At 34.2% G+C, this 60,948-nt stretch overlaps 4 protein-coding genes and 2 pseudogenes across 4 annotated transcripts; 1 reads left to right on the top strand and 5 right to left on the bottom strand.

Moving 5' to 3' along the window:
• Nucleotides 1–1,089: 1,089 nt before the first annotated feature.
• LOC120119230 lies at nt 1,090–4,392 on the bottom strand (annotated as a pseudogene).
• Nucleotides 4,393–19,995: 15,603 nt separating this feature from the next.
• On the bottom strand, nt 19,996–22,344 carry LOC120119925 (chitinase-like protein 2). Its single transcript, XM_039139719.1, has 3 exons — nt 21,920–22,344; nt 20,754–20,913; nt 19,996–20,635 (listed from the first exon to the last, which is right to left on the bottom strand). Exons 1-3 carry the CDS (start codon nt 22,293–22,295, stop codon nt 20,221–20,223), a joined length of 951 nt encoding a protein of 316 aa, XP_038995650.1. The 5' UTR covers nt 22,296–22,344; the 3' UTR covers nt 19,996–20,220.
• A 2,227-nt stretch (nt 22,345–24,571) lies between these two features.
• LOC120119171 (60S ribosomal protein L29-1) lies at nt 24,572–25,156 on the top strand. The gene is made up of 3 exons (XM_039139046.1): nt 24,572–24,632; nt 24,741–24,844; nt 24,938–25,156. Exons 2-3 carry the CDS (start codon nt 24,743–24,745, stop codon nt 25,019–25,021), a joined length of 186 nt encoding a protein of 61 aa, XP_038994977.1. The 5' UTR covers nt 24,572–24,632; nt 24,741–24,742; the 3' UTR covers nt 25,022–25,156.
• A 10,824-nt stretch (nt 25,157–35,980) lies between these two features.
• On the bottom strand, nt 35,981–38,768 carry LOC120119379 (annotated as a pseudogene).
• LOC120119376 (cysteine-tryptophan domain-containing zinc finger protein 3-like) lies at nt 38,680–41,010 on the bottom strand. Its single transcript, XM_039139182.1, has 3 exons — nt 40,849–41,010; nt 40,238–40,616; nt 38,680–40,140 (listed from the first exon to the last, which is right to left on the bottom strand). Exons 2-3 carry the CDS (start codon nt 40,497–40,499, stop codon nt 38,786–38,788), a joined length of 1,617 nt encoding a protein of 538 aa, XP_038995113.1. The 5' UTR covers nt 40,500–40,616; nt 40,849–41,010; the 3' UTR covers nt 38,680–38,785.
• A 66-nt stretch (nt 41,011–41,076) lies between these two features.
• Nucleotides 41,077–45,293, bottom strand: LOC120119377 (cysteine-tryptophan domain-containing zinc finger protein 7-like). Its single transcript, XM_039139183.1, has 6 exons — nt 45,142–45,293; nt 44,786–45,034; nt 42,891–42,963; nt 42,673–42,800; nt 42,180–42,548; nt 41,077–42,100 (listed from the first exon to the last, which is right to left on the bottom strand). The coding sequence occupies exons 2-6, from the start codon at nt 44,867–44,869 to the stop codon at nt 41,168–41,170; spliced, it is 1,587 nt and encodes a 528-aa protein (XP_038995114.1). The 5' UTR covers nt 44,870–45,034; nt 45,142–45,293; the 3' UTR covers nt 41,077–41,167.
• Between the last annotated feature and the right edge of the window lie 15,655 nt (nt 45,294–60,948).

Here is a 60,948-nt window from a genome sequence, read left to right as displayed (position 1 = left end):
TAATATTATATTCTGATAATTTTATTCTCAAAGTTAATCTTACATTCTGTGAACCAAACGCACCCTAAGTATGTACACTAGCAATACCTAAGAGAGATTGTGACCATATGCTACAATTACCCTAGACTAATATATATGTATGAAAACAACATCAAACAATATAATAATTGTCGTTCTAGATCGGATTCAGTCCACTAAACAAATCTATTATTATATTATTAGTTAGTAGTTAGGACGGACGAAGAATTTTATGATAGAAAATGACTTAAAATTTTTTAACAATAAGCAAATTTATAAAGGTTTAAGGGACCTAATAATTGCTTAAAAAACTGTAAAAACTTAAAAGGTGAGAAGGAACACAATAATAATTTCGTTCTCTTTATATTACTAAGCAAGCAAAACAGAATTTAAAGCAAAAATATTCCAGTGTTTCGGATATTTTAAATTGTAGTGAAGGAAATGACCATCCAGCTCAGTTGGTAGAGCACAAGGTTCTTAACCTTGAGGTCGTGGGATCGAGTCCCACAGAGGGCATTTCATAATTCGGAGGTCTCTTACGGAAGTTGCTCTCAACCTAGTGTTGGGAGTAGCCTACTATCTTACCTCCCCCTTACTCCATACATATGGGAAAAAGGGACAGCCAGCCAACCAGTAAATTGTAGTGAAGAAAGGCGACGGAAAGTGGTTTGCTACCAGCGCCGATGGAGCGTTTAGGTAAGTTTCCTCTTGCAAGACTAAAAATTAAAAGGTAAACTACGCTAATAGTCACTAATGTTTAGGTAAGTTTTCGTTTTCACCACTAATGTTTCAAAAGTTACAAATAGGTCACTAACGTTATCGTTTGTGACAAAATGATCACTGGCCGTTAAGAGGCGTGACAAAAAATACAGTTGAACTGTTATCTGCTGAGGTGGATCGTTGACCGCCATTTTGACTGGCTCTTCTTCTTCTTCAACTCATTCCCCGTCTTCTTTTTCTTCACTTTTCTTCTTCTTTCTTTCTCTTCACTTTTCTTCACTTTCTTTCTCTTCACTTTTGTTCATTGTTCATTTAATACCAAAATTTTCGTTCAACATGTTAAAGGTTAATCAAGTGATCAGAACTAGCTAAAATCTATTGTGGATTCACCAATGAATGAAATGAGCATTTGGGATACTTTCCCTGCAGTTGTATTCTCTGGCCTCCTTGATTGAAAACTCCAGGATTCCAAGTAAAGCATATATCTCATTTGCTTTTGGATGAGATTTATCAGCAACAAGAAACTCGTGTACATGTCCATTTAGTTGTATCCAACTACATCCGGGGACTTTCTTTAGCCCTTTCTCTTTAAGAAGTCTCCTCATTTTAGCAAATTTGTCCCACTTCCCTGCGGCTGCATACATGTTCGATAGTAAAACATAATTTCCAGCATTTTCAGGTTCCATTGTTAATAGTTTCTCGGCTGCAGATTCTGCTAACTTGGTTTCTGAGTGCAGTTTACATGCACTCAACAAGGGCCCCCACACTCGAGTATCAGGTTTGAATGGCATTTCGTCGATAAGTTCTCTCGCTACATCAATACGTCCGGCGCGCCCTAGTAAATCCACCATGCAGGCATAGTGTTCTTGGTTGGGTTGGCAACCATAGATTTCCCTCATCTCCTTAAAAAAATACTCGACCTTCTTTAACAAGCCCTGAATTGACACAAGCAGTCAGTAAGCCAAGAAAAATAACTTGATCCAGTTTCATGATTCAACTGTTTCATCCGGTTATACAACTTGAAACATTGTGACCAATCTCCATGCTTAACATTAGCACCGATTATCGAATTCCATGTTACGATATCCTTGATATCATTTCCCTCTTCATCAAAAAGCTTTCTGGCCAAAACTATGCATCCACATTTCGCATAACCGATAAGAATTGCAGAATTAACCGATGACAGCAAATTCAGACCTAGCTTCAATGAGCATCCATGAAGGGCTTTAACTTGTTCTAGGGCCCCTATATTTACACATGCAGGCAAGAAGTTGATAACTATAATGAATTCTGCTTTAACTCCATCTGTTTTCATCAAGGAGAAAAGAGAAATAGCATCATAATTCTGGTCATGGTTTACCCATCCTTTGATCATTGAGCTCCATGAAGCCACAGTTTTCTCTGCTAAATTTCCAAAAACCTTTCTAGCATAGGTTAAACAATCGCATTCATAATACATATCAATAAAAGAATTATGAAAACACTTGATAGCCTAAACCGTTTCTCATCACATAAAGGAAATAGCAGGAATAGCAGTAAACATATCAGCACTAATCCCAAAATTTAACATGCACCTCAAATTATGAACAGAGCTCCATTGTTCATTTAATACCAAAATTAAAGTCGTTTCAATTTTCAGCTTTTTGATTCGATGCGAAAGAAGAAAAGTGAAGAAAAATGAAGAGAAAGAAAGTGAAGAAACGTGAAGAGAAATAAAGAAAAAGAAAAGTGAAGAAAAAGAAGATAGGGAATGGGTTAAAGAAGAAGAGTCAGTCAAAATGGCGGTCAACGATCCACCTCAGCAGATAACGATCCAGCTGTATTTTTCGTCACGCCTCTTAACGGCTATTAACTGCCAGTGACCATTTTGTCACAAACGATAACGTTAGTGACCTATTTGTAACTTTTGAAACATTAGTGATGAAAACGAAAACTTACCCAAACATCAGTGACCATTGGTGTAGTTTACCCAAAATGAAAAGACAATGCAATGCTGCCCAAGCGTTACTTATATTCAAGCTGAAATGGGAAGGGGGTCATGTTCATTGGTGAAACTAGAGCAAGGGCCACGTGATATAATATTTTTATTCTTTCAATAATATGCATTAATTATAATATAAAATTTATTCAAAATTTCCATAATATATTAACAATATTCGTCTTATGAAAATATCTACTCATGTCTAGAAACTCTAGATATAACATTATTTCTTTTTTAACAAAAACATTTGGTTATAAAAATTTAGAATCCACACACCATTGACCTTTGAGAGTTAAGTTAGATCAAACACATACAAATTACATTTTAAAAGAAAAACTTTTAATAGCGTCATTTAACCAAAATTTTATTTTGTCTTATATCACAATCAAGAATCTGAAGTATACTTAGTTTTTCATTTAAGTACCTAAAGTATTTGTTGGTCAAAGTAAATATTTAAAGTTATTTTTTATTCAAAATAGGTATTTTATGTCAAAATAGATATCTTTTCATCTAAGTTCTAAAAAAGTTTATATGTGACATTAATTAAAGAATACTTTAATTATTTAGATAAAAAATATGTATATTTTAGGTACCTATTTTGACAAAAAAAATATTTTAGATACTTATTTACGTAAAAAAATAATTGTAGATACTTATTTTGATTAAAAAATACTTTAATACTTGAATGAAAAAGAAATAACCCACAAAAAGAACAAACAGAATAAATTAATTGCTTTCCCTTTTACTTTATTATTATTACCTTAAGAATGTAATAAAATAAATAAACCAACCCTTATGCTTATTTCACCAAACTACATTTCAATTGAATCAACCATCCTCTAGTTGTTTTACCATCAAATTTATTCTCTCTAAATTGACCTATCTCAAGAAATTAAAATATATTATTTATTTTAATTATTAAAATATATAATAATATAAACGTTTAATCTTTTATAAATGTTTATGTCATGTTTTGTATGCGTGCTTCCAATTACAATACAAAATTTCTAAATAAAAAAAAACTTTTAGTTTTTAGTTACATAAAACATATAATTTTTTATAATTATTGAATATCTAATTTGTTGATCAATTAATTTACATTTAGATATGATTAAATTTTATTACGGGATGATTCTCGATCCAAATAACTTTATTCCGAACACTAAAATTTAAATAACGTTATTCAAATGATCTAGCACCTTTAACATGTTAAACCAACTAACAAATCGTTATAATCATATAATGTTAATAAATTTATTTTATAATAATAAGATTTAATTTTAGATTATTAAGCACATCAGAATAACTAAAATTAAAATTTGAATTAATCAAATGTAAAGTACAATTTTGTCTCTTTAATGTCAATATTACAATATAATTAAAAAGAAAAATATTTTGGGTTGTTGATAGTATATATTAGAAGTCGGAGAATTACGGGTTGTACACATGCAACATTCAATTGGGATTGAAGGAAGGCAAAGAACAATTGGGATTGAAAAAGGTTTTGATACATTGAATTTGGGGAATTGAATTCTCCTTGTACAAGGCGATATCCTCACTCCCCAATTTTGACCAAAACGTGTATTTCCATCTCTAATAAATTAGGTTTTCACAACCTTTCTAGTATAATATGGGCCTCCACCTTCAAAACCTATCCCACAATACACCCCCATTTCCTTTGTTGGCCCACTTGCACAACTCTAATTCATATTAAACACGTTCAGCGAGAACTTTCGAGTTATTTGGATTGAAGGGTTTAAATCTATTATTTAAATTTTACTTTATTTTTTCAATTAAATTTAATTTAAAAAATTAAATCGAATCAAATTAAGTATATTTATACGATTTAATTATTATTTTCAAATAGATCAAAGCAAAAATTTATTGATAATCTAACTAGATTTCAAGTTAGAAGAACATAAATTTGAGAAATAACAGAAAACAAGAGAATTCAATGTGATAAAATAGATTTGATAACTTTACTTGTTTGCAGTTTAAACCTAACAAAATTTCAATTAATTCAAGACTTAATTATTATTTATCTTAATTTGTTTTTAGATTTTTATGGTATTATAAAAAATTGAATTCTAAATTAAAATTAAAAATGAAAATGATTTTATTTTATTTTAAAAGAAAAAATGAATTTTGAAAAACAAAATGAAATTTTAAAAAATGATTTTGTGTTTTTAAAAATGAAATTAATTGGACCTCTAATAAAAGTACTAAAAAAATAGACTAATAATAACAAATAATTATTAGAAAAGAAATTGAATTTTAAAAGTATGCCCCTAATAACAAATATTGAAAAAATTGGGCCCTGAAAATAAGTATTCTAAAAAACTAGGTCTTTAATAACAAATGTTAAAAAAATATTAGCAAAAAAATTGGACACTATACAAATATTATAAAAACATATCAATTATAAAAGTGGGCCTTTAATAATAAATATTAGAAAAATATCTCATTATAATAAATATCGAAGAAAAATTAAATCCTTAATAACATGATTGGACCCTATAACTAATAAAAAACATACTTTTACAAATTAGCTGACCCTATTCCCATATGTAATGAGGTGAAGGGGAGGTAAGGTAGTAGGCTGCCCCCAACGGGTTGAGAGAAGCTTCCGTGGAAGACATTTGATAGTCAGAATTATGAATTGTCCACCGTGTGACTCGATATAGTACATTATAAAAATTATGGGTTCTGGGTAAGTGTCCCTCTTACCTAGGCCCAAATACAACCCTAGGTGTTGAGCATGAATGTTATATGATATATATTATCTCATGCATGTAGAAAACATGTTATGATGAAGATCTTTTAACTAAATTTTGTTTTTAATATTTTAGTTCATCATAATGATTTTTGGACAAATTATGTTTTTACATCTAACTTTTTATTTTATTTTTTATATTAATTTGAATGTTATTGTATGTGCTTTCTAACAATTGATATTAAATTTTAAAATGTATACTAGTTTTTGGAATATTTTAAATGTTTGTAATTTTTTTCAAATGTTATATTTTTTGGATTTAAATAATACTTTTAAATTTTATTAGTTTTCCTTTTTATAATTTCTTAATAATTATAGTCAAAATTTTGGTAATTGTTATTGAATTTAAAGTATTTCTTAATGATTTTAAAATTTTAAAATATTTTAATTATCATTTTGAACTTTATATAAAAAAATTTAATCTTTTAAATTTTAAAAATTTATCCAGTCACAATGGTACAGTTTTTCATATGCTAGTAAAAAAATTGTTGTTATTCTTTGAAGACTCTGGTTCGAATTATATGAATGTCAAGGGTTTGAGCGTTCAATATCAAGAAGTTCATAGTTATCATTAAATAGATACTCAACTCATATTTATCAACAAAAAAAGTTTTCATATACCGATAAAAATTTAATGCTGTGATAAATCATTTTTATTTATTCAATTTGGGAAATATATTTTTGAATCATTTTAAAATTTAAATTATTTGTTTAAGGGATCAATTTGCTCCATTTATAATTCAGTAGTCTTAAATTGTATTTAAATCCAATATTTCAGACTTTCAGTTCAACTAATGGTACATTTGAAAGTTTGGGTTAAAATTGTTGGATATATGAACTGCAAAACTACACCGTTAGCACTGACTGGAAATATAAACAGTAATTAAAAGGAACAAATTCGTAAACCGTGTCGTGGTATAACCACTGCTTTAGAAACGAATTCGCCCCGATGTGTGTAATCGTTGCAGTAGACGGACCGTCCCCCGATGTTAACACGGTCGCTCCGAATTCCGTACACCCGAAATCGGAGTGGATTGCCGGTGGTATTGCTCTTCTTATCGGAAAGCATAGAAAGAATTGTTGAGTTAATCGATTGACGAATATGGCCAAGAGGGGGTGAATTGGCAATTAAAATTTTGGTGGAAGCTTTTGCAGAAAATTCAAAGAAATTTGCACAGCGATTTAGAGTGGTTCGACTTTCTCAACCAAAGTCTACGTCCACTACCTTAGCTATCCACACTAAGGATTTTCCACAAATTCACTAATTTGTCTTTCTTTTGAGGACAAAGAGTAACCTTACAAACCCTCAAGAATTATACCCCAAATTCTTGAGAACACTCTCTCCCAAAGAGAACAATACAAATGTGCAAACTTACAAGAAAATCCTCACAAGGTAGATTGTTTGCACAATTCTAGAACAAAGAAAAGAACACTCAAGAATGAATACAATTGAGCACAATAAGTGTTCTTGAAAGCAAAATGAATATTGAATGAAAAATAGGCTTGAAATGCTCAAACTTGAGGTTTGATGCTTTCTCTTTGATTCTCTCTTGATTCTAGTTGATTGATGTTTCTTGTTGTTGATCAATGGCTTATAAGCTTGATTAAATACACCTTGAATCACTTCTGAACGTTGGGGATCATTAATGAAGTTTTTGGAGCCGTTTAAGTGTGAAAACAATTAATATTTTTGCTTGGAGCGTGGGGGTAATCGATACCCCTAATGGGGAATCGGTTCATTAAGTGTAAAATTCAAATATTTCGACCGTTGAACAGTGGGGGGAATCGGTACCCCCTGGGGGGAATCGGTTCCCTCCGAGCATACTGGAATTCTCGGAGCTAAACCATTCAGGGGGAATTGGTACCCCCTTGAGGGGGAATCGGTTCCCTCAGAGCAATCTGAAATTTTTGGCTTTTGAAATGGTTCGAAATATTTTGTAAAATCGTTTTGAAATTATTTTAAGATTAAAACTTAATTTTACACTTGAGTAAGGATTTAAAATGAACTTTAAAATACTTTGAGTAATATTTTGATATTCGATTTAATATATCGAATATGCTTTAGAAAAATCATTTTCAAAATTAAAATTCTTTTAATTTAATTTGTTATATCGAAACATCAAAATGTTTTCAACAATCTCCCCCTTTTTGATATAACAAAACATTTTAAGATTTTCTAATTTCAAAAAGAATTTTGATTTTGAAAATACTACTCCCCCTTACTTTAACACTCTTTAAAATGCTTTTAACATTTCTCCCCCTTTTTGTTAAATCAAAAAGATCCGGAAAAGATTTTAAACAAGGATTAAAAATCATTTAGCCAATTGATTATATATATAGTGTAGGCTGCTAAGATCACAATCAAGAGAAACGTTAGCCATTAGTTTCATAATCAATATTCATAAACAATGTGACATGGTAAAATTGGTCATATATCTAACATGATGTAAATGATTAAATTATGAAGAAATTTAATCACACCAAACATATAAGTTCAAACATCCATAATCCATCAAACAAAAAAAAGAAAACAATCCAAAAACATTCAAAATGTTTAAACAATAAGTTTTAAGTTCAAAGTACTAAAACAAAACACAGAATTAGGCATCCGTAAGAGGATCGGGAGGAGGAAAACGAGCTCGCATAGCGGCCATCTCATGAATGAGTTCATTAATACGAGCGTTGGTTGCTTTATTGTTTGCACACATCTCCTGAAGAAATTCCAATTGTTGAGCTCCCATTGTGGATAAATGAGACTCTATAGAAGAAAAGCGCGAATCTATAGTAGCATATCGGAAATCGAATGTCTCCATAAAAGATTGAAAATATGGAGGCATTTGATTCGTTTGTTGTGCTTGCTCCTCGGGCTGCTCATCGGGCTGCTCAGGCTCATCTTCGCCTTCATCGATGTTTTGCATTAATTGTTCAAGCTCGGGATCATCGTCACCTTCTGGTGGAGCTCGTGAAGAACTAGCTCCCGGAGTATTTTCAGAAGATCGAACCCATTCACCGGTTTCCTTATCCTTTATTCATCCCGTTCTCGTTAAGGAAAGAAGATTAATTTGTTTCTTTAAAGGAAATACGACATCTAGACCTACTCTAAGCCCAGCTTTAGAAAATAGATTACTTAGAATGCAACCATAAACTAGAGAGGAACAAAGTTTTTTATTTGGCACTAAGTTTACGATTTCAACGATTTCAGCAAAAATAATCTCAGGAAGATTTATTTTAATACTGTTTTGGAAACAATGTAACCACCAAAGATCTAAAGCACGAAGAGTAGAGTAACGACCTCCGGATGGTCGAAACCACCAAGAAATCATTAGATGAAGAAAACGATCATGAAGGTCTAAGACACTCGCACTATCTCTTCTTTTATAACGAGAACCTAAAACCTGTTTTTCATTTGATATACCATCATTATCTAATCATAATGCTTTGACTATGTAAGCCGAGTTAATATGTAAGAATTATCCTAGGAGGTAGGAACGAACTTCTATGGTTTCAGTTTGAGCTCGGTTTTTGACACAAACGGCATTAGAATAAAAGATGTGAACAAGTTGATGGTAAACTATAGGTTCAAGGTCACAAAGTTTATCAAATTTCCACTCTTGTAAAAGAGGAATATATCTAAAATTGATATCTAACATAGCTTGACGAGAAGAGATACATTCTTCTCTAATTTTGTAAGAGTCAAAGTATTGATAATACCAAAAACAATTATTTCTAGGACCATGATGATTGAAGCACGAGTTTTGGATAGTCATATTAGGATCAATAGGATTAGGATTAGGAATTGGAATTTCAGGAATAGGAGGAAGATTTGGAGGTGGGTTAGATTGACAGTTTGAGCGACTAGATGATGACCTAACACGTTTAGGATTTGACATGGTTTAGGAAATCGGAATAGAATGGATAACCTGCAATTTAGAAAACACATGTATGCAATTCAATCAATCCCAAAACTCAATTGAGTCCTCAATATTTCAAGGTTCTCTAAATCAATCCTAATAGGCAAAGTTTTTGAAAACTAGTGAAAAATAAGGTTTTGAAAAACAATATATGTATAGTTTTCATAACAACAACATAATTCAATTAAAACACAATAATTTGAAAAAGAAATTTGTTTATTTCGAAAATTTCAAATTTTTTGAAAAATTCTTGGGTTTTTTATGAAATTAGTTGTAATATCTAGTTTCTAATCATTAAACAATCAATGTCTGATCACTATTTCTATCTAAAACTAATTAAACAATCAAAATTTTTGAAAAATTCTTGGGTTTTTTATGAAATTTAGAAAAATTTACCTTGAAAGATGAGATTGAGTGGATTTTGATGTTGTTTGCACGATTTTAATGATGCTAGCAGGTTTAGAAGATGATATTTGAAGAGAATTCTGATTAAAAACGTTGTTTTGAAGCAAAGTGGATATTTAAGAGAATGGAGGGGAAAAACGGCGTGCAGAGAAGAGAGGATTTGAGGCAAAAACAATGGTTTTGCCCGATAAAACCAGAACCCCAGGGGGGTATCGATTCCCCTAGGGGGAATCGGTTCCCCTTCAAAGGGGGAATCGGTTCCCTCATGGGATTATCGATTCCCTCTGCACCAAAATGCTAAAATCCGATTTTAAACACACAAAATGCTAAATTAATTTTCTCTAGTGGTATTGGCAACTCATATATTGAAAATTAATCACATTCAAACAATCAATTTAATATTTAAACTATATTTGAACATAAAGTTAATTTTCATCAAGAATCATAAACTCCCCCTAACTAATAGCAATGAATGCAATCAAAAATTACTATTCTAAGCATTTTTCATTTAGTCTTAAAAGTGCTAAAATTATTTTAAACACTAAGTGAAGATAGGTTGGTCAAACCTAATTCTCTCCTAAGTGTCCAAAATCTTTCTTTGTCTAAAGGTTTTGTAAAGATATCCACTAATTGGTGCAAAGTATCAACAAATTCTAGAACTACATCTTCCTTAGTGACATGGTCTCTAATGAAGTGATGTCTTATTTCAATGTGCTTAGTTCTAGAGTGTTGGATGGGATTTTTAGTGAGACAAATAGCACTAGTATTGTCACACTTGATAGGAATGGTACCTACTTTAATTCCATAATCAAAAAGTTATTGTTTCATCCATAAAACTTGTGCACAACAACTACCAGCTAAAATGTATTCGGCTTCAGTGGTAGATAATGCAACACAATTTTGTTTATTTGAAAACCAAGAAATCAGCATATTTCCAAGGAATTGGTAAGTACCGGAGGTGCTTTTCCTATCTAATTTGCTTCCTCCATAATCTGCATCAAAAAAGGCATGCAAGCTAAAGCTAGAGTCTCTAGGATACCAAAGTCCTAAACTAGGAGTGCCCTTAAGGTATCTAAAGATTCTCTTAACAGCTAGTAAATGTGATTCCTTAGGACATGATTGAAATCTAGCACATAAGCAAACACTAAACATAATGTCCGGTCTACTTGCAGTTAGATAAAGTAAAGAGCCAATCATTGACCTATATAATTTAACATCTACACATTTACCTCCTTCATCTAAGTCAAGCTTTGTTGAAGAGCTCATTGGAGTGTCGTGAGGTTTGCCATTTTCCAGTCCAAACTTTTTGAGCATATCTTTGACGTACTTAGCTTGATTGATGAAGATGCCATATATCATCAACATAAATTTGAACTACTAATAAATCTTTACCTTTATGCTTTAAAAACAATGTAGTGTCAACCTTCCCTTTTGAAAAACCTTTTTCAATTAAAAAATTTGGCAATCTTTCATACCAAGCTCTAGGAGCTTGTTTTAAACCATAAAGTGCTTTTGTTAATTTAAGAACATGATCCGGAAATTTTGAATCTTCAAAACCTGGAGGTTGTTCCACATACACTTCTTCCTTTATAAAACCATTTAAAATGCACTTTTAACATCAATTTGATATAATTTAAATTCATGAAAACATGCAAATGCTAATAACATTCTAATTGCTTCCATCCTAGCTACGGGAGCGTATGTTTCATCATAGTCTATGCCCTCTTCTTGAGTATACCCTTGAGCAACAAGTCTAGCCTTGTTTCTCACTATATTACCACTCTCATCAAGCTTGTTCCTAAATACCCATCTAGTACCTACAGTAGATTTATTACTAGGTCTTTCAACTAATGTCCATACTTTACTTCTCTCAAATTGATTTAATTCTTCTTTTATAGCCATAATCTACTGTTCATCTTTTAATGCTTCTTTAATATTCTTAGGCTCTATGCATGAAATAAATGCAACATAATTACAAATATTTCTAAAAGAAGATCGAGTTGTTACCCCTTTGGATGGATCACCTATAATCTCACCATCCTTGACATAGTTGTACTCTCTTGGATAAGATACTTCCTTTTCTTCAATGGTTGGATTCTCAAGAGGATCATGAGTTACCTCATCTTTTGTTTCTTCCTTTGATGATGGTTCTTCAACGTCATGTCTAACTTCATTTGTATTTATAATACCTACATCATCATTCACACAAGAATCCTTCCTCGGAACGGGATTATCATCGAAAACAACATGTATAGACTCTTCTACAACTAAAGTTCTTTTATTAAATACTCGATAAGCTTTAGAATTTAAGGAATAACCCAAAAAAATTCCTTCATAACTTTTAGCATCAAATTTGTCAAGGTTTTCTTTACCGTTATTTAAAACAAATCATTTACATCCAAAAGGATGAAAATAGCTAATGTTAGGTCTTTTATTTTTGAAAATTTCATATGGATTTTTCTTTAAAATTAGCCTAATCATTACTCGATTTACAACATAACAAGCGGTATTTGTGGCTTCCGCCCAAAAATATTTTGGCAAATTATTTTCACAAAGCATGGTTCTAGCCATTTCTTCTAAAGTTCGATTTTTCCTCTCAACAACTCCATTTTGTTGAGGGGTTCTAGGTGTTGAAAAATTATGGCTAATACCATTAGAATTACAAAACTCATTAAATCCAAGATTTTCAAATTCAGTGCCATGATCACTTCTAACACTAGTGATAGAGTAACCTTTTTCGTTTTGGATTACTTTTGAAAATGTGATGAAATTTTCTAATGCTTCATCTTTAGTACTTAAGAATAGAACCCAAGTATATCTAGAATAGTCATCTACCAAGACAAATGCATATTGTTTTCCACCCAAGCTAGTAGTCCTAGTTGGCCCAAAAAGATCTATATGGATCAATTGTAATACTCTACTAGTTGATACGTCATTAATGGATTTAAAAGAAACTCGCTTTTGTTTTCCTTTAGCACAAGCATCACATATTTTATTATTATCAAATTTAAGCTTAGGCAACCCTCGAACTAAATCACCTTGAATTAGCCGTTGCAAAACACTCATACTAGCATATCCTAGTCTCCTATGCCATAACCAACTATCATGTTCATCCTTAGCAACTAGGCACAAATTAGTCATATCAAAAGAATCTAAATGCACCATGTATATGTTTCTTATTCTATGACCAACAAGCATAATCTTATTAGATGCAATGTCAATGACTTTACAACCATTAATATCAAACATGACATTGAATCCCTTATCACAAAATTGACTAATACTCAATAGATTAAGCTTTAATCCATTCACATGTAAAACATTCTTAATTTGTACGAAAGAGGTATTACCAATAGTACCAATACCTTCAATGTGACCTTTTGAATCATCACCAAAAGTCACTTCTCCTCATTCTTTGGCGTTAAGCTTAATGAACCGGTTTTTGTCTCCGGTCATGTATCTTGAGCATCTACTATCAAGGTACCATGAATTTGGATTTGTTTCCCATGCCTTGTAGCAATGCTCCTTTTCCTACAAACATAGATTAATTTCTAATTTTTGGTACCCAAATTCTTTTGGGTCCATATTCATTAGTTTCCAAAATCCTAGTCCCCTTAGGTATCCATTTGTGTAGGATATCCTTATCTTTAGTAGTAATGAGCTCTTTAGGAACCCATATACTTCTAACAATTTTTTCATTAGAGGTTCTTTGGGGACCTCTATGATTGTAGTTTTTAAAACTTTTTCTAACAAAGTTGGATTTTGAATTTCCTCCATTTTCAAAACGTTTTGTTCCAACTTTATCAAAAGAAGCTTTAAGATCATCAATTTTCTTTTGATGATCATCATTGACCTTTGAAAGTAAATTTTGCAAATCCAAATTTTTCTTTTCAAACTCTTCTAGTTTTATTTGCAAATCTTTGATTTTACTTTCAAGATCGTTATTGGTTTTGGATATGAGTTTATTTTCATTTTTCAATTTTGAAACATCATTTTTATATTTTAAAAACAATTTCTCATAATCCGAAGCCAACCCATTATATTCCTCTAATAGCTCATCATAGGATATATCATCAAAATCAGATGAGTTAGAGGTTACCTTAGAATCTTCCCCGAATGCCATCAAGCACAAGTTTGCTACTTCTTGTTCTTCTTCATCGGAACCTTCTTCATCACTTCATGTAGCCACATGAGCCTTGTGCTTATTCTTTGATTGACCCTTTCTCTTCAATTATGGGCAATCATATTTGACATGCCCCGACTTTATGCATTCATAGCAAATGATCGGGTCCTTCTCTTTTGGTTCATTTTTTAGGCCTTCATTTTGTTTGAATTTTCTCCCTCGGTAATGTCTCATCATTTTTCTGAACCGTTTGGCAAACAATGTCATTTCCTCATCATCATCATCTTCATCCGAATCACTCTCATCTTTTGTGGATTTGAGAGCAACTCCAGTGTTTTTCTTCTTCTCCTTATACTTTGGTGTCTCTTCAATCTTATTGAGGTCCACCTCATCTTCAAGCATCATTTCATGAGTGAGGAGTGAACCGATTAGTTCTTCAAGAGTTAAGGACGTTAGATCCTTAGACTCGATGATTGCCGTCTTCTTTGATTGCCATGATTTTGGAAGGGAGTAAACTAACTTCCTCACAAGCTTTTCATTTGAAATGATCTCTTCATATGATTTGAGACCATTGACAATCGTTGAGAATCTATCCGTCATAGCTTTTATATCTTCATTTGGTTTCATCCTGAAATTTTCATAGCTATGCGTTAGAATACTAATTTTAGATTTCTTTACCTCATCGGTACCTTCATGAGTGACTTGAAGTTTGTCCCATATTTCTTTGGCGGTTATACAAGATGAAACTTTTCCGTATTCATCTGGTCCAAGAGCACAACTGGAACATTTTTGTCTCTTCTTCACTCCATAATCTTGGATGAGTGAGAGGCTTGAAGTATCTTTCTTCTACGACATTTCATGCTCTCATGTCACTTGCTTGAATGAAGTACATCATCCTATTTTTCCAATAGGCATAGTTAGCCCCATTGAAGAAATGAGGCTTGTTGACGGGCATCGAATCGAGACCGGAGTCGAAGTTTGAAGTAGAGGCCATTGATGACTTTGATTATCGATGTAACTCTTCCCGAATCGACTCAAGAGGCGATTAAACCTTCAAATGAGTTAGGCTCTGATACCAATTGTTGAGTTAATCGATTGACGAATATGGCCAAGAGGGGGTGAATTGGCAATTAAAATTTTGGTAGAAGCTTTTGCAGAAAATTGAAATAAAATTGCACAGCGATTTAGAGTGGTTCGACTTTCTCAACCAAAGTCTACGTCCACTACCTTAGCTATCCACACTAAGGATTTTCCACAAATTCACTAATTTGTCTTTCTTTTGAGGAAAAAGAGTAACCTTACAAACCCTCAAGAATTATACCCCAAATTCTTGAGAACACTCTCTCCCAAAGAGAACAGTACAAATTTGCAAACTTACAAGGAAATCCTCACAAGGTATATTGTTTGCACAATTCTAGAACAAAGAAAAGAACACTCAAGAATGAATACAATTGAGCACAATAAGTGTTCTTGAAAGCAAAATGAATATTGAATGAAAAATAGGCTTGAAATGCTCAAACTTGAGGTTTGATGCTTTCTCTTTGATTCTATCTTGATTCTAGTTGCTTGATGTTTCTTGTTGTTGATCAATGGCTTCTAAGCTTGCTTAAATACACCTTGAATCACTTCTGAACGTTGGGGATCATTAATGAAGTTTTTGGAGCCGTTTAAGTGTGAAAACAATTAATATTTTTGCTTGGAGTGTGGGGGAATCGGTACCCCTAATGGGGAATCGATTCCTTAAGTGTAAAATTCAAATATTTTGACCGTTGAACAGTGGGGGGAATCGGTACCCCCTGGGGGGAATCGGTTCCCTCCAAGCATACTGGAATTCTCGGAGCCAAACTATTCAGGGGGAATCGATACCCCCTTGGGGGGGAATCAGTTCCCTCTGAGCAATCTAGAATTTTTGACTTTTGAAATAGTTCGAAATATTTTGTAAAATCGTTTTGAAATTATTTTAAGATTAAAACTTAATTTTACACTTGAGTAAGGATTTAAAGTGAACTTTGAAATACTTTGAGTAATATTTTGATATTCGATTTAATATATCGAATATACTTTAGAAAAATCATTTTCAAAATTAAAATTCTTTTAATTTAATTTGTTATATCGAAACATCAAAATGTTTTCAACAAGAATAATTATAGAAAACACTTTGAGAGTGAATTGTGAATGTTGAGAGTGAGTTGAGAAGCTGAATATAACCCTCTATTTATAGGTTATATATAGGGTTAAAATCGTCCATAAAATTTCAGGATTAAATCTCTTCTTTTGTAACAGTTGAAACGTCTAAATGAACCTGACTCAAAAATAGTCCAGGTTCATTGCATCATTATTTAGCTGTTATAACTCCCGAAATTATATCATGTAACCCCTGGAATTAAATCAAATAACTCCTGTAACTCCTGATATTAACAGCTTGTCCCCTCTGTACTATAACACCCCCAACTCGTACCCGACCCGGATACGAGTCTGAGGTGTCACATTGACTTTTCAAACTTTGACTCATGACAAAAACTCGAGAAAATTTAAAACTTTCATTAAAGTCACAGCGGTTTGTTTAACTCAATCAATTTGTACATGCCAACTATATTCAATATACAAAATACATCTAATTCAAGACATCTTTTCTGATCTGATCTTCAGTAAGAAGTAACTTACCAGTCTTGCTCCTCTTCACTTTTCTTCTAGCTTTCCGGAACCTACGTGTGAAACACTCACACGCTAAGTCGATGACTTAGTGAGGCATAAAAACATAAACCACTACTAATGCATTCATAATCTATACTTATTATATCATAAAAAAGAATACATTATGTCATGCAACCACTATCCACTTGTACACATACATCATTCACATATTCTTATAACAGGTTTCATAGCACAAAACATGTAAATCATATGTAAGGTATTTATTATTATCTCTTTATTAGTCTTATTTTCGTTCTTTATCTTTTTGTCATATGTTCTTGCATCAATTCCTCTTAACCAAGCTATATTCACATCATCATATCACATATCACTTCACACCATAAAGATTACAAACCAATCACATACTATTATGCAAGGTTCTTTTATATTATTTCCTTTATAGCCCATGTTCACATGTGAGAACCATAGATATGTGAGTCTATAGAGATTGTGCACTAATACTGTCACCACAGCTCGTATAATTGCACCGAAGTGCCACGTAGAATTGCACCGGAGTGCCGCGTAGAATTGCACCGTAGTTCCATATAATAATGTCCATCAGGACCACATATCATTCCTTAAGAATCATATACATATACTAGGGATCAAGTATGTGTCTCACAAGACTTCACACATGTTCCAAAGAATATATACATATCCCGAAGGACCGCGTAGACCCTCGACTCTTGGCATGCCAACTATACCCCTAGCTCTCAAGACACATAACATGGGCACTATCTTTTATATCCTTGCACATATTCATGTAAACATATCACATATTCATATAAGCTCGTAGCTTCATTCACACATACATGTAATCACGTAGTTCATGTAAATTCTCATATGATTTCATAATCATATAATCACGTAATTCACTTACACATAGTACATTTTCATGTAATTCACAGATATCCCTTAGCTTATAACTCTTGATCATTTAATCATAACTTCTTATCACATATCTCATAGTCATGTCTTCCTATATTCATTTCATCACACAGGCTCATAGTTTCTGGTCATATTATTCACATTCTCTTACTTATCTCTTATGATCTGGTAATCAATACACTTATTTCATATAACTTATTACTGAATAATTCACATATAAACACCTAGATCACTTTCACATAGCTTATATAAGTTTCCTGAATCCTTTCATATTACCTGATAACGTATATCATATAGGTATATAATAACTTATCTCATTTCGTCTACTTTATGCTTTATTTCTTTATATTCCCTTATATTATATAACTTATGTCATATTTCTAAACATATATATTACACTTAATCATATTTTATTTATATACTACCTAATCCATTTAATTAATTCAATTTCATACATTTCTTATAACCTTTTCATATAACCCCATAGATCTTTAGCATATAATTTATCATATATATATATTCATATCAGCGCTTTATATTCAAGTTCCCTAATAGATATATTATTCTCATTCCATTCTATAATTCAATCTTATTTAGTTTCCTCAATTCTCATTAAATCAAATAACTCTATTTTACTAATTCTCATAACCATGTATTTCACATAGTCTTATATTTCATTATCTTATTACTTATATTTATTCTCCTATGATTCTTCATAAACCTCTATTTCCATTTCCCTATATCTCTTGACTTATCTTCTATATTCATATAATTTCATAACTTATTTAATATTCTCTCATTAACACTTAATAGTGTATGTACATAAACCACATAGCACATACAAAACATATCAATTCATATAATCAAGCATACATACACTCATATTCAACTCATGCCTTTAATCATGAATTCATATGTAACTCTTCAGGAAATAGACTCATCGTAAGTCTTCTTCCCATCACCCATCATATACTATTGAATATGCACTCACCTGACCTCACTAGTCAATTTCAATCTCTTATCTTTCCCTTTGATCGATCTTACTTGACAATGATTCCGGAACTCGTTCAGGCTCTGAATCTACATAATTATACATTTTCAAGACAATTATTAGATACCTACATCTTGTAATTCAATACTAACAACTTAAACGAACTTAATAAACCAATATTCATTTCTTCCTTTAGGGGGGAATCGGTTCCCTCCTGTGGGGGTATCAGTTCCCCCATGACATTCTGTAAATTCTAGTTCGTTTGAGGGGGTATCGGTTCCCCTTGAATGGGTACCGATTCCCCTAGCCTAGAAATCACATTTTTCAGCACGAAAATTACTTCATTTCCTCTCAAACACTTCATATATCATCCCATTTCTTATTCTTAACTTACAAATACATGCTTAAACTCATTACTAGTCATTCAATACATCTTTAACTTCAAAATCTAATCCTCTACATAGAATTCAAGAATCATACCAATTTTTCCATGTTACCCAAACTTAATTCTAACACTTCTAGCTTCTTAGTCTCATAGATGACAAGTCAAATTCAACTTCCAATTTTAGTAATGAACTCTATTCCAAAATTTAATTCAAAAACTCTTAATCTTTAATATCTCCTAATTCCACCATCCTTTGTTTTTAAGATGATTTAAGCTTTCCTAAAGCTTAATTATCATCCAATAATCATAACCAAATCCTAAATTCAGCTAAATATCAACTAACAAGAGATCTTACCTTTGCTTATGGTTTCACGATGGAAAAGAAGAGAATGAAGAAGAGAAGTCTGGAACTCTCTCATATTTCCCACGTTTTATAATACTCAAAAAGGGAAGATAAAAGTCTTTCCCATAAATAGACCATTTTGCCCCTTTAGTTCATCCATCTTTGTTATTTAATCCAATATTAAAATTCTTTAATTAACTCCCGAGACTTTTAATTTATTTCTAAATTGAACACAAAACTTTCAAAATTTGCAATTTAGTCACTGGCCCTGATTTGGGATATTACATGTACAAAGCTGGAAATCAGTCCAGATACATCTTAACGTTTTTTGATTTAATTTAGGAAAAGCTGTTTAATTTCTGATAACTCTCATAAACCAGCTGTTATCATTTGAATTTAAACAGTCCTAAGCAGCCTATAAATATCAGTTGAAATCTTTCACATTTTTCCATTTGTTTCTTGCAAAGAGAAATTCCTCAAGAATTTTCTCTAAAACGATAGTATCCGCGCGGACGTGTCGAAGACACGTATTACCACGACCCGAGCCGTGCCGAGCCGAGACAAGACAGACGGCGGTGCGCGAGAGTCCCCCTTGTTCTCTTTCACTCAACAAGGAAGTGGGAATTTCATACTATAAATACTCATTCCCAATAGTATTTCCAATACTATGTGGGATTGAGCATTACCAACAAAAATATTCACATTTTCAAATGTAAACAATTAAAAACAAACTTTTTGTATAATGCTTTTAAACGAGATGCATTAAAAATAAATTGAGGCATTCATTAGAGAAAGATCCCAATTACATATGCAAAGTATTGGCAATAGATATTACTCTTATACACCATTTGATAATAAAATATGAATTTCAAAATGTATACAACCATCACAAACTGAAGTAAAACTCCATAATCGTTGCCATCAACGCACAGTGGAAATCACACGAAGAACCAAATTTCCGACATTAACCCATCTGAGTTCCCTTTCTTCACGACGATGTGGCAGATGAAGGAGAAACACTGAAGGGCTCTTGTTCTTCACAGGTGAGCACATCGTGGGAACCAGCTTCCTCCCGGCCGACTCCCATAAGGTCAAGGTAATATAGGTAATGGGAGATGATGTTGTTCATTGAGTCGCTATCACCTTGTCCACAAACCTGATCTCCATAAAGAACATTCATGGTGGTTCCAAAGCCTGGAACCCTTTTGGCCAATGTGTCGTTCTTGGTCGGTTTCCAGTTTCCAACGAAAACGTCGTGTGCCGAAGGCTGGTGTTTCTTAACCGGAGTCATCCACCTCCAGATTGCTGTCTGGAAAGCCAACGTTGCGTTGTCCTCCAAGTATTCTGGGTGGTTCAGCAAGTCCACTTTCAAAGCGTCTCCGGTTTCTCCGTAGTTGTAATTCCTTTAGTCGATCGATGAAAACCCAAGTTATAAAATATATTTCTGGGTTTCAAATTTCAATGTTTGAGTCTTGATATATGCATGACTGAAACCCAAATTAAGGACTCAAATTTGCATACCAGTAGATAGGCAAGGCACCACGGCCATGATAAGAAACTCCTGGGGTGCAAGGATAGGTATATTTGTAGTAGTCGTCACAGTACACTTTGCTGGGGCTCATTTCCTTGTTGTAGCAAAGACCCCAAGCCAATGGTCCCCCGGTTGCCACTCCATACCCACCTGAAATCATTATGAACCACATCTAGAATCAGTTGGCAAACCTAAATTTATTTTTGAAAGTGAATGCACGTTTATTAATAATATAATTTTTATGGGTAGAAAAAAAATTAAAATTTTAGGATGTACACAATAAAATAGAAAAAATGAGATTTTAAATTATTAAATTAATAATATTTTAAATTATTAAATTAAGAAAATATTATTATACTTAAATTATTATAAATAATACATTAAATATTTCAATATTATTTAATTTAAATATTATTTAAATAATAATATATAAATAATAAATAAGATATAATAATATATATCTAATATATAAGATATATAATATTATTAAGAATAATATTATATAGAAATATAGATTTATAAATAATTATATTTACTTAATAACAAATATTATAAATTAATAATAATTGATAATAACTTATAATTTGATTAATTGATAAGCATTTGAATTATTATATAATTTAGATTGTTAATTGCTTTAGTAGAGGAATCGATCTTACCTGGCATCTCAAATCCCAAGTTTGTCTATGAAGAGCATATCTAATTGTATTAGTGTATATAATTGATTTTTTTTTGTGTAATACTAATCAATACGATCTCATTGGTAAGTGCTAAAAGATCTCGTGCATCGGAACCCACGGTTATGGACCGAATCAATAAATATATATTTTTTTAAAAAAATTGAATTTCAAAATGAGTATATATCGACCCTCCATCTTTAATGGATCCGCCGGTGTCCAAAATATAACGTGCTATGAATACAATAACATGTGCAAAAGTAAACGTTAAAATGAAGGCAGCAAATGGTGTAGTTGGTTATCACATTAATCTAACATACCAAAGGTTTTCAGTTCAAGATTGGATGACCCCATGTTAACATTTTTCTGGCCAATGATGTTGACATGTCACACAAAATTAAATACTTATTTTGACTAAAATATAATTTAATGGCTTAAATCAAAATGAAGGCATAGCTGAAGTGATTATTTTTACTTACATGAAGTTTTGCTGCCGACATGACCAAGAAAAGCAGCAACTTCCTTCATATTCAGAAGCTTCTCGCTAGTGGTCCCAAAGCCAAGAGGCTGATAGTGAGCAGCAGCAGTGATGAAAGAATGGTAATCCCAGAAGCCGACCGCATGAGCCACGGGCGTGTTACGCTTTGCGAAAAGGTTCTCAAATTGGTAAGTCTGGAAATAGTCAGAAATGGTGTGGTTGCAACAGTACTTAGACCACCCTTTACATTCCCAGCCTTTGTCACACAATTTCTTGCCCTTAACTATCTTCACCAATGGCTTCACAGACTCCTGGCACTTCCCCACTGCCAGCATCATCGCCATCGTCGAAAAAAGCAGCCATTTGGAGTACTCCATTGCAAGATCAGGGAATAGGTTTCGGTTTTGATGGAGGGTAGGGGAGAATCAACCCCAGTGCTTATATTAATTAAGATGATGTGTTAGGGGAAGGGAGATTTTCAGGGTTGATGAATGATGGAATGTTCCATTTTGCTTGCTTTTTATGCTTCGTAGAGTCCAAGCAATGCAAAGCTTGAAGCAAATCTTTATGTTACTTTTTTTACATTTTACTCACCTACTTGGGCGGGGGATTCATAATTCATTGCAAGTGATTCATGTGGTTACAGATTAGCAAAATCAGTTGCAATGCCTCAATCAAGTATTATAAGTGATCCCCTATGATTGTATTACATTGTCTTGGCTCAGTGGCGGATTGACGTGTAAAAAACAGCATCACTTGATGCCATTTGGGTTTCCAACATCCTTATAAAAAGCAGAAAATTTTGGGAGAAAAAAACATTAAATGTATTTGATCCCTCGTATAAACTCATTGTATACCGAGTTTAGATTCGCCATTGTCTAAGCTAGTATGATGTAACAAGCTTTTTTCTTTGATATCATATAAAAAATGAACGTCAATCCGAATATTTTAAATCTCCAACTCAACTATTCATATAAACTATTTAATTTTGTTACTTAATTATAATTGCAATTCTATTTTAGTCATTAAATTATTTTTTTTTGGCATTTCAGTTATTATTGGTATGTTTGTATTTTATTTTGATCACCTATCGTTATAAAATTAATAAAGATAATAACTTAACCTGGTATAATAATAATTTTAGTACCCTAAACTTATATATTCTATTAATTATTCCTAATTTAAATATAATTTGATAAATTTAACCTTCAATATTTAAAATGATTTCAATCATTTCAATCTAGTTCTCATTTTAATTTTGGATAATATAATCCATTTAATTCTTCAATAAAATGATGATAGTGAAAATTAAAGAAAACATGAATAATTTTGGGGATAATTGAACCTTAAACTTGAAGGTAAACAACATTTGATCGTGACATCAAGTTAAATAACTATTATATAGTTAACAAAAATAATATTTAAATTAAACAATAGTTGATACAAGATTTTTAAAGAAAATATGAATTGAATTTGAAGGGTTCGAATCAAATAATTAAAATTAAACCAACACTAAATTACTGATTTACTGTACAACCTTTTAATAACTTTTAATTATTTTATAAAATTTAATATTTTTGAAAAATGTTTATTAAATTTAATTATTTAAATATTTTATAATAAGAAATTAATTTAATAAAATTTTAAATATTTTAGTTTTTATTTTTTAAAAAATTAAATAAGTTTTAAACGTTTTAGAAAAATAATCAAACTCATATATCATGTCATTATTCATACTTTAACCTTCATATTTATAAGGTTAACAATCAGGTCAGTATAGTAACATGTAACAATAAAAAGGACTCAACTGAATGGAATAATAATAATGATTTAATTATTTTTTTAATACTTGGGGGCTTCTTTAACCTTTAAACCTAATTTAATTATATGAATGTTCTAATTTTAAAATTATAAATATATAAAAAAAATATAAAAGTATATAATGTTCTAATAAATATATAAATATAAAAAATCATTTTAAAAACAATTATGTAGTATGAATGGGCTAAATTGAGCCGAATTTATGTACATCTTAATAAAAAAAAATTATGTATGCCCTACAAGGATCATACAATCAAATTTTAACATGATGATTGCACGAATCAAATTACACAGAGTATTTGAGATTCTTTGGAATAGTAAAAAAAGGAGAACTAATTAATCTTTTTTTAATATTCCATTTTTCCTTCATTTCTGATTTTTTTTCTAATAGAAATCTCGGTATCCAACAAAAGAATCAAATCCATGAAATGAAAGAATAAGAAAATCATAAGGCTTGTTTTTCAATTATTTCAGACCGATTGAAATCAACACAAACATAATGTTCCTTTAGGTCATCAAATTCTAGATTTAGTAGGAGTACCTTCTTTCTTTCCTTAAAATCTCACTTTCTCTCCCTTTTAATTAAGGTTAAGATCAGAATTATAAATTTTCAAAAAAATAATATTACATAATATTTGTTAAAATATATTTTTAGATAATACAAAATATACTTAGTTAATTAAGAACAATAAAAAAACCCAAAATTTACTGAGCCCAGAGCTTTATGGGCATCGAAAATCAAGCCCGATATGTGAGTTTAAGGCTTTAAGCCCGAAACGAACATTTTAACCAACAAATATAATTAGGGTTTCAAACTTTCTACAAATATGAAAGGCCAAACTCTTCTCCACCCGAAAACCCTACTCAGAGCCACAGCTTCTTATAGCCCTCAGGTTTTTGCTACTCACTTGGATCAACTTTCTACATAGGCATCGATAATTTATATAGAAATCAAATTAACTTTGTTTGTGTTCGTTGGTTTTTTGGATTTGGGTGAGCAGAAATGGCGAAGTCAAAAAATCACACAGCTCACAACCAATCTTACAAGGCTCACAAGAATGGCATCAAGAAACCCAAGAGGCACCGCCACACTTCCACCAAAGGGGTATTCTTTTTTTTATCATCTAATCGGTTTTTTTAGTAAATTTGATTTGTTGATTTTAAATTAAAAAATGGTGTTTTCCTCGTTGATGTGTAGATGGATCCAAAGTTCTTAAGGAACCAGAGGTATGCGAGGAAGCACAACAAGAAGAGCGGAGAGTCTGCCACTGAAGAAGAGTGAAATTTTAATGGCAAATGATCTAGCTTTGTCTTGTGTTTTCTAATTTCGGCTTTTGCTATGGAATTGGGTTTTTTTTCTTTAATTATATCAGTTTTAGTTGTATTCTTATTCTGGTATTACTGCTTCTCTTTGTTAGAAGAGATTTGACGCTGTGATCTTATCAATATTAAGAACATGTTTTGAGTTTTGGCTGCTCTTCATTCCCCCCTCTCAATATGTTTTAGTCAATTAATTTGGTTTCTCTTTGTATAAGTTTTATGACTTTCATTTTAATGAACATTGTTCTGGAGTGTTTGATGATGCCCATAGGGTAAGTTTTTCATTTCCATTTTTAAATTAGAGAGATTCATGGTTGGGTGCTTTTGAAGCATTCTTATTTAGAAGAGTAATAAGGAATGAAGCCTATAATTGTTGTTGAATACTGTCTTGTGTTTAGTGGTAGGCGACCATGAATCACAGCATCTATTGAAGCTGGTTTTAGGTACTTAAACCTTTCCTATTTTTATATTTTGGCTACTAAACTTTCAAAATTTAGATTTTGGTCACTAACCAAAATTTTGGGCATTACAACTTCATCTACTTTCATTTTTATTTAAAAAATTCTTTACAATTTAATGATTTAATTCTATAAGAAAGATCAACTAATTCACACGTGCTTTTGCATGATGAAATTAATTTCACTCTTAATAACATCTTTTCGCGAAGTGCTTTCAGATGAGCTTATAGTTTCACTATAAGTTTATGGTTTAGTCTCTAGCTTATAGGTTAGAAATCCAATCTGAATGAGTTCTCCACCCTTACCCCCCTCACTTCTTCTTAGCTTTGCCTTGACTTCAACCTCTTATTGAAAATCTTGACTATTTTCATCAATAGTTTCTGAAGTTCATTTTTTGAACTTGATCCAATTTTCCTAGTCTAATAAGAAAATATATTTTTAAAGAATGAGGTATTTTTAGTTTCAATAACATATTCTTATGAATTTTAAGATTCTTTGATTCACGCATAAGAAATTTATAAGCATTGTTGTAATGAGCATGTCTAATGAAAATGCAATCCATTGTTTTAGGATATATTTTCATTTTGTAATGCCCCAAAAATTTATTTAAGGATTAAATTGAAAAGATTTAAAAATACGAGGATTTATTAAATTAAATAATGAAAGATGAGGATGAATAGGATCCATAGCTTAGACTAAATTGTAAGAGAGGATGATTAAAAGGATATTTTGGTCATTTGGATTAAATGGAATTTAATATTCAATTAGTAAGGAATTAAGATAAGAGATAAGATGAAGAGGGGAATAGGAAGTCAATCCTTTCATCTTCTTCTCTTCTTGCCGTGGAAAAAGGTAAGTTTTCGATTTAATGGTTATTTACTTCGATTTTTATGGGGATTGAAGCTTTGTATACTATGGAAGCTAAAGGAAGGTTTTAATGAGATTAAAACAAAGTTATTGATGAGATATTAGAGAATAAAGATAATGGGTTTTTGAGTGACATGATGAAATATGAAGGTTTATGGATGTTTTATGGTAGATTTGACTTGTCATCAAGTTAATTAAGAAATATGAAGTGTTAGAATTGGATTTAGAACATGTTGAAAATTGGGTATGATTCTTGAATCTCATGTAGAAGATAAGATTTTGAGGTTAAGGATATGGTAAATGCGTATAAATGAGTTTAAATGAAGGTATTTGAGTTAAGGGTATGAAAGGGGTTGAAATATGGAGTATTTAAGCTGGAATGAAGTGAATTTCGTGCTCAAATGTAAATTATGGACAAGGTGCATCGATGCATAAGTAGTGTACCGATGCACACTTAAATAAATAAACATCGAATGCACTGAGTGAATCGATGCACTCCCTTAAGATGTAAACATCGAAGGCAGATAGTGCATCGATGTGTAGGCTGTGTACTGATGCACCAGAGAGAGGATGCATCGATACACTATAAAATGTATCGATGGATACATCAAATAAATGAATGGAAATAGTCTTTCTTTTAGTTTAAGAAATTAAAGATTTAAATGTACTAATAAGTGATATTGAATGTGTCTTTAATGGATGCTTGAGTAGATCAGAATCAAGCTCCCGAGTCTAGCAAAACGAAAGGCAAAGACAAAGTAGCTGAGTAATCGGAATTGCGTATTGGAAATAATAGCAAAGCGAACCAGGTGAGTGCATTTAATTATGTACGTACATGTGATAATAGTTAAAATAACATAATCTATTGATGTATGTATAGTGATTACCGAATGGCACTTTGTGTGCTAAAATGTTAAGGAAATCATAATGAGTGTATAGATTTCCATATGGAGCACTGAGTGTGCTAAATGATAAGGAAATCATATTGAAGTTATGGATTTCCAGATAGGGCATATTATGTGCTAAAATGGTAAGGGAATTATACTGAGTGTATGGGTTTCCAGATAAAGCACTAAGGGTGCTAAATGATAAGGAAATCATATTGAAAATATGGATTTCCAGATAGGGCATATTATGTGCTAAAATGGTAACAAAATCATACTAATGGTATGGATTTTCGAATAGGACACTTTGTGTGCTAAAACGAAAAGGGAAGCATACTAAGTGTATGATTTTCCAGATGGAGCACTGATAGTGCTAATATTAAAAGGAAATTACATGAATTGTATGAATTTCCTATGGAATGTATGGATTCCAATAATGAATGATAAATGAGTTAATGGCATCAGTAATGCATATTATAGTATATTCATTGGAATTAAAGATTTCTTGGAGATTAAATATCGGAAGATAATTTGTATATAGAAATGTTATTCGTGATTATTTATGTCTCACTAAGTAATACTAAACGTGTGTTTATTTCACGCGTAAGTTGAATACAACTTGTAAGGAGATATATGGATATTCAGTCAAGGTCGCCTCATCAGTAACCGTATGACATAATGAACTGTTTTAGTTATATTTTAGTCAACATGTAATAGATTTTAATAAACATGTTTTAAATGAATTTAAACGTATTTATGTAAATGGTAGCTGTATAATGATGCACGTATAAATTTTTACGAGTTTTATGCATATTTGTCAGAAGTTACTGTAGCAGTATTGTTCACGACACACTGTTCACTATTCACTATTCATTTTAAAAAAATATTTAGTTTTAAATTTGTTATAACGAAGCATAATGCATGTGATATGATATTATCATAATATCATTTACCATTTAAAAAAATCTGAATCATTTTTTTGAAGTGGAGATGGTTTTAGAACTTCGGCTGACATCTATAATCTGTATCGGTGTAATTATACGGGTTATGAGTGTTATACATTTGCTCTGATAATGAAGTTATTACCTTTGTAAGACACCTTCACATTTTTAAATAGTTCTAGGAAGATTTTGTCCATCCTTAACTCATAGTGTCTTGTCCTTCTTCTTACAGGGTACTTTGTTTAAAAAGTAATTTGCTGATAAAATAACTTTCTCCACACATTTTGTGACAATCTAGAACTTCCTAGCATAACATTCATAATTTCCTTTAAGGTTCTATTTTTTCGTCCTTATGCTTTATTCGATTGAGGAGAATATGATGATGTCTCCATAAATAATACTATGTTGTGCATGATATTGATCAAATGATTCAACGTATTCATCACCCAATCATTTCTTGCTCTCCTAATCATTTTGTTAAGTTGGGTTTTAACTTAATGGTTATAAAGAATAAATTTTTTATACTTTCATCTTTGCTTTTAAGAAAAGATACATAACAATATTTTGTGTTTCATTAATTAAGGTTATAAAAATATTCTCTCTCCTTGAACAAACTTTAATTTATAAACTTTAAAGGTATAATAAAAAAACTACCCCAAATGTTTCTAAAAATAGTCACTTTGTCCTTATCATTTTTTGGAGCATTTCAGTCCCTAATGTTTTATTTTAGAGCAAAATGTCCTCTAGTTGAATTAAAATCGTTAGTTAACTAACAATCAACGATTCCTATTGATGTGGCAGGTCCACATGTGATGTCACATTATCAAAAAATTATTTCTAAATTATTATTTTTAAATATATTTTTATAAGTATATATGTAATTAATTACATGTATAACTTACTTCAAAAATATTTTTTTACTGACGTGGCATCACATGTGGACCTGCTACGTCAATAGGAAGCATTGATTGTTAGTCAACTAACGATTTTGATCCAACCATGGGGTATTTTGCTCCAAAATAAAATATTAGGGGCTAAAATGCTCCAAAAAGGATAGGGGCAAAGTGATCATTTGTACAAACATTGGGGGTAATTTTGTCATTATGCCAACTTTAAATCATAAACATTGTTGTGTATTAGATCAAGTGGTTCAATATTTATTTCAACAAATTTAAATGAAGACTTTGTTAGTTTTACCTCAAAATATGTTTCACATCTATGATTATAATTAATATAAAATGAGAAAATGTGTTCTAAGTTAATTAATCTGCGTAAAGTTAATTAATATGCGTAAAGTTTCATTCAATACACATATCATTCATATTCATAGTATTAGCTTTTATAGAGATACTATTGAGCTTTCACGTATCATTCAATACATATTGTTGTCCTACAAATAATTTTCCTTTTGATAAAATTAATTTATGAAGTTTAAACCTTCCTAAAATCAATTACACTTAGAAGTAGGGATATGCATGTGATTTGAACTCGACCTGACCCGATCGGGTCGGGTTTTTAAAAGAAAATCGGGTTCGGTCGGGTTTTTAAATATGATGTTTGGGTCAGGTCAGGTCGGGTTTAGGGTGAAAAATACCCAACCCGACCCGAAAAAAATAATTTTACCTTATATATTCAGGAATAATTACAATAATACCCTCTCTATATATATTTTTCAATTAAGTCACTGTTTTTATTGAATAAAATAATATTTTTTTATTATTTTGGGTCGGGTCGGGTTTTTAAGTTATATATCGGATCGGGTGAAATCTTGTTTCTGTCAAGTCGGGTCGGTTCAGATCTCGGGTGAAGGATTCATTGTTCTCGGATAGGGTCAGGTGGACTAAAAACCCGACCCATGCCCATCCCTACTTAGAAGGATCCTAGAAACAATGTTCTTTTGTATGTCAAGCACATATAACATATTTTTAAATCACAGTTCTTTGTTAGAAATCATCTTCAAAATCATAATGCCTTTCACCTACTTCTTCATTTGTTGGGTGAGAGGGGTTGTGCCCCTCCCTCTCTAATTTTTGTTGGTTGAATAGTATTTTATATTCTTGTTAGTTTAAATATTAGTTAAATAAGACTTTTATTCTTCTTAATTTTTAAATTTAAATGTTTAATAGATCCTTTTTCTTTTAAATATTTAATAGATCATTTTTCTGCTTCCAGTATTTGATTCTACTTTCGTCTATGCATTTAATGACGAGAAAAGTTTATCTTACAAATTATTTTAAGTGACAGTCGTTTAATATGGATAAAACTTTCACACTACAAGGTATCTGAAGTGACGATTCCTTTTAGCTCCATTAGTATATATAGTCATGGTTAAATTTTGGTCGTTCAGTAAATGTATTGTCGACATAATCAATACATTCAGTAAGACATGTAATACGTCGTAGGACCCCAATATTTAGGATTTTACAGTTTGAAAAAAAATATCATGATTTTATTTCTAACATTATTTGAAGGATGATATTGTTTAAATAAAATGTCATTATTATAGAGTTATTTTGTGACATTATCTTAATTTCATATGTTTGAATTTTTTTTATTTTATAAGAAACAATCGTAACACGATAAATTTTAATATTTTACAATTTCACTTTATTATAAAATATTTTAGAAATATCATTTCAAAAAGTAACATAAAGTCTTCCTATCTTTTAGGACGATTTGCCTTCAACTATGAATTTAGCATCAAACATTTATTCATTTCTAAAACAACCAGATTTTTGTCGCTAGAAACACATTTCGTCACTAATCTTTTTGTTAACTCTTTCGATAGTTTTGTACCTTTCCTGATGAGTACAATCGCACCCCCTATAAGAAATGTTTTAGCAACAAATATCAAATCCCTATATGTTCTAGTATAAATTTTTGTCTGTGTAAAGTCCTTTTGGAAACCTTATTATTATATGATTTGTTTGGCAGAAAAATGAAAAGATATTTATAGAGTTTGACTTATTGAAAAGATTATTATTAAGGGAATAATATTTTTAAATTATATTTTTATATTTGGTTTGTCATTATTTTTCTCATATAATAATAACTTATTATTAATATTTGGCTTTTTTTTGTTAAAATCGAGAGAATATCATTTCTTCAAATTTTTAAGTATTTGATCATTCCTAACATTTTGGATAAGATTTTCTCTAAAATAATGAGTTCTTTTCATTTGAATCATTCTTAATTCTTTTTATTTATGCTTCACTTAAAATTATATATACAATAATAAAAAGGATCAACTATGTAAAAAGTCCCATTTGTTTTCGGTATGAATGAGTTTGGTCACCAATTTAAAAATTAAAGGTAAATGATCTTAAGTTCATTCGGTTTAAATCTCTAATGTTACCGGTCCGTCCGATTTAAATCCCTCGTCGTTAACTTCCGTTAACCTCTAAACCAAAGTATAAGGTGACAATTAATAAATAAATAAAAATTAAAACCCACGTGTTTTCTTCTTCTCCTTTTTCTTATTTCTTCTTCTTTACATAAATTCATAAAAACTAATAGATCAAGAGAGAACTTCTGTAAAAACAATGGTCATCTACAAACTTAAAGGTAATATTTCTCTTGAAAAATAAAGTAAGTTTCACTATTTCAGGAGTATGTAACTTGTTGACTACAGTTTCAAATAGCAAAGCATTTATCTATTAGAACACACGCTACTGCTCGATGGTAGATGGTGGCATGTTTATTTTTTGTTCTGAGAAACTTGTATATCCATCATAGTTTGCATTTAAGAAACACAAGAAGCATTACCCAGGCAATTGACCCAAAATCGTGATTCAACTGTTGTCCCTGAAACAACAACAATAAGAGCAACACATAGAGAAGAGCTGAAGAAGAAAGAAGATCACTTGATTAGTTCAATGATTCAAATATTATTTGTCCTTTTTCTATCATAGTTTTAATATTGTTAAAAAGAGTGCACTAATTTTTTATGTAATAAAAAACATCTAGTCTGATTTTTTTTTCACTTTGACTAATTTGCACCATGAAAGCTTCATATATTAGGTAAAAAAAATATAAATTTATCCAAGTGAGGTCCTTTGTGTTTTCAACTTCTTCTTGTAGGTTTTTGAACATGCAGAAAAGGAAAAAATGAGAGGAAATGGGAGAAAATGAGTAATTACAATACCTGATAAAAAAGTCGATCAATGTTTGCTTATTTCTATTATTCTTTTCTATGAAGAAAAATGTTTCTGATGAAGAACTTGGATCTGGGTCTCTATCCCATCAAGGTATGAAACCAAATTGTAATGTTTTTATATAATGTTGATTATTGAAGGGTGTTATTATTTATTGCATTGAATAAAGTTGAGGGGAGTTAAAGGAGACAAGGCATTTCTATTGAAGAAAAGAAAAATAATGCAGGAAGATAACGATAATGAAAAAAGTGGGAAAAATTAGAGGTTGAAATGGTGTGATAATGGAAGGTTCGAGGTGTAGTCGAGTTAATAGAAGGGGATGGCGGTGTTGCCAACAAACACTTATCGATTACTGGCTTTACGAGCATCATTCGGAAAAAGGGAGGCTGAAGAACATCGCTAGTGTTAACAGCCGATCGAATGATAATACAGAAAATAAAAAATATCTGCAGCCGTCATTGTCGAAACAAGGAAGTGATAAAGAAGACATTGATGAAGCTCGGGATGGTTAAAGCTTGATCGATAAACAGTCTGCTGGGTCGAAACGACAGTGTATAGATACTGTAGTTTTCATACTTTTGTGGGTTCTTTTTTATGTTTGAGATTCTTTTGTGGTCCCATATTTAGAGGAGGAGGAGATTTTTTTTAAAAAAATAATTGCCACATACAATTAATCAATATGTATCACATCATGGGATATTGTAGATTATCATGTCAATCATGAACCGTTATGTTAATATCATGAATTACTACTTCATCATAGCGATTAACTATAGATATTGTTAATTAAAGGGTAACATTAAATTGTTTTCAAAGTTTGAGAACACATTAATTTTACAGAAAAAAGTTGGAAAACTTCACACATCAAAAGTACACTGTGCTTTATTAATAAGGATAAAACTAATTTTAGAAATTGTTAATTAAAGGGTAACATTAAAAAAAAATTCAAAGTTTGAGGACACATTAATTTTACAGAAAAAAGTTGGAAAACTTCACACATCAAAAGTACACGGTGCTTTATTAATAACGAGAAAACTAATTTTAGATTGATGTTGCACAAGTGAAAAAACAAATTGATTGTTTATGTAACACTTCGAATCCCGAGTTAATAGTTTCGGGTTAATTTGAGGGCGTGTTAGATAAACCCGTTAGCCCTATAAGAAAACTTAACTCATGTAGTGTAAGTTTGGGCTTGGGCTGAATCGAAGTTGTCATAAAGGAGACACATTTATAATAATAGGGTTAAGACTTAGGAGACCAAGGTAGCAAATTGCCCATCAACTTTCCCAAAAGTTGAATTCCCTTCATGTGGGATGATGTCAACGTGGAAGAGCTCTTGTCTTTTTTTTTCACCCTTGTCTCCTTCCTCGTTCAAACTTCCCCCTTGTCTTCCTTTGTGTCTTAAAGGTGGCAACTTGGTGACCTAACAAGCTTGGCCTAAGACTCTAGAGGTAAGAATCGGATCCTATTCATCTCAAGTTTTAATTCAATCCCTCAATCTCTTCATTCCATCATGATAGCCAAAACATGAGTTTTAGTGGGGTTTTAGAATCTCATAATAAACCAACTCGTTTTTTGAAGAACTCAAGCCTTAGGAAGTGTTCCTTTCTAAGATCTCAAACACATTAGTAACCCTTATGCATGATTTTGTCTAGTACGAGAAGTTGAAGAAGGCTCCAAGGTTAAAGGACATGAAAAACAAGCACTTGGTTGAGCTTGGGTGTTTCCAACAACTTATGACATCAAGGTAACTCACTTCTAACTCAACTATACTACATGTAGGACACTAGGTGTGTTTGGTTAGTTTGCATGAGTTATAAAGCATGTTCATCGTAGATTCAACATTTAATGTTTTTCAGTATGTTTATGGACCTATTATGACCCCTATTATCAAATATAACACTCTAATAACATTTGGGGACCTTAGTAGGACGTTTGGGGTAAATTAAAGGGTCAATTTCGTGCCTAAAACAGAGCATTTATGGGCACGAGTATCAATATTGAAAGAACAGTACCGATATTGTTCTTCAGTTGCTAGAAACAAAAGAATTTTGGGCTAGAAGTATAGATACTCATACAATGAGTATCAATACTATAGGTAAAGTATCGATACTCGCAAGGTGATATCGATACTAAGTTCACTTAGTATATTCAATTAAGCAATTTTGATGTCAACACTCATGATAGTATCGATACTGGGGTAGAGTACCTATACTACCGATAGGGTATCGATACTAAGGCATTTTTTCAAACATCAAAGTTAAATTTAGTATCGATATGGTTGTATCAATACCACATACCAGAAGTATACGTACTCAAACTAAGGTATTGATACTACTCCCTTCCATTTCAGTTCTCAATAGCTAGTCAGTATCGATGCCCAGATGTTAGTATTGATGCTCAGGGGTTAGTACTGATACTGAAAGAGCTCAGTATCGATACCCATGAAGAGTTTTTGGTAAGAAACCCAAGGGTAAAGGATAAATTTAAGAGACCCAATTATACCAGAATACCATAAAACTACAAGTGAGAACAATAATAAACTCGGAACAACTAGAAATATTAACAACCAGGTTGACATAAAACTAGCCTTGTTTGATGCTCAAGAAATAGTCGAGACACCATAGTCACTTTAGAAAACGACGATCATTCAGTTCAAATATATATCAATCAGTGCTAAGGCACTTTAGGTGCTAGCTGAGAGCAGATGTCCCAAGACTCGACGGAGTAAGTTGGTAGTGTGTTCATTTTCGATGCAATTTCGGATCTCACCCTAAATACCCAAGGGTATTTTAGGAAGACTAAAAGGGTGGGTGCTCCGAGATGCAGAACCCGCAGCCACACCATGATGCCTATCCTAACACGTCATATCAACATCCTATGCCTTCATACGCCTACCACTAACATGCTCATTTAGTGAACGCATATAGCATAGTACAATTATTAATGTAACACTAAGCTTATAAGCTCACGTTTGGAATATGTTTCCGTGCGCAAATTCTTAGGTGACCGTTCGTAGAACGTTATCATCATCAGATATTTCAACTTAGTTGAGACTTCAGAGTATGTCTTTAATTGTGTTAGAGGGTATATACTATTATAAACACTTTTTATATTCAGTCGTAACTCAATATTGTTTTATTTTGATTATTTGGGAGATCACAGTTTTGTAAACTCAACTTCATTATTTTTTTATTTTATATTATTTTATATTGCTATGGATGACTTTTCATATAATGATTTATAATTGTTTTTAAAAGAAAATTTTTGGGTTAACCACTTCAGTAGTCCCGTGTAACATCATAATCTATCGATCTTCTGGTCCCGTGTAACATCATAATCTATCGATCTTCTGGTCTCGTGTAACATCATAATCCATCAATATTCAGTTGGATTAGATTAGGATGTTACAGTTTAAGCAGAAGTAACTTCCAAAAAGAATATATCACTTTACCATTCCAAAATTGTAAAGAGAACATTGATGCATAAACTCATCAACACAAAATCGGTATGCAACCTCCCCAGAATGGTTGCCTAATCATCTCCACCCCAAAAATACTACTATACATCTTACATATCCAACTCCCAATCTCATGCCCAATAAAACTAGAATTTCTATCCTTTTTTGCCAACCCACTAAACTTAAAGGGTGAGCGTGCTTAAAAATGTCAAGGTGGTGAAAAAAATTGAAATATACATTACCAAAATTTGCAGATTAGACTCACTTTGTACACATGTACAGAGAGGCAACATGCTTTCAGTGACCAGGTCTTTGCTTGTTTCGAAATGCACATCTAAGCAGGCATCTTTTTCCCCTTCCTCCTCCATCGGACATTGGGGGTTATAAACCAAAAAGACAGTATATACATGGGTAACTTATTCTCTACCACCACCTAAACCAGAACGACTAATGGCCTCCATAGCCTGCTCAAGCAAGCATACAAATCCGTCCACATCCTGGAAGCTGAAATCGATTGCCTTTCTAACAGAAATAATACACTCGGTATTTTGTGTTTTTTCCAGAGATGCAGTTGCAGCTGTAAAAGCATTTTGGGATTTTCTTGTAGCCTCCATATTAAAACCTACGTCTTGTGTCTGCAGAACAGGAATATGTTAAAGCATTTACCCACTCAAACTAACTTATTAGGTTAACATGACATTCAGAGACATACAGTTTCCCTCGTAAATTGGAACGTGACAATTAAGAAGGGAAACAGATAATAAGCCTATGAGGACAACAAGAAGTGGGTTCAGACTGCAGACATCAGCCTACTGGACATTCAAGACTCGAGAAAAACAAGCTTATTAACTTCCTCCCTTTACCATCTAAGACCATTCAAGCAATCAAAAGTGTGGTTTCCAACAGCTGGTTGGGGAAGAACCTATACCTACCAAGAACCAAAGTCGGATAATGCAAATTGTACTGCTGGGGGACAATGATTAGAATTATACAAATTAGCCTGTTTTACACTTCTTCATTCAAATATCATCGTATTTCCACCAAAATCACATGTCCAAATCCAACTACCTCATAACAACTTAGGAGTTGTCCACAATAGCTGGTGTTCATCTACCTAGGAATATTCCTCAAGAAAAATGTAGCTTATAGGCAGTTTCTAGTAGTTACTGATGTAAAACCTCAGTAAATCACCGCCTACTAAACATATAAATTAAATGATTTAAATAGAAAAGCAAGAGAGAAGAAAAAAATTGGAAGAGTCTTAATCAACTTACAAAGTCAAGCAGCCGAACAAAACTTGGGCGGTTCTAGCAACAATGACATGGGTCCCACCAACATGTGAAACTAAAACCTTGGCTAATTGAGCCTTTTCACAGTATGTTGATTATTTAAGCTATTATCAACATCCGATGCAGAAGATGATGGAGATTCACCTGAAAGAAGCCATCCGAAAAAATAAGGTTGCATCTTAACAAAAAATAAAGCATCTGTTACAGTGTAGCTTATGTTAGAGCATGTTATGAAAAAAGAATTAGATCTGTAGCCCCATCAGGAAATATCCACATGCTACAGCTTCAGTGGGACGTAAACCAGAAACAAGCACTGCTGACTGCACTTAAATATAAACCAAAGCCCTGGCGGTCCTCCACCCAGGGGGCGAGAGAACCACCTTTGTGCTGTAATATGCTGTCTCAAGTTATACAGTTAGGTGAATCTTCTAATTAAACTAGCCAAGGAATAAGAAATGGTACTCTCTGGAACATGAGGCAAAAAAATTATTGCATATGATTCAAACTTTAAGAGTAGATATTATCAAATAGAACCTATGTGCAATCAATCATGCAGAGAAAAACAAGCCTGCTTACCGTGGGGAACCATCTGTAGAGTTGCTTGAAACTCATTCCAGTCACGGAAGCTAGTAGAATGTTTGCAGTAAACAACCCTCATGTATGCTACCTCCATGCATTTATAGGCCAAAGCAGCAGCAGCCATTTCTCCACTTTTTTCAAATTCTTGGGCACACATTCTGTGAACTTGAGAAGTCAGCATTGAGCAAAGATAATAGGTATCTATAAACACTCCTAATGTAAATATAAACAAACAAATCTAATGAAGTTCACAAAAGAACAGTTTACTATTACTTCTGAAGCATTTACATACTTGCAAAGTTTAGTGGCAGTGCTATAAACTTGCATTTGGTTTGTGTTGCCATGTCTACCAATCTCACTATTGCTAGTCTCTAACCGGGCAGCAAGGCCAAGAAACTTAAAGAGCAGCTTTTAAGTAAATCTCATTGCTTTCAAAAACAAAACCCGAACTCTGAAAGAAGACAATCAAATGGTAGTAAATAGTTTGAATGGTTACAACATTTTAACTAACATTTAGAAAGATTCCTATAAAAAAAAACTAACATTTAGAAAGTGGCATAACTGTCAGAAAAAAAAATCTGAAAACAAACCTTAAGCTTCTCAGCATAATTTCTATGCTTCTCGGCATCATTCAGGGCATTATTTTCTGTCTGGTTGGAGGAATTTACTCTTACAGGACTGTGAGCCTTACACAAATCAGGTATGTGCTTCCCCGAACTGTTGTTAGATCCATTCCTGCTGCCAGCCTTTCCAGTCAATTTTATATCCTTAGACGAATCAACTGGAAGCCCGTCAGAAACAACTCCCTGTTCGGCTTCCGGTGCTGTCAGATGGCCCTTTATTTCTTGCCGGCTCTCGACCTCAGAATGCAAGGAGGATTTTGAGATTCCACTTCTTGTCTCCACTTGCATTAATTTAGTGTGACCATCAATATCCTGGATCAGGTTTTTCTCAGGGGCAGTCTTCCCCTTTGTGCTGCACGCAGCAAAAGATTTTGCATCAGCATCATGCTGTTTATTTGATCGGGCTTCCTTTCTACTGCCACTTGACCAATATCCTGAAGGGTCCCTCCTTTCAACATTGTTCTTCTCACCCTATCTAGGTTCTGGAAAATTGAGTTTGCAATCAGCAGCTGTTTCTTGAAGACATCCATGACCCTTGTGGCTGATATCTGACTGATACTTCATGTTCTTTCTAGAACACAAATCTTCCTGTTGATCTGCAAGATCATTAACCTTCATCTTATCCGCAACAGAACTTCTTTCACTGTTCTTTGTCTGTGAACCCTTATCACATTTCTGAGAAAACGCATTGACATGGACCTCCTTGTTCACTCTATCCTCACCATGGGGCCGTTCTAGAGCATGCTGCCCATTCTCTGCAAAACGAGTATCACCATTGCACAAATGGCTATTCCCCATTCTAGAAGAAAGTTTAGTTTTAATGCTGATTTTGCAAATAGAACCTATATCCAGGGTAGAAGATTTATGTGATTTAGGCTTAAAATCACCTGAAACTTTCTGTTTCTTTTCTGGAACAGATTGAATAAGCTCAACAGTACCTTCTCCATCCCAAAATCTTCCAGAATTGCCACTAGGGGGAATGCCAGTATTTGCAACAGCATCCTTCCCTGAAGGCTCCCCTTTACTTGATGCAAACTTTTCTGGATATGAGGTCCTCATGGGAGATGAAGAAACTGACTCTACTGGTGAACCCCTTGCTTCTTCAAAGTTAAATCTCGTTTTATGAGAACCAGAAACCTTTGAAGAGCTAGACATTGCTGCCTTCAAAATTTGTCCAGCGTCAGAATCCCTTCTCAATGAATCAAGGCCATCCAAACTTTTGTGAGAAGAGGACTTGTTCTTGTGTTTTCTAAGTTGCTGGTTCTTATCAATACTTCTGACTTCTTCAGTGCCTCCAACCAAATGATCCATGCTTTTCTTGTTTAATGTGTCATCGCCATCATTTCTAAGGGACTGTTTCCTCTCAATCTTTGAAACTCGTGGTTTCTTTTCATACCTAAATCCACTCTCACTACTTTCTTCCTTCATATATAACTTGCGACTGTTTTGACTGTCCTCTCGGTCCTCCAATTTCCTTTTCTTCATAAAAACCATCTTATCTCTTCTTTTCATATCTAATGGCATACCATCTGATGATGAGGCCTGAATTTGACCCACAACTTTCTTAACAGAAACTACGGATCTTTCTTTCAAATCATGCTTTACATCCCCAGAATTAGAGCACTTGTTATGGTTCTGCAGACTTCTTCCATTTACTTGAGTTGGCAAGCCAGTGCTTGTATTAAGGCCCACCATTCTGATATCCAAGTTACAAATCTGATGTTTATAAGTAGTGCATACAACTTCTGTTTTGGCTTTCTTTGAATCCTCATTCACATACAGATCAGAGTCTCTCTTGTTTTTCATCTTTGCTTGCTTGGTCACTCCTACAATCAAACAGATTCCCAAAAAAGTAAACAAATAGTCTCTCAATATAAATGTTTGACTGATAGTATAATTTCGGCTCTCAAGTGGACTAAATACCTGCAACTGGATTCTTTTCATTTTGATGATAGATGGATTTCTTTGCGAGATTTGATTCAGTAGGAACCTGGGTCATGTTCTTTAAGCTCCTACTTTTCAGAGATTCCTGCTGCTGGTTCTTTTTAGAGTTTGGCATCAGACTCAGGCCACTGTTACCTGCTTTGCGCACTTCCTTCGGGTCATGGTTCTTGCCTTGAATTGATAATACATGAGAAATGAAACTAGAGTTTTTCTGATCAAGATGTTGAAGATGGGCCGACATGGTTCCATTGCATGATTTTGTGAGTTATTTTGATTCTCAGCAATTGGAATCTGGTACAATGCATTGAGAGCTTTTGTCGTGTCATCCTCACCAATGTCACACTGGTTCATTCCCGGCCTATACAACAATTTCAATAACAAAAATCAGAAAAAGAAAAATTACAAGCATATGTTCACAGAAATACACAACACATCTATGAATGCACCCATCATTCACCAGGTGTTTCTACTTATTTGCATGTCAAGGAGCATCAGGTGTACTAGCAGATAAATGCACATAGGATGTACTCAAACAAAGGGAAAAGCATATGCAACAAAAACAATATTTTATTCTCATCTAAGGAACTTACAGCCAGTTAAGCATGCTACACAACCACTTCTCAGGGAGTTGCTCAGGTCTAGCATCAAAAGGCAAAAGTCGCCACTTGTTACAACGATCACACTGAACCCAGTTTTCTTCTATGACTACAGGAGCAGCTGCTGCTGATGCTGTCGTCTGCGAAGCAACTGTCTTATCAGTGAGGTGAACCACACCTGGAGCATCCACTCCCAAGAGCAGGTTGCCAACTGTTCCATCATTAAATATTTCTTTTGACTTTTCCAAAGAGCCATTCTTCTCCCTCTCAAAATCCATTGGACCAGAACCTTTTGGCCTATTGTGAACAAGACTCATTGACAAATCCATTTTCTCACCTTATGCATCTTACTTTTACGTGAAGAAAAACTCTGACTAGAACTCGTAGTATCTTTAGGTGTTGTACCCACATCAAGTCTCAAACTTTCCTTCATTGAATCAGCAATTGGTCCAGTATTTTTGCTACCTTTTGACTTCTTTTTGCCCACAAACAATGTGTTTTCCATTTCGGAGGGAATACTTATGTCATTCTGAACATGAAATGTAGCTTCCTGGCCAACCTTTGTTTTTGAATCTTCCTTACACTTTAAATGGCCAGTATTTTGGTTGCATTTACTGCCACCATAATCCCCAAGGTCAAGTGCGTTCTTATCAGAACTTACTACACTCTGTTCCCAAACCTTTTCAACTAAACTGCGCTGACTATCCCTTTTTTTCTTCCTGCCACTAGATCTGCTCCCACCAAACACTAACTCCAAAGAATCCTTCTTTGATGAATCAGAGGAAAATAATCCACCTCTTGATCCATTCTGATTAGCCTCCACAGAAAGATCACATACCCTAGGTGTGGCCTCCATAGAGTCGGAAACATCCACTGAATTAGATAGAGCTGTGTGTTTCAAGTCATCTGCTAGCAACTCCTCTCCTCCTGCAATCTTGTTTTCTGGCATTTTTCCTGTGAGCAACTTCTTATCATTTCCAACCTTCACACGATTCCCATGCTTTGATTCCAGCACCTTCTTGCTTATCCCAATTAAAAATTCTGTTTTCTGCTCACTGAGTTCTTTTCCATTACCAAAAATGGGCTCATCTATTAACCCAGAAGAATTTTCTCGACATGCCTTAAGCAAGGTGATAGTTGTACTATCTCTAGATGGCCCTCCCTTCTCGTTTCTTAATAAGCATAGCAGACTGTCATTAAGAGGAGATTTGAGTACACCACAAGGGACATGGTAGGAAGTCATAACCTGTATAAAGGCATAAAAACATTAACACATCCTTCTTAGTTCACAAGAAGACATTGCAAACAACCAAGAGAACCTCTACCTGTAGAATTTTATTAGATGATTCATTTGTATTTCCTGGAGAAGCTGTCACTGTTTCTCCAGTTTCATCGGGACTGTTACCCCATGACAAAGTTGGAGAATCATCAAGCCCAAGACCACTATAGATTGCAGAGTTCTTTTGAACTTTGGTATCAGATCCCACCTTAATTCGGACCTTTAGTGTCCTCCGGTCAGTCAGGATATCTGCTCTTTCAAAACTTGCATCCTTTAAGGCGGGCTTTTCAGCAACATGATTAAAGGACAAAAGAGAATCATGTTTGGCTGCAATAATGCCACTTGGGCAAGAAGCATTCCCATGTCTCGCAGATAGGGGTGCATTTGGAAGAGCTTTCAAATTCTGGAATGCACCCTGTATCATACCAGAATCCACAGCAAACAGGTAAACAAGAATTTCAGAAGATTTCTAGGCAACAGCTAAGTACATCATCTTCCAAAGAAATGATCAAAATATCGAACAGATATTGATCATATACCTCCATGGATAAATTGTTTGTAGACTTTGGTGTGCTGGAGTTTCCCTGTGGTGTCTTTGGATGTGAGAAACTTGAAGGAGAGCGTTCATAGGTAGGTAAAAAAGAGCCATACAAACCAAATTTTGCCCCTGTAAAGAAATTTTAGTCTTCATCATCAACTTCAAACATCAAGCTTGCAATAGTATTTAAAGTTTATAAAACCGTGATCAAACACTTACCCAAGTTTTCTGCTGAAACACCGCCTTCAAAATCTTTTTGAAAATGGCCCAGAACGTTTTTTATCTTCTCATCCTTTAAGAAATGAAATCCCACATTACTAATGGAATAGCACAGAGAATGTTGAAAACTTTATGTTAAAGCTGATATATTGAGTTACATCGGGCACAAGTATTTGTATCATCTCCAAGTCCAATCTTTTCAGGAAAGATTACCTTAATATTGCAAAATGAATTAGATAGACTAAATTAAGAGAATTGACAAAGTTAACCACATTTTGCACTCAAATAAACACTATCATCAACAAGGGAAAAAAAACTCTTAATGTGACGGAAGTTTCAATGATCATCCGGGCAACAAATTTTTTATCATGCATCAAATTGTTGCCAAGAAGCTGGACAACATTCTAACACTATTTCTATTACATTCCTAGTGATGAAAAAATAACCTTGCTAAACCAAGCATTTATCTATAAAAGCATGTAAAAAAAACACTTGTCTACTAAGTTTGCAAAGAACATAATAATCCCCTCCTCAGAAGTTAACTTCAACACTTCGGTGAATCGATGGACACACACCATAAAACTTAAAGCCTATTAGGACTCTAATTCATATAAAGAGGCACAGCTTATTCTAGTTAGTAGTTTTATTACCCTTTATGTCTAATAAACCCAAAATTAATCATAATTTCATATTAACCATCCCTTCCAGCAACGCTTAAGAGAACTGAGCTGTCTACAAAGAGGCTTATATTGACCAAATTCAATTAAATGGGCACAAGAAGCCAACTCTAAATATCATCTCAAAGTTCGTATTTTGAGGAGCTCAATAATAACATATGAAAGTGTCTTCCAATGGGTAGGATACCAGTGGTTATACAAAAAGTAATATCATATGAAACTAATTATAGCTTAATGTTGCAAATATAAATTAGATCAAATGAATTAAGAGAACTGGGCTGTCTACAAAGAGGCTTATATATTGACCAGATTCAATTAAATGGGCACAAGAAGCCGACTCTAAATATCATCTCAAAGTTCATTCTTTTGAGGAGCTCAATAATAACATATGAAAGTGTCTACCAATGGGTAGGATACTGGTGGTTATACAAAAAGTAATATCGTATTGAACTAATTTTAGATTAATGTTGCAAATATAAATTAGATCAAATGAATTAAGAGAACTGACAAAGTTAATCACATCGCATATTCAAACAAACACTATCATCAACATAAAAAATTCTAAATGTTGAGGAAGTTTCAAAGATCATCCACATCCACGCAAAGGACTTTTATCATTTATCAAATTATTTCTGAGAAACAGGACAACATTTTAATACTATCACATTGCATAAAAAAATACAAAACTGAACAAAGACACAGAATGGGGCTTTAAAGCATATTCTTCTAGTTGTTCATTTATATTCCTAGTGGTGATTGGTGAAAAATGAACCTATCTTAACCAATCATTTATCTACATGAGCATGTCAAAGTAACATGTTTGTCTACTAAGTCTGCGAGCTGAATAATCTCATCCTCTAAAGTCAACTTCAACACTTGATGAATCCATGGTCAAACACCACAAACTTAAAGCCTCGTGGGATTCTAATTCACAACAAGAGTCCGAAGTTATTCTAGATAGTGATTAGTTCATTCCCGCTTTATGTCTAATAAACCCAAAATTAAGCATAATTTCAAATTAACCATTCCTTGAAATAAAGCTTGATAGAACTGCATTGCCTACAAAGTGGGATAAATGCTTAATCAAACTTAGAATCAGCATAATTCCAATCAAAAGACCCAAATTGCATCAACTAAAGCATAATCCCAAGTTTTAAACATAAAACCGATGTAAAATCCAGAGAATTTTCCTTAAGAAAATAAAATTTGAACCCTTACAAGGTAAGGTGTCGGGGTTAATAGTGTCATCATCATCATCCCTGTAATAGCAAGTTTCTCCTTCTTCAAGCTCAGAATTTTCATCCTTCTCCAAACCCACCCCCAAAAACCCTAATCCTAACCCACCATAACCTTAGCCCCTCACTCTTCCTTCCCGAAAATCCAACATCAATAATTATTTAGAGAGAAAAAATATATTCTAAAAACTAAAAAAAAAACACCGACAATCTCCGAAAACCGCCTTGGATCCTACCAAATTAAGGGGAAAGAAAAAGTAAATGAACAAAGCCTTTTGGAATCAATCAAATTGATAAAATTTGCCAATTATTATTTCATTTTTTCTTATTTTAACTCACTATCAGGGATATAGATGATCAGATGATGAAGCTTGAAATCGATCGACGAGTGCCGCTGAATTGACTCGTTCAGCGTCGCGGTGCCGAGTTCCCTTTGTTGGTAACCTTTTTTTGCTTTCTTGCTGGGATTCCAGAAATCTGTTTACACTTTCCTTCTGAACAAAACTGCAATGGCAAAGTACTGTTGTGGTTCTTGTGGGTCTCCTTTTTTTATTTTTATACATGTAATAATTAATTTTGTTTTTCCACATGTTTATAGGTAAATTATTTATTTAATCACCTATTTATTCTAGTATTTTTATTTTGGTAACTCAGGTATTATTACTAGGGATGGGTATGAACCTGAACACGATTTCAACCCGATCAGGTCGGATTTTTTTAAAAAAAATCGGGTTCATGTTGAACTTTTTAGAGGTTATGTTTAGGTCGGGTCGGATTTGAGTTTAGGGTGTAAAATTCTTAACCCGACACTACTCAAAAAAATTGGTAAGCTTACTTTATATATTTAGGGATAATTACAATAATACCTCTCTATATATTATTTTTTTCAATTAATTCCATATTTTTATTGAATAAAAAGTAATATTTTTAATAAATATATTATTTTCGATCCGGTCAAGTCGAGTTGGATTTGAATTTTATCTTAAAAAAATGGGTCGAGTTCGAGTCGAGTGAAAGATGTATATTTTTTTGGTCAAATCAGGGACCGAAAATCTGACCCGACTCATGCTCATCCCTAATTATTACTAATACGATATGTCTCTATTTTGGTCACTCAACTATTATTACTAATAAGATGGTGATATGTGTCACTATATTTATAAAAAAAATCATAAAAACTCTTGCGCGAACAAATCGTTAGTAATTAAGGGACTTGTTGTTAGTCTTTGAGGTCTTGTGTTTGAGCACAACGTATGTAGAGATATGAGCGTTTATTATCAAATGATTTAGAGTCTATGAACAAATACTACATTGTATTCACCCCAAATTTATCAAAAAAATCATAAAAATGTATGCGTTAGGTGTCTGGCCATTGAACTAAGCATGATATATAGTGTAATTTCACCAAAACAATTTTTTAATTGTCTAGAATGATTACAAGATAGTATTTATTCAGAATTTTTCTTAACATATTAACAACAAATATTTAAAGGGTAAAATACACAAATGATCACTCATGGTTGAGTAAGTTTTCAATTTGTTAACGTCGAGAGATCGATTTGTTATAAATAAATAAGAGAAAATAACCTCATTGACCAAAAATGCCTTATAATATACGATTTTAACCAACTTTTTTTGGATTTGCCAAAATGACCAACTAAATCGCAATGCGATCGATAATTCGCAGCACGATCTCCGGTATCGCAAATCAGTTTCCAGATTCGCAACGCGAACTTCGACTATCGCAATGCGAACTTGGACTATCGCAATGCGAACTTGGACTATCGCAATGCGAATATGTAAATCGCAATGCGATAGTCGACTATCGCAATGCGAACTTGGACTATCGCAATGCGAACTTGGACTATCGCATTGCGATTTACATATTCGCATTGCGATAGTCCAAGTTTGCATTGTGATAGTCGAAGTTCGCATTGCGATAGTCCAAGTTCGCATTGCGATAGTCCAAAATCGCAACAACTGGTGGTATTGCATTTTTTTCTTAAGAATTTTCTCTAAAAAGATAGTATTCGTGCAGACGTGTCGAAGACACGTACGACCACGACCCGACCCGAGACGAGACGAGACGGACTGCGGCGGTGATGGCACGCGAGAGTCTCCCTTGTTCTCTATCACTCAACAAGGAAGTGGGAAAGCCAAGCCTTAAATATCATTCCCAATAGTGTTTCCAATACTATGTGGGATTGAGTATTACCAACACTTGTTTCCAATATAATGTGATTATTCAGGAAACAATTAACAATCATGCACCTTAAAACAACTGAATCAGCAACCAATTGCATTAGTATTATACGATTAAATATGTCATAATTAAATATCAATCTACAATCAATCGCGATTATTGCAATTTTAAGCAAAACATTCAAAAATAATATCACTATTTAAGGCTCAATCCCACATAGTATTGGGAACAAGTGTTGGTAATGCTCAATCCCACATAGTATTGGAAACACTATTGGGAATGATATTTAAGGATTGGCTTTCCCACTTCCTTGTTGAGTAATAGAGAACAAGGGGGACTCTCGCGCGCCGCCGCCGCCGCCGTCTGTCTCGTATCGTATCGTCTCGTCTCGTCTCGTCTCGTCGTCGTGGTCGTGGTCGTGGTCGTGGTCGTGGTCGTGGTAATACGTGTCTTCGACACGTCCGCGCGAATACTATCTTTTTAGAGAAAATTCTTAAGAAACAAATGCAATACCATTGTTGCGATTTTGGACTATCGCAACGAACTTGGAATAAATCGCAACGCGAACTTCGACTATCGCAACGAACTTGGAATAAATTGCAACGCGAACTTGGACTATCGCAATGCGATATGTAAATCGCAATGCGATAGTCAAAGTTCGCGTTGCGAATCTGGAAACTGATTTGCGATGCCGGAGATCGCGTTGCAAATTATCGATCGCATTGTGATTTAGTTGGTCATTTTGGCAAATCCAAAAAAAGTTGGTTAAAATCGTATATTATAAGGCATTTTTGGTTACTGAGGTTATTTTCTCAATTAATAATGTTAGTGACCAAATCATTAGTTTTAAAACATTAATAGAAAAAATGAAAACTTACACAAATATTAGTGATCATTTATATAATTTATATATATTTAAATTAATACTTAGAATAATTGAATTTGAATTTTAACTTATGACCTTGATAAAAATAACCACTATTAAGTCGACAAGTAAAGCTAAGAATTTGTAGTAATTCCACCAACATCTATATTTAATTTATATAATTGTTAAATTATATTTTTAACTTTATATAAGAATAGAAAATAATTAAATAGTTATAATTAGTTTTTGTTGGAAAAATAACAAATAATTGAATAAAATTGATGTTATTTATAATAAGTCATGTCATTTGGTGAATAGACTTTTTATAATAAATCATGTCACTTAACGAATAGACTTATTTTTTAGTTTAAAGTTACATATATTCAATTATATTTATTACCTTTCAAATTTTTGAAAAAAAAATGATTGTGTAAAATAGGAATATTTTAGGGTTTTGCTTTAAAGAAATATGAATCTTTTAGGGTTTTGCTAAGGTTTTGGAGTTTCATGTCTGATGTTTATACATCTACCATGGCCATGGTGAGAGCAAGCTCTCTGGTGGCTCTAACTCCGGGGAGCCCCCGACTATGGTGGCGGTAGCGGGCATTTTCAATCAGAGCAGTACTGCAGTGGTTGGAAATGTGTCTGAAGTAGTGATGGAGACTCAAAGGGTTTATGAAGGGCTGGTACAAGATGGAATTGCTAATCTGCCTATAAGAGAAGCTGCAAGCCATGGTCTAGGGGATGGGTCTGAACTTGTGCCGACGGTGAGATCCTATACAACTATGCTCAAAGGTTGAAATAGTTTGACTATGGGGTCTGTAGGGCTGCTTGTGATCAGTACAGGAAGAGGCACATAGGGATGTGCCAGCAGAGATCAAAGAGTTGTTACAGTTGTGTCGCATTGGGTCACTTTGCTCGTGATTGTCCGGGAGCTCAAGCAGTGGTTTCGACGATGAATCAGAGTTCAACCTCGTCCGTTTAAAGAGGCTGAGGGCTAACGAATGGTGGTAGTACGATTGTGGATAGCAAAGAAGAGGGACAACTAGATCAATGGTCAGTGCAGAGCTGAGGGTAGCCTCTAAATAGTATACGGTGAGAGCCCACGAGGAGTGCGATGCGACATACATGATCTCAAGTACTTTCACAATATTTTCCATTCCAGTTACCGCATTGATAGACCATGGTTCTACCCACTCCTACATATGCTATGACCTAGTTCAAGAAATAAGAATCCTAGAGAAGACATAGATATAGGAGTTCGTATATCAAGCCCTCTAGCTCTATATGTTCTTTTAGACAAAATTCATAGATGATGCCCAGTAGAAATCCAAGGACATACCTTCTTGGCGGATTTAATAGAGTTGCACTTCCGAGAGTTCGACATGATCCTAGGTATGGATTGGTTGTCCAAACACGATGCTAGTTTGAAATGAAAACTTAGAAAGCTCAAGCTCAATACGAATGATGGTACCAAGCTAGTGATGACCAGTGAGAAATCAAGTCAGTCAAAAATAATGTCATCCATAAAAGCCCAGTAGATGATCGACCGAGGTTGTGAGGTCTTCTTAGCTCATGTGATTAATACTCAAATTTCAGTTTCAACACTCACGTACATCCAAGCAGTGCGAGATTTCCCTGATGTATTCCTAGAGGAGTTGTCAGGCCTATCGCCCGATCGCGATTTAGAGTTTGCCATTGAGGTAATGTTAGGTTCAGCTCTAGTGTCCATTGCTCCTTACCGTATGGAACCAACAGAGTTAAAAGAGTAAAAGGCTCAAACTTAAGAGTTGCTAGAGAAAGACATATACAACCAGGCATTTATCCGTGAGGAGTGTCAGTCTTGTTTGTCAAGAAAAATTATGGGTAAATAAGGTTGTGCATCGACTATAGATAGTTAAACAACTTAACCATCAAGAATCGTTACCAACTCCCGATAATAAACGGTCTTTTTGACCAGATTAGGGGAGTGTATATGTTTTACAAGATTGACTTGAGGTCGGGATATTACCTGTTGAAAGTCAAGGATACCGATATAGCAAAGACAACTTTTAGGACAAGGTACGATAATTATGAATTCCTAGTAATACTGTTTGGACTCACTAACGCCCTGGTGGTATTCATGAACTTGATTGATCGAATTTTTCACCTTTACTTGGATTAATTTATAGTAGTGTTCATAGATGACATCCTAATATACTCCCGTTCGGAATGGTAGCATGATCAACATCTTTGTATTGTTCCTCAAACCCTCCAAGACTGTTAGTTGTATGGAAATTTTGGAAAGTACGAGTTTTGGCTCTCACAGGTAGTATTTTTAGGACATGTCATGTGAGCAGACGGTATTAGAGTTGACCCTTAAAAGATCCAAGCCATAGTTGAGTGGGAGCCTCCTAAGAATGTATCAGAAGTGTGTAGTTTTCTAGGTTTAGTTGGATACTATTGTCATTTTGTTTAAGGCTTTTCGATTATAGTTGCCCCATTAACCAGAATATTTCATAAGGAAGTTCCCTTTGTGTGGGACAAGAAATGACAGAAAAACTTCAAGCAGCTAAAGACTATCCTGACCAAAGCCCTAGTTCTAACCCAACCAGAGTTGGGTAAAGACTTTACAGTTTTCAGTGATGCCTCGTAGAATGGTATCGAGTGTGTCTTGATGCAGGAAGACAAGGTGGTGGCCTATGCATCTCGTCAGCTTAAGTCCCATGAGCGTAATTATCCTACACATGATCTCGAGCTAGCAGTGTGTTTTCCCTGAAGATTTGACGATACTATTTGTTTGGGGGGAATGTCACATTTTCATAGACCATAAGATTCTTAAGTATCTACTCACTCAGAATGAGTTGAACTTGAGTTAACGTAGGTGGGTTGAGTTACTCAAGGATTACGACTGCGTGATAGATTACCATCCAAGAAAGGCAAACGTTGTGGCAGACGCCTTGAGCAGGAAGTCGATGTCAAATTTGTGTGCTCTCCTTGTGCTATTGAGATTGTCTCGTAATGGTGGGTTGTTAGTCGAGTTGTGAGTCGATTCATAACTAGTTGGTGAGACCAATAGGCTATAGAGCCAAATGAGCCGTTAAAGGCTCGGATTGAGCATGTTTGCCAAGGCGAGGTGTTGAGTTTTTAAGTTACGCGATGATAGCGCGTTATACTTCAAAGGTTGATTGTGTGTACCCGCAGACGTTCGGTTATGTATCAAGATACTTCATGAGGCACATCACAACCCACTATCAATTCACCTAGGTAGTAATAAGATGTATCAGGAGCTTCGACAGTTGTTCTGGTGGTCAGGTATGAAAAGAAAAATGTCAAAGTTCATATTTAGGTATCTAGTGTGTCAGCAAGTTAAGGCGAAACACCAGGTTCCCTCAGGTTTACTTCAGCCTTTTCAAATTCCTCATTGGAAATGGGATATGTGACCATGAACTTTGTGATATAGTTACTGATGACCAGACAGACACATGACGCATTTTAGGTCATAGTCAACCATTTAACCAAATCACCCCATTTTCTCCAGTTAGGATGAATTATACCCTAGAAAGGTTAGCTTAGTTGTACATCTGGGAGATAGTGAGACTACACGGTGTACCAGTTTTCATCATATCATATTAAGATCATTGATTCACTTCTCATTTTTGGAAAGCCCTTCAAAAATCCCTAGACACCAAACTAAATTTCAGTATAACTTTCCATCCTCATATAGAATGTGACGGTCAGTCAGAGCATGTCATCCAGATCTTAGAAGACATGCTTAGGTGCATCATTATAGACTTCGAGAGTAGTTGGGAGGACCATTTGCCTTTAGTGGAGTTTGCCACAACAACAACTTTCAGTCGAGCATTCAGATGGCTCCGTTTGAGGCCTTGTATGGGTGCAAATGTAGGACTTCGCTTTGTTGGACAGAGCTTAGCGAAAGTAAAATAGTGGGTCCAGATATAATTAGAAAGACCAAAGAGAAGGTTCGATTGATTCAAAACTGGTTGAAGGAAGCCTCAGATAGGCTGAGATCCTACGCAGATCTGAAGCATAAGGATATAGAGTTCTCAGTTGAGGACAAAGTGTTCCTCAAGGATTTCCCGTGGAAGAAAGTGTTTTGTTTTGGTCGTAAGAAAAGTTGACCCGCATTTCATAGGATCTTATGAAGTACTAGAGAGGTTTGGGCCAGTAGCTTACAGGTTGGCCTTACCACCGGAGTTGGAGCACATCAACAATGTCTTCCACGTATCCATGCTCAGGCGATACTGATTCGATCCATCACATGACATCCCTCTAGAGTAAGTCGAAGTCAGTTAGGACATGACCTATGAGTAGGGGTGTAAACGAACCGAGTCGAGCTCGAGTATTACTGAGCTCGACTCGACTCGAAAACTCTGAAATAGAGCTCGACTCGACTCGAAAACTCGCGAGCTTAAAATTTTCAAGCTCGACTCGAACTCGAAATCCTGAACTGAATCTCGTGAGCATCTCAAAAAGGCTCGAAATGAAAAAAAATTCTTGAACTTAACTCGATTGAAGCTTCAAACTCAAACTCGAACATGAACCTTAAATACATAAAAATCTTACTGTATTTTTATAAAAAAATCAATACATAAATATTAATATTATTAATAAGTTATTTTCTAAAAAAATAAAATCTTAATATATTATATTTTCGAGCTGCTCACGAGCTTTTCGAGTCGAATATCGAGTAGCTCATTTCGGCTCGTTAAGAACTCGAGTCGAGCTCGAGCTCGAGTCAAATCCATTCAATCCGAGTATTTATCGAGCCTTAATCGAGTCGATCTCGAGTAGCTCGCGATCTGTCTCGTCTCACTTACACCCCTACCTATGAGGATGAGTCAATATGGATCTTAGCTATAGAGGTTAAAGAGATAAGAAACAAGAGGATTTTTCTAGTGAAAATGCTATGGAGGAACCATGGTATTTGTCGCAACCGTCTTTCGGTTGGGCCCCGGAATTGGGCTTCGACTTAGAAAAAAGTGGATTGGAGTCGCCACCGATCATTTATTTAAAAATAAATAGGTTGATCGGATACCCTATTTCTTACCTGATCTTCGTCTTACCAGAAATATGTCGGGCTCGGAAGTCGGTTACGGTCAAGGAAGGATTAGCACCCTTGAACCGCCCTTTCGGTACTACGTAATTTTCAGTTGTCTTAATTAAGAAAAATAACAAGTTAAATTAAAAGGTAAAGTTTCGATCCTAATTACTTACCCTTGATTGATTTGAAAATATCCTTTAAAAAAATCGAGAAATGTGTTAGATAAACAAGGTAAAGAAAACAAATAAGATACAAGGAAAAAATAAAATAAATAAAATAAATAAGTAAGATAAAAAAATAGTAAAATAATAATTATATATAGTAATATTTGAAAAAAGGAAAAAAATATAAATATATATATATATATATCAAAGTATTAATAAAATAAATAAGTTATATATATACACCAAATACTTAAAAATAGAAAAGCTACCTTTTATTTCCTTTTCGAATCCTTTACAATAGTTTTGCCTTTGTATCTTCCTGTGCTTTCCTCTATGTTTTGTGTGTAAATCGTGTCTTACAATGGTGAGTTACAATGGCTATTTATAGTGCTTGTGGATCCTATCTTTAGGAATTTAAATCTTAGTAGAACTCTATCCTATTTTTAGGAGTTTGAATCCTAGCAAAATTTTATCCTATTTTTAGGAGTTTGAATCCTAGTAGGACGAAAATGTGTGTTGACAGCTACCCCTCTTTGCCCATAGTCGTGTAACGGGGATAGGGCAAAGATTAAAAGACACACTTTTCGTTCAGTGGAGTTGAAAATTAACTCTGATGTTTTAATAACTCCCTGTCGAATTGAGTTACAGATGACTCCTCCATCGTGAAGTCGAGTTCATCTTGAAATGATATGAAATTGAAGCCGTATTTTGGAATTTGAATCAGCACGTGGCTTCCCGTTACCCTTCGGTCTTCTTCTCAGTTTAAAGACCTTGGATCGGAATCGAACTCAGAAATCTTCATTGACAGATAGCTTTTTCTTGACTTAAGCTATGTTGTTTGAAAATGGTTGCTTGTCACTAAGGCACGGCTAACCCAGGTCATCTTCTCGACTTGAAAACCTCGACTGCAACCGGAAAGTAGTGCGATTGATGTGTCATCGAGCTGAATGGAGTCGAACTCGACAATTTTGATGGCAGATAATCCTTCTTTGAGTTGGATATCCTTCATCGTGAAGTTAAAATCCAAGTAAGTAGCATTGTTCCGAGTCTAATATCCTCCGTCGTGAAGTTGAAATTGGCTTTGGAACCGGGAAATTGTTTGTTGACAACCAGCCGTCCCTTCATTGTGAAGTTGAACTTGTGTTATCTCGAGTCCAATATCCTTCGCTGTGAAGTTAAAATTGACTCTTAATGAAATTTTATTGACAAGCAGCGGTCCCTTCGTCGTGGAGTTGAACTTGCGTTGTCTGGAGTCCAATATCCTTCGTTGTGAAGTTGAAATTGGCTCTGAGATTGGGAAGTTGTTGTTGACAAGCAACGGTCCCTTCGTCGTGAAGTTGAACTTGCGTTGTCTGGAGTCCAATATCCTTCGTTGTGAAGTTGAAATTGGCTCTGAGATTGGGAAGTTATTGTTGACAAGCAGCGGTCCCTTCGTCGTGAAGTTGAACTTGCGTTGTCTGAAGTCCAATATCCTTCGTTGTGAAGTTGAAATTGGCTCTGAAATTGAGAAGTTATTGTTGACAAGCAGCGGTCCCTTCGTCGTGAAGTTGAACTTGCGTTGTCTGGAGTCCAATATCCTTCGTTGTGAAGTTGAAATTGGCTCTGAAATTGAGAAGTTGTTTGTTGACAACCAGCCGTCCCTTCGTTGTGAAGTTGAACTTGTGTTGTCTCGAGTGTCACGATATCCTCCGTCGTGGAGTTGAAATCGCGGATGTTTTCTTCGAGCTAGACATCCTTCGTCGTGAAGTTGAAATCTATTCTCGAGCAAATTGTGTCGTTTCAAGAGAAACTGTCTCAAGGGAGACAAAATTTGTTTGAAGAAAAACATATTCAAAGATTTCGTTAAATTGTTTTCAAAGATTATGTTTGGAGAGAAACTGTCTCAAGGGAGACAAAATTCGTTTCAAGGGAAACTATCTCAAGCGAGATAAAATTCATTTCAAGGAAAATGTTTTCAATGTTTATGTTTCAAGAGAAACTGTCTCAAGGGAGACAAAATTTTCTGTTTCGAGGGAAACTATCTCAAGAGAGAGAAAAAATCATTTCAAGGGAAATGTTTTCAATGTTTATGTTTCAAGAGAAACTGTCTCAAGGGAGACAAAATTTTCTGTTTCGAGGGAAACTATCTCAGGAGAGAAAAAATTAATTTCAAGGGAAATGTTTTCAAGAGAAACTGTCTCAAGGGAGACGAAATTTTCTGTTTCGAGGGAAACTATCTCAAGCAAGATAAAATCTTCTTAAAAAAAACAGCCTTGAGTGAAATGAAATGCCTTCTTTCGAGTGAAAACGGTCTCAAGCGAGACAAATCTTGTTTTAAGAAAAACAATCTTGAGTGAAATAAATCTTCTTTCGAGAAAAACAGTCTCAAGTGAGACAAAGTATGTTTTAAGAAAAACAAATTTGAGTGAGATAATCATCTGCATTAAATGAGACTGTCTTAAGTGAAACAAAGTTTATATTAGAAATGTTGAATCTGGAGATGAATGTCGATCTTTCAATATGTCGAGTTGGCTTTTAATCTCATCTTCTCCTGAAAGATTTGTAAAATGTATATGGATGTAACTATCCTGATGATGTATGCTTGATGTATGCCAAAATGAAATTTATTTGCTGTTGAATTTGCCCTCAAGGGAGGAAAAATCAAGGTTTTTATTGCTCATGATGATGAATTCAAAGATGCAAATTTCATGCGTTATGTATGTACGTGTTGATGTATATGTTGAGATGTGAGGGGAATGGTTGCGTGTGCAGTCTTCATTCTGACTTAATTTGTCTTCATTTCCACAAGGGTGTACTCTTGCAGACCTCAAGACAATTTTTCCTTCCCTTATCAAATTTTGCCCCAAAGATGGTTTCCTTTGCCTCTGTTTCGATCTTGAGCTTCGGAGCGATATTTGTTGAATTCCAAGATATGCTTCCAGAGAACTTATCTTGTTTGAAAATGCTTTTCTTCTTTCGAATTTTCAAAATTTTGAAAAATATCAAAAAGAACTTTTGAAAAAGTTACCTCTTTCTAGGTTTCACAATTGAAGCAAATCATAAAACATGAGTTCATTGGATATCAAAAGAATCAAACACTCTTTTAATCTTTGATAGCTGCAAATCTTTGACAAATATCAAGATCGAAAAGTTGGTCTAGAGGTGGGTTTGTTTCATCGATTTGGTTATCGTGAAGATCATGGCATGCCCCTCTTTCTTGATTTGGTATTTTGATCAGAGGCGAACAAAATGACACAACTAGCATAATCAATTACTAGACCTTTCAGAACGCTTCTGTTTCAGTTCTCTGAAATCTTCCATTTGTTCAAGTTTCGTAAGCGCTTCTAACAAAGGTAGTGCAGAAATATCGGTCTAAAAAATGAAATTCTTGAGTGCTTGTGTGAATTTGACTATAACAGGTGTTTCTCAACTCCCTTAGTCTATTATTACCGAAAATTTCTTTTTAGATGAATTTGATTTATTTTGCCATTGTCTGGCTAGTCGAATCCATAAAGTCGGGCGTTCAACCAATTGCTTTAGAGGGACAAGTTATAATCACTTTTATCATGTTTAACTGAATGGTTCATCTCATCACAAAGTCTTTGACCTGACAAAAGCAATGGAGCAAACACCGAATTGCCAAGTGTCTGAGCAATGTCATGATTTGAATGTAATCTATTCATAAAGCCAGGGCTTTCGAGTTTCCTCTATAACCAATTGCCTTAGTGGAATAGCTCAGCCTTAAAGGGACAAATCACTGAAGGGTTCGTCTCATCACAAAGTCTTTGGCCTGACAAAATTTGTGGAGCAAACACCGAATTGCCAAGTGTCCGAGTAGTGTCACAGTTTGAACATAATATATTCATAAAGCCAGGGCTTTCGAGTTTCCTCTATAACCAATTGTCTTAGTGGAATAGCTCAGCTTTAGAGGGACAAATCACTGAAGGGTTCATCTCATCACAAAGTCTTTGGCCTGACAAAAGCAGTGTAGCAAACACCGAATTGCCAAGTGTCCGAGCAGTGTCATAGTTTGAACATAATCTATTCATAAAGCCAGGTCTTTCAAGTTTCCTCTATAACCAATTGCCTTAGTGGAATAGCTCAGCTTTACGGATTTAATTTCTTAAGATTGCCAAGAAGAACCTGTTATAGTCTAGGTGTTTTTGAAAGTCAAGGGATCTCATCTTTAGGGTTTAATTTCCAAACAACTGACCTAAACTATATTTGCTTACTCGACTATTCCATATGTGAAGATCATTATCATCCCTGAACATCATAAACAAGTGTATAAACCAATTAGTTTTGCAATCTCATGTGCTAGTTGCCCTATTCTGTTCGCTCTTAATACGTGTCTGAATACCAAACCTTGGATGGACTCTTCATGAGAAGAGAAAACTTAGCTCGGTAAGAGAAAAATATGTAGTCTGATGTATCTTTTAAATTAGGACCAAGGGGTCTTTGTTTTGCAGGGTTCAATCTTGTCATTTGTCAAAGATTTACAACCTCAATTATTAAACAGTTTTTAATTGAGGTGATATTCAAGGAATTCAAGATTAAATTTTGCTCATCTCCTAAGAAGGAAGCATTTTATTTAAAATGTTTAAGCTTCAAGTGACTTAAAATGTTCACGCATAAGAAGTACGAAAGAAAAACAAGTTCAAACAAGATGATATACTTGATAATGCAACAAAATTCCTAATGGATGCCCCATATGACTCTCGATCAGAATGCCCCATTACATATTGAAAGTGAATGCCCCTGAATCGATCATATCTTGGACCTTACGTTTCAATGCCCCACAATTCTCAGTGGTGTACCCTGAGCTCCTAATATGATAGCTGCATACGGCGTTAATATCATGACCTTCAGGATATGGGGCCTCTCTAGGTTTGGATTGAACTAGAGTCACAATATTTTTCTCAACTAGCGTTGGGAGTAACTCCTCATATGTCATTGGGATTGGACTGATGCAAATCTTTTCTTTCCTTGGTCCTCTCTGAGTTTGTTTAGAAGTACTAGACGGTACAACTACAATAGTTTTTGGACTTGAGACTGTAACACCTTTGTTGGCGTTGTAGGTACTGACATTGTTGATATCTCCCTCAATTTTTCCTTGTTTTATAGCTAGCTCGATCATCTCACCAGCCATAACTAGATCTGAGAAAGTTCCCGATGTAATTGCCACCAGGTGCCCGAAGTAAGGTGCCTTCAGGGTCTGTAAAAACAGCTTTTTAGTTTCATTTTCATCCAAGGGTGGATGAACTTGGACAGACAAATCCCTCCAACGTTGTGTGTATTGTCGGAAACTTTTCATTGTGCTTTTTCTCCAGGCTTTGTAGCATAACTCGGTCTGGTCTCATATCGTTGATATGCTTGTATTGTTCCAAGAAAGACTTGGCTAAGTCTTTCCATGTCTTGATATGAGTTCGACTGAGCTGGTTGTACCACCGGATAGCTGAACCGGACATGTTCTCCTGGAAGCAGTGGATCAGGAGTTGGTCATTCCCTACATATCCTGTCATCTTCCTACAGAACATAGTGATATGGGTTGAAGGGCAGCTGTTCCCGTCGAACTTCTCAAACTCAGGAACTTTAAACTTTGGTGGAAGCACCAAATCTGGAACTAGGCTCAGGTCCATTGCATCCACTCCATAATAATCATGGTCCCCTTGGACCATCTTCATTTGATCTTCTAACATCTTGATCTTCTTTTCCATCTTCTTTTCCTTATCCTCCTCGTCAAAATCCGGGACATGATAGTCTTTCGGATGAGTGTTGGTCGCGGAAGCTTGTATATTTGCACCAGATATAGCTTTCCCCTTGATAGCATATGAGTCATCTTGTAATCTGGGTAAGATTTTAGGTGAGAAAACCCCTTGTGGGGTAGGTGGTATAGTTACCCCTTCCGGTGAACCTGCCCCAAGCGCACTGGTTTGTTGTAGGCCAACTAACTTGGCAACGATCTGATCAACCAAATATTCTTGGTTCTTCATGATTGTATTCAGAGTACTCAGACTAATCTGGTTTATTTTATCTTCAAGTTCTTTCTGCAATTTTGCCATGTTCTCCTCGATTTGAGCCATTCTGGCCTCTATTTGTCTTTTCTTTGCTCTGGTATTATGCGGATGATGTGTATTTAATGTCTGTAGTGGTAGACTTGATGTTTTCTCTTTCGCTTTCTGAGACATGTTCTGTTTGTTAATACGAATGTAAAAACATGGAAAATATAGAAATAAACATGAGATATAGAATGCAAAATATGCAATGCATGATGTATACATCTTAGAGGCACTGATCCAGAAAAAGTGTTCATTACTATAAATAATCTTTATTCAGACAAAAATATCGTATCTTGTAAGAGACATAAAAACAATCAAAGGTACACTCGGATTAAATCCTCTAAACCCTGAATAGCTTCTAGTAGATTGACAAGTCTTCTGCCTTCATCTGTTACTGGTTGAATACCATGTCGAACCACTCCGGCTTCCCTTGCCAGGCCATGAAGATGACGGGCTACCTTCTGTACTTGATCTAGGAAGTCTCGGATGGCTGCGTCTCTGGCCTTCACCCTTTGTTGTGCTTGCTCCCAACGGAAACGCCACTGTAGACCTCCATCAAAGGGCACTATCTGAAGCTCGGCTGCTTGTTTTTTGAATCCATCTATGATAGCTTCTAATTCACCTATTGTTTTACCATCTCTCTCATGCTGTTTCTCCAGATTAGTCATTTGGATTCTTAAGCGTTGGTTTTGATGTTGATTGTCTGCTAAGCGCCTCTGAGCAATCTTCATCTTTTCCTTCCAGGCTCTCTCATCAGGCCTCTCAAACTTTCTTTTCAGGCTGTGAGCTTTGTTGAACTATGTTTTGATATAACAATTTAAGGCAAAATGTTTTTGGACTTGAATTGAATTTGCAAAATGTTTTTGGATTTGAATTGAATTTATTCAAAGTTTTCAAAAGGTTTCAAAAATAATTCAAAGTCCATTAAATTCGGATTTGAACAAAAATGCTAAAGGGTGTCAAAGTGCATCCATGCATCCATGCATCCCTGCAGTGCATCCATGCATCCCTGCAGTGCATCCATACATCCCTGCAATGCATCCATGCATCTGCACTAATGCATCGATGCCTCATGCAATGCATCCATGCATCCAAACATCGAATGTAATTAGTGCATCCATGCATCTTGCTATGCATCGATGCATCCTTACCATGCATCGATGCATCCTGCGATGCATCCATGCATCAAGGCTGCAACGGCTAGTAACGGCTAGTTTATTTGAATTTAATGAAGGGGTATCGATGCACCTTGAACATGCATCGATGCATCATGTTATGGGCAGCCTTTTGAGTAGAAAAATAATCCCCAAACGACTCCAAAACATCCCCAACGGATATATACAACATCAAACACATTCCAAGCTATAAATACAAGCTAAGGACACTTGAAGAAGCAAGAGAACAACTATCCAAGCAATCAAACACAAGAGAAGAGTTTTTCATTCTTATTTCATCTTTCTCTTGTAAATATTTTGTTCTTGTGAGCTCAATCTTGTAAACACCTACCTTAGAGAGGTTTTCTTGTTTACATCTTTTATCCTTTTGTAAAGGGGAAAGGTTCTAGCTTATCCCGTGTAAAAGCTAGGGAAAGGTTCTAGTTTAGCCCAGAAAAACTAGGGAGTTGTAAGGTTATCTCTTTGTCCTCAAAAGAAAAACAAATTACTGAATTTGTTAGAAAATCCTTGGTGAGGAGCTAAGGTAGTGGATGTAGACTTTGGTTGAGAAAGTCGAACCACTCTAAATCACTGTGCAATTTTCTATCTTTCAATCTCCTTACTCCCTAAACACAAAACCGTTCTGACCCCTCTTTACAAACCTTTCCGGTTGTCGAT

Source organism: Hibiscus syriacus, unplaced genomic scaffold (genome assembly GCF_006381635.1).
Source record: "Hibiscus syriacus cultivar Baekdansim isolate YM2019G1 unplaced genomic scaffold, ASM638163v2 tig00110332_pilon, whole genome shotgun sequence".
Lineage (NCBI taxonomy): Eukaryota > Viridiplantae > Streptophyta > Magnoliopsida > Malvales > Malvaceae > Hibiscus > Hibiscus syriacus.
Note: the sequence above shows the minus strand (reverse complement) of the source record. Positions and strands in the feature narration are given on the sequence as shown.

Bases quoted from the DNA above. Each gene is read 5' to 3' on its own strand.
- LOC120119925 (XM_039139719.1), bottom strand. From the start codon at position 22,295: ATGGAGTACTCCAAATGGCTGCTTTTTTCGACGATGGCGATGATGCTG. The intron at 20,914-21,919 runs GTAAGTAAAAAT...TAATGATTTCAG, and splicing joins TGTCGGCAGCAAAACTTCAT to GTGGGTATGGAGTGGCAACC. The intron at 20,636-20,753 runs GTATGCAAATTT...GATCGACTAAAG, and splicing joins GGTGCCTTGCCTATCTACTG to GAATTACAACTACGGAGAAA.
- LOC120119171 (XM_039139046.1), top strand. From the start codon at position 24,743: ATGGCGAAGTCAAAAAATCACACAGCTCACAACCAATCTTACAAGGCT. The intron at 24,845-24,937 runs GTATTCTTTTTT...GTTGATGTGTAG, and splicing joins GCCACACTTCCACCAAAGGG to ATGGATCCAAAGTTCTTAAG.
- LOC120119376 (XM_039139182.1), bottom strand. From the start codon at position 40,499: ATGTCGGCCCATCTTCAACATCTTGATCAGAAAAACTCTAGTTTCATT. The intron at 40,141-40,237 runs GTATTTAGTCCA...GTTTGATTGTAG, and splicing joins TGAAAAGAATCCAGTTGCAG to GAGTGACCAAGCAAGCAAAG.
- LOC120119377 (XM_039139183.1), bottom strand. From the start codon at position 44,869: ATGAAAATTCTGAGCTTGAAGAAGGAGAAACTTGCTATTACAGGGATG. The intron at 42,801-42,890 runs GTAAGTGTTTGA...ATTTCTTTACAG, and splicing joins TGTTTCAGCAGAAAACTTGG to GGGCAAAATTTGGTTTGTAT. The intron at 42,101-42,179 runs GTAGAGGTTCTC...GCCTTTATACAG, and splicing joins CATCTAATAAAATTCTACAG to GTTATGACTTCCTACCATGT.